Source organism: Heterocephalus glaber, unplaced genomic scaffold (assembly GCF_053883595.1).
Source record: "Heterocephalus glaber isolate CG9 unplaced genomic scaffold, H.glaber_assembly_v1.0 deba00001472, whole genome shotgun sequence".
Lineage (NCBI taxonomy): Eukaryota > Metazoa > Chordata > Mammalia > Rodentia > Bathyergidae > Heterocephalus > Heterocephalus glaber.
In genome coordinates, this window is record NW_028258315.1 from 9,896,004 (window position 1) to 9,968,092 (window position 72,089).

Sequence of the window (72,089 nt, forward strand, 5' to 3'; positions counted from 1 at the left end):
ACATGGGTACACTGAGGCTGATATCGCTACATTGTAAAAAGTTCCTACCCACACCTTGGAAGGGGCCCTACCACAATCCAAGTAAAATGAACAGAGGTGAGAATTACAAACTGAGTATGGTGGTGTATGTCTGTAATCACAGCATTGTAGGAGGCTGAGGCAGAAAGACTGAAAATTCCAGCTTAGCCTGGAAATCTTGGCAACTTGGTAAAACCTTGTCTCCAAATGCAAAGTAACAACAACAACAACAAAATTTTAAAGGGCTGGGGTTAGATGTGAAGACAAAACAAAACAAATAGGAGAATTACAGAATAAAGAACTGACTTTTACAATTTTAATCCCTGGTAATGTAAAATTATACAATTTCTAAAAACTGAGATAGGAAGAAAAATAAGAAGCAATATAATTATGCTTACATCTTCTTTTAAAATTTTTTAATAATGGCAGTGACATGAGACAATTTAAACCTGATATATCAATTTTAAAACTATTGCATGTACTTGGAGATATAAATATAATCATTAAAAATTAAATTGGTTGACAGGAGGAAGTATGTAAGAGACAGATGTTAAACTTCAAGTTTATGGTAGAGAGTTGATAAATACACTTGAGGAATAGATAAGTGTATCATATAATGTTATAGTTATCAAAACAATCACTAAATAGAAATTAAAACTTCTAAATTATTGTTAGAAAACAGAAAATAGAAGATTATATTGGTCTGATTTCCACTACCATAACAAAATACTTGAGGTAATTGACTTAAAAAGAGAAAAAGTTTCCTCCAGCTTGTAGTTTGGGAGATTTCAGTCCATGATTGGGCAGGCCCATTGCTTTATGAGCCTATCCTGGGACAACGCATCATGGAAGAAGCACATCTTTGAAGCAAGTTGTTCACCTTATGGTGGCTGGGAAGGGGCCAGGGTCCCAATATCCCCTTCAGGAGCATGAGGCTCCACTAGAACAGGTGCCAGCACCTCCCAACAGATTGATGGGCTGGGGACCCAGCTTCTAACACATGGGCTTTTGTAGAACATTCAAGATGCAGACTATAGAGAGCACAAAAGGAAAGAATTAAAAATAAATATGCATATACAGCATAACATGTGGGAGAATTTAAAAATATAACTCACTAGAAAACAAAAAAAAAGTCAGAAAATGTTAAACTCTCTATAAACAACTTCTGTCAAGAAGGTCAAAACTGTAATTGCAGAATATCTGGAAAATGATGGAAATGAAAATTCTACATATCACCTAAAAGGCATTATGACTGCAATTTGTCCATCCTGCTAAACATGGAAACACTGGAAGCACTCACACTAAAGACAGGCACCGTCCAAGAATGTCTTCATCATCAATACTGTTTAGCATTGTTCTGGATGGAGTGGGCACTACATCTAGTTTTTAAGGATGATATTTACCTAAAAATCATAAAAGAAGTAAAAATCCAAAATTACCAAAAAAATTAAGTGTTTCTAATACACCTTCTTCAATTAGAATTAGATTAACTGAATGGTAAAAAATCATTTAGTATAACATGAAAAGAATAAAACACAAGAATAATAGACTTTTTTCATCTGCGAGGAATAAGAAGGACACTTTTAAACGTTATTGAAAGAAACAAAAGAACACTTATAAACACTTGAACAAACAAAATAGGTTTCTTTTAAAATAGCAATGACCTACAGTTAAAAATATACTGATATTTTGGGGGGGTAATTTTTATGAGGATTGTCTTAAATTTATTGATTATCCTAGGGAAAATCAGTATATTTTTAACTGTAGGTCATTGCTACTTTAAAAGAAATAGAATATTAATTGAAACGTAGAAAAATAAATTTTTTTCCAACCAGAAATAAATGCTATAATAAAATTGAAAGACAAATCATAAAACTAGGGTGGGGAGTGCAAATAAACATGAGTAGTGACCACAACATATAAAAAGTTCTTATATATCAATAAAGGAAAATAGAAAAACTGGGCAAGAAAGAAATATATATGTACATGTGTATACATATAAAAACACATATATACACACAAGATTCACAGAAAAGGAACCAAAATAGTCCCTTAAACTCATGAAAAGATATTAAATATCATGTATAAAAACAGAAATGAAGAGTAACACTTTACTCAAGGGTCCTTCTGACCTATATTAATAAACAGCAATTTGATAACACTGTGTTATTGAGATCTCATACCCACAAGTATTTTCATGTAAGTAAAAAGTAAGAATAAAAATTGCCCAACTACTATGGAGAATATCTATCCAAAAGTGGAAAGCACTTATCACTGATGCTACTGTATTAGTTTTGCTGATTGAAACTGAATCATCCAGTTTGTAGCTTCTTTTACTCAACATTTTAACTATGGCCCTACAATATCATTAAATATAGTGGTTATTTGTTCTGGTCTATATAGTATTTCATGATATGAATACATCATAATCTACCAATTCTACTGTTAACAGACTGCGTGGTTGTTTCCAGCTTGCAGTTACTATGAATAAAGCTACACAGATATTCTTATACAAGTCTTTTAGTGCACTAATTGGTCATTGCTGAGTTGGCAATTGCTGCAGAGGTATGGAAATGCTGGGAAGACTGTAAACATTAAGAAAGGAATAAATAAATAGCCCCAAATTATATCCAAACATTCGTTACTCAAATATAATAACAATAAGTCCAAAAGTTTTAATTAATATAGTACACATTCCTTTCTGCCTTGGCTTTATAAAATAGTACATAGTCTTTTTACAAACATAGGTTGAAAAAGTACCACCTAATCAGTGTCACAAAAGGCCACCATATCGCTGTCCACATATGGTAGGCTGGATCTGACCAACATGCACATAGTTCTGAACTTAGTGGTGCAAATGACAGCACTTGCCCTTGGGCACCATCTTACCCGCAGATGACTGACTGGTGCAAAACAAAATTGGCAACTAAAAGGTTTTCTGCCGAACAAGAGTTAACAGGTTGAAAGGAAGCAGAGGGAACTCATCTTACAACTTTGTTTAAAATATTTTCATAAAATGCTACTTTACGCTGTTTGTCATTTTAAGAATGCAAGTTTCAAACTAAGACCTATCTATGGAGGTCTTAGTAAAGGTGTTATGCTTCCAAAGAAGAAAAGTTTGCTCCTGAAAAAAAAAAGTTATCATTGCATAACATCCCAAAGAGAACAAAATCTGGTGGTAGAAACTTAGAAAAATGAAGTATTATCACAGTCTGATTTGAGAAAATTAGTTGCAAAAACAATAGTGGTGCTTCACATGACTGTAATGTTTTATTTGTTGATTCTGCCATATGAATGTATTTAGTAGGTAAAGAGGACACCAGAAAGAAAAGATGTGTTATTCTGCGGTAAAGAAGGAGCACTGAGAAGATGAACAATCAAAGAGCCTAGAAACTGCTACTGGAAATTCAAAAAAAAATGTCACCACAGAGCTAAGAGATAATCAGGAGCCTGTAGAAGGACAAAGCCCCAGTGTGATGTATCTCCTGAGATAGGAGATTAGGGCATGGTAAAGCTGGCTGGGATAGTAGGCCTGACCTATTCATTACAAGACCCCAGACACATTCACAGAACAGTTCCCAAAGCCCTGTAGGTGGACTTCTCCGGAGAACCGAAGCGGGTTTTCAGTAGGATAGCCAGGACCTGAAGTAAACTTGAGGCGTGGGATCCAAGCACCACCTCTTGGGACCTGTATGTAGAAGTTCTCGGGTTTCCTTAAGATTTGGGCAGCATAAAAGAAGGGGCAAGCCATGAAGAGCTTGCTCTGATAACTTTCCATGATAGCCCATGGTGAGTTTCTCAGATGTAGTATGTACTTTTATTTTGCTTTTACCCTTTTTTTCTCTTTACTTGGCCCAAGCTCACTCTGCTGAGCCAGTTTCTCCCCTACTCTTCACTTTTACTTTCTTGAATAAACTTTGCCACTGCTTTTTTTGCTTGTTTTGTCCAATTCTTTTTTTCAAGATGAGAAGAACCTGGAATCTAATTCCAGAGGGAGAAGCGAGCAAATCAGAACCTGGTAACATTTAGTTGGGGAACCATGTTTAGAAGCAGGCTACCTGATAACACTACAGTGCCACATGAGACATCACCATCTTCTGCTTTGTACCATCCACAATACTTGCATATCTGCTTTTACTATCTATTTCAGGTCTTTTTCCTCCTCTATTTCCTTTTGCCATCTCCAAATTACAATCCATAAAGCATAATAGTGAATAAATCACTCCCTGCATGTCACTGAAAACAATTTAACAATAGTACTTTGACTCCTAAAATTCCTTTATTTCACCTAATAAATACTTAAGGTCTGCAATGAGCCAACTTCTTTCTATATAGCTAGTGTTTTCTCCATACGTTGCCCTTTTCTCACCCCAAAGTTGAGTCCAACTGTTGCTCCACATGGCAAAACTACAATGTTTTCGCTCTTCTGTGTCTTCACTTTTGTTGCTTCTTTCATATGTTCCTCTTTTCTTTTCTACCTCTCTTCATCAGTTAAAATCTTAGTCATAGAGCAAGGACCCGAGATCGATCCCCGGTACCAAAAAAAAAAATCTTAGTCATACTTTAAAACCCAATATAAATACTATGAAGGATTATCTAGTTTCTGGAGTCAAAATTAACTTTGCCTTTCTCTGAGCTTCCATATCCAACTGAATTTCTCTTTCCAGATTCAGCTGTTCATTGGTTATTTATACAGGTGTCTGTGTTTTCCTATTAGACGTGGGTGTGCTTTTTAGAGTCAAGCTATGCCCATCAGGAGATGATTCTCCATGAGACTTATGCAGAAGCATATCTACTAAATAAAGGCTATTTGTTTCACACTATCTTTACAAGGATATTTTTAGAACAAACAGTCTTGAGAGACAGGCCCAGTGCCTTACTTCACAGCAAGGGCAGGTTTGCTTATGGCCAGGAACAATAAAGACAATATCTCCCTTCAGGGCACAGGTTAAGCATGGTTGCTGCTTTTAAAAAGAAAAGAAGGAGCCTGCAGGGTGTGGTGGAACACACCTATAATCCCAGCACTCTGGAACGCTGACCCAGCCTGGGTAACTTGGCAACATAGCAAGACCTTGTCTCAAAATTTAAAAAGGGACAAGGAAACTAGGGATGTAGTTCACTGCAGAGGCCCTGGGTTCAATCTCCAGTACCACCAAAAATTAAAATAAAATAATTCAAGCTTCCTAAGCTCCGAGTTACTGCACTGTAACATACCTCTCCACTGCATGTGCAGGTACTACCTGGCCCTTTCTACATCATGTTTTGAAAACTGGTGTCCATTGAGTTCATGATTAATTGTACAAAATAATATGACATAATGGATTGGTTGGTGCCTAACATATAGAAATGCAATATATTTTCCAGTAACAGCACAAAGGAGGTAGATAGGAATTAAGCTGTACGAAGTTAAGAAATGACTCCAGTAGGTAACTCATACCCAAAATAATAAACAAAGAGGTCCAGAAATGATACATACAGAGATTAATATAATGAAAGTCATAAATATATACTTATCCTTCTTTTTCTTATCTTGCTTTGAAAGGCAAAATTAAAGTAATAACTACAATAATTATTTGAATTTGCAATATTAATATATTTAATATGTATAACAATAATACTACAAAAAGGAGAAAAAATAACATTTCTGTATTTCACTGAATTTAGTATAAATTTAACACTGATTCTGATATGTTAAATGTATATGGTAAACAAGAGCAACCACTAAGGAAATAATTTAAAAATATATGGTGAGCCGGGGATTTAGCTCAGTGGTTTCGCCACCTACCTTGCAAGCATAAGGACCCGAGTTCGATCCCTGGTACCAAAAAAAAAAAAAAAGTAAAAATATATGGTAAAAAAATCATTAAAGAAGTTAAGATGCTATACTAGAAAACATTCACTTAATACAAAAGAGAATAGTAATAAGTAGAGGAATAAAACAAATAGAAAATAAAAGAGCAGATGTAAATCCAACTGTAATTAAAAATAATATTAAATGTGAATGGATAGAACAATCGAGCCAAAAAGAGAGATTATCAGGCTGGATTTTTTAAAAAAATTGATCCAACTATACGCTGTCTACAAGAGACATACATTAAATTGTTCAGACAAGGAATTGAAAGTATATGAATTGGAGAAAAACCATGCAAACAGCAGCTACAAGAAACTGAAGTGACCATACTAATATCAGAAAAGTGTACTTTAAAACACAAAAATATTCCTAGTGATAATGAGGGACACTTTATAAAGATACAAGGGTCATCCATCAGGAAGATATAATAATTATAATCATATATACAGTATATGATATAACAGAGCACTATGGTATATAACAGAAACTGAAAGGATGGGAGGAATAAACAATTCAACAGTAATAGTCAGAGACATTAATATCTCACACTCAATAATGGTTAGAAAAACTAAGCAGAAGACCAACAAAGAAATAGACTTGAAAAATACTATAAACCTAGTGACCAAAAGATACTATAAAATAGACCTAGACGACATCTGTAGAACATTTGTGTTAGTCATCTTTCCATTGCTGTGAAAAAATACTTAGAAAGTCAATTTAACAGAAGGAAATTCATTTTAGCCCATGGTTTTACAGATTGCAGTCCGTCGTTACTTAGCCCATTGCTTTGGGCCTCTGGCAAGGCAGAACATCACAGTGGGGAGTGCATGGTGGAGCCTCACTTCTCAGCTGACAGCAGCTGGAAAGCAGAGAGAAAGGAAGCAGCAGGGGCCCATATCCCCTCCAAGGGCATGCCCTCAATGATCCACTTCCTTCCTGTAGGCCAAGGCTGCACCACTTCCCAGTGGCATCACAGGCTGGCAAGTAACCTTTTGAGCACATGGCCTCTGCCAGACATTTAAGATCTAAACCATAACAGTATTTTATCCAACAACAGCAGATTATGCATTTTCTCAAGTACATAAGCAATAGTCTCAAAAAAAAAAATCTGCTAGACCACAAACCAAGTCTCAATAAATTTAAAAGAACAGAAATAATACAAAGTATGTTCTCTGATCACAAGGTAATTAAATTGAAAATTAATAACATGAAATTTAGGGAACTCACAAATATGGACATTAAACAATACACAATACATAACAATAGTAATCCATAATTAATGGGACAAAGAAGAAATTAAAAGAGAATCAGAAAATATTTCAAGATGAATAAAAATGAAGACACAACATGCCAAAAATATGGGATGCAGCAAAAACATACTAAGAAAGAAGATTTCAAATCAATATTCTAACCTCAATACCTTAAAACACCTGAAAAACAAAATCTAAAGAACAGAAGCAGAGAAATAATAAAGATTAGAGCAGATATTAATAAAATAGGAGATAGAAAAATCATAGGGAAAAAAACAATGAAACCAAACAAAAGAGCAACAAAATTAACAAATCTTCAGTAAAACTGATGAGTAAACCAGGAAAGCTCATTTTACTAGAATTAGAAAAGAAAAGGTCATCACTGATGATCTTATAGAAATAAAGACTATAAGAGAATGAGGACTGTAAAGAATAATGAAATAAAGACTTTGAGAATATTATAAATGATAGTATATTAAATTATATAACTTAGATAAAAATGGAAAGTTTTTAGAAAGACACAAACTACCAAAAATGATTCAAGAGGAAATAGAAAATCTGAGACCTACAATAAACAGATAAACAAGTAATCAAAAACTACCCACAGTAAAAAGCTTAACTCCATATATATATTTACCCCTAAATTCTATCAAATATTTAAAGAACAATGAATATCAACTCTTTCCAAATTCTTCCAAAACATAAACGACAAGTTCATTTTATGAGACCAGTATTACTCTGGTCCTAAATCCAAGACAGTGTAAGACAAGAATATTGCACACTAATATTTCATATGAATACAGACACAAAATCCGCCACAAAATACTGGCAGCCCAAACCCAGCAACACATAAAAAGAATTATACATCATAATCAAATACAATTTGTCCCATGAACTCAAGGTTGTTTATGAAAATTTTGCAAAAAAAGGACACCAAAAACATCCATATTGGAAAAGAAGTAAAATTATTTCTATTCACAGATGAGATCAACTTATATGTTGAAAAGCCCACTGAATCAGTTTTTAAACCTATTAGAACTAATAAACAAGTTCAGCAAGGTTGCAGGATATAATAATAATAAAATTAATTTTATTTCTACATACTTGCAAGAACAACGCAAGATGAAATGAATAAAACAATTCATTCAAAAGCATCAAAAATTTTGAAATAAATTTGACAAAAGAAGTCTAAAACTTATACTCTGAAATGAGCAAAGCATTACTGAAAGAAATTGAGATGTATAAATAAATAGAAAGCATTCTAAGATCATAAAGTGAGGAAAGTTAGTATCATAAGGTGGCAATATTCCCCAAATGGATTTATAAAATCAACACAATCCCTAGCAGCCAATTTCTGTATAGAAAATGACAAGCTGATTCTAAAATCTATGTAAAACTACAAGGACACAGTATAGTCAAAACAACCTTGATAAAGAGGAACAAAATAGGAGGATTCATACTACAAAGAAAGAGCAATCAAGACAATGTGGTAAAAGCATAAAAACAGTCATATACATAAGTAGAATAAAATTAAGAGTGCAGGAATAAACCTTTGCATATTTGGGCAACTGATTTTCAGCATGGATATCAAGATCATCAATGGAGAAAAAAATCTAATCTGTTCAACAAAAGGTACTGGGACAACTGAACAGTCACATGTAAAAGAATAAAGTTGGACCTTTGCCTCACCCCACATACATAAATTAACTAAAAATGAATCAAAGGTTTATAAACAAATGCTAAAACTCTTAGAACAAAACATAGAGATAAATATTCATAACTGTGAGTCTGGCATTGACTTCTTAAGTATTGGCAACAAAATAAAAAATAGATAAATTGGGCTTCAAAAAATAAAACCTTTGATGTTTCAAAGAAACTATAAAGACAGTGAAAAAGACAGGCCACATATCAAGGAGAAAAATTTCATACTGTTATATAGGGAATATATATCTAGAACACATAAAGGATAATTACAACTCAAAAATAAAAGATCCCTCGATTTTTAACATAAGCAAATAATTTCCATAGATATTTCTCCAATTTCATACAAATGGCCAATAAGCACATAAAAAGATGTTTAACATCATTAATCACTGAAGTAATTCAAGCCAAAACCACAAAGAATATCACTTTTCATCCTCTAAGTTGACATGAATCAAAAGATGAAATAATAACAAGTGTTAGTTCGGATGGGGGAAATTGTAACCCTAATACACTGCTAACAAGAATGTAAAATGGGTATCTGCTTTGAAAAAGTCTGACAGTTCATCAAAAAATTAAAAACAGTTACCATATGACAATTCCACTCCTAACGTATACACCAAAAGAAAATGAAAACACATCCACTCAAAAACCTGTAGATGAATGTGGATAGCAGCATTAGTTGTAGTAACCAAAGGTAGAAACTGCCCAAATGTCCCTCAATGGATGAAGAGATAAGCCAAATGTAGGGCGCCTATATAGTAGCATATTATTTGGCCATAAGAAGGAAGAAGAATTGATCTATGCTAACTATAGATAACATCTGCAAACCTTATGTTAACTGAAAGAAGCAAGTCACAAAAGACAAAAGGTGATATAATTTAAATGATATAAACCAGTAAAATTATAGAGGCAGAAAGTAAACTAGTGCTTGCTATGAGCTGGAAGTGGGGGGCAATGGGCAGATAGAGGGGTTTGAAGAAAGAATTAAAAGATACAATGTCTTTTGGAGATGATGAAATATTATAAAATTGTGGTGTTGGTTGCATATATTTGTGAATATACTAAAAACCATTTAATTGTCCTCTTAAATAGAAGTATATGATCTATGAATTACATCTTAATAAAAAGCCGTATGAATTTATGAGTAAATAAATATATCTGACTGTACTTTTGCACACTATGGAACATGGCTGGTCCCAGCAAAGCCTCACATCATTTCAGATGCTTCCTGAGTAATGGTCAGGATGAAAACTGTAAAGACTATGTAGACTATAGGCCTGTAGACCTACTTCCACCCTAACAATTCCTGAGAATGATGCTTCTTTTTCTTTCCCTTAATGGCAACCCCAAGCCAGGTGGCTTAGTTCACCCTCTAGGTGGCAGCTCAGCCAATATGGAAGGTAAGGGTTTAAACCTAATTCTGATCCAGTCATCTGGACTCTCGTGCTGGATTTTCAGTCTTAGACTAAAAGGATAATGATCACTTGGTTGAGCATACTGGTTGCTAAGTTCCTTAACACTAGCCCCTATGTGCCAAAATGGGAACTAATGGGTCACTATAAGGTTTGTTAAAATCCCCTTGTCTGTTTTGGACATGAACTTTCCATACAAATGTGTAGATTCATCAGGGGATTACTGGAATAATGAAAAAGTTGTATCTCCTAGAATGGGCCACACCAATTTGGTGGAGGTGTATACTAACCAAAATCTCCAAAAGCTGAGGGGGGGAGACAACTTAGAATTTGGTAGGTAGAGGCAAAGGAGGAATATGGATCATCTTTGTCCTTCAGGACTGCCCCTGAGAAATCTTATCCACTAAGAAATACTACCCTGGAGTAGCTTTCCCAAACTGTTGTAATCACCCCAAATTTTACTGACTGCTAGATCTGGTATTTTCCCCCTGCTCAAGTCAGTCACCATTCCCCCTTGACTTTACTGAGAATTTTATCAGACAACAGGGATGGCTGTAGCTCCTGCGTCTCCCACACAAAACACCCACACCACTGCCAGATGTCTACCGCACATTCCCATAGTCGATGAGGAGTCCTTCTTTGTGGCAGACAAATGACACCCACTCAGTGCCACGGACAAATAAGAAAGGTTGGATTCATGGGCCTCAGACAGTGCCTCAAAAGAAGACTGAAATTGATTATTTGAACCAACTCAGAACTTCCTGAGACTGAAAAACTGCATTAAAGGCATCTTCCTCCTGTGATCCCAAACTGATAAGAATTCCAAGGTAAGGGCCCCTAAAATTGTAAACAATGCATTCTTTCCAGGGATACTGTATATAGAAGCGAGAATGAACTTGCCTCCCTTCTGAAAACATGGTGACTCATATCATAACAGGGACATGGGGAGGAAGGAGGTTATAAGAATTGCTCAGGTGTTTAAGGAAATGAAATAGTCGACCATGTAGCACTCAGATGACAGTGAAGACTTCTAATGAGCTTATCCTTGATCACTGAGGGCAGCCTTGTAGAGTTTCTAATCTATTAATTACTTATGCTTCCCTAACAGTCAGTTACTCCTATGATAGAAATCAACCAATTAGAAAAGGGAGTACAAAACCTGACCTGACTTAAGCTGAACTGTTCGACACCTTGGCTCTGGAAGCCTTTCAGGGCAGCAACTCACTGGCAAGGGCTGTCGTAGATGGAAGAACTGCCTAGGTGTCCTCTGCAGGCCCCAGCAAAGTGCAGGCAAACACTAATACATCCTGCTGCACCTGGTTAAATGCCTTGGGCCAAGGAGACAGCTGAATGTGGAAAGGACAGTACTACCTGGCTTCCTGTGGCAGATCACGGTGATTCATGGGATAAGTTCTGCTTCTTAAGTCTGAGACCCTTGAAATCTTGCTGGGGTCGACACTGCAGCTTTTCTTATCCTGCTGCTTAGAGTCCTACTGATAATACATTAAGTATTGAATGAGATAAATTGAGCAGATTTGGACCCGATCTGTTTTGGTCAGATTAATAGGGGCAGATGCAATGGTATTGATGGCTAAATTTGCCAGAAGCCAGGGTGGTTTAAAAACAAGGAGTGAGTATTTTTAGAAAACAATGTTCTATGGGTCTCTTCTGTTTCTGCACTTGAGTTTCTTTGTTCCATGGCGTTTGTTTAGCACAACTTTGGAAAATAAAGATAGTGTCTCCTTTTGGTATACAAGGTTTATGGTCCAGTGTAATAAGGATAATGTCTCCCTCAAGGACAAAATGCAGGCATGTTTACTGCATATTATAAAAGATTCAGGTTCCCTAAACTCAAGCTTCTTCTACAGTGCAACCTACTGCATGTGTAGGTGTCACCTGGCCCTCTTCATGCTGCCCTGGGGACATTAGGGATCAGGGAACCAGTGCAAATTCTGGGTATTGCTATTGCTATTCCTAATAAAATCTTTTGTTTCTGACCCAAAAGTCTCATTCCTTCCACCAAAGTTTATGAAACTATGGTAGGTTAACTTATTTACAGTTAACAGTTTGTTTACAGCCCTTTATAGTTCTTGACTATGTCCGCAATCTACTTGTCTTTATCTACTTCATTCCACCTATGTGGAGTAAATGAATGATTTTACTCATATATTTCAAACATGAAAAACACCCCAAAATATACATGTCCACATGTCACCTCCATGCTTCTTGTGAGATATATAGTTCCAATAAAGGTTATTAAATATATGATGAAATACAGTCCACTGGATCATCTACAACTATATTTACCCAAATAAATCCGTGACATAACAGATCTATTCATTTCAGCTATCATGAAACCTTCCTTAATACTCACAGCTAAATGAACTGTGGCTTGATCTTTATTAACCTCTAAAACTGCCAAAAAATAATTCATTAATGGTGAGCATAGTTCACCTTCTGCAAATCAAAAATTCTCATTTTTTCTGTTCTCATCTTTTTCTCTCCCCCTTCTATGCACACACACATACACACACACACTTTAGCAGTGAAAAAATTTTCTTACATTCTTAAGATTCTCTGATTATTTAAAAAATCAAAACTGGTGTTTGGATCGTGAGTTAAAAGTTTATTAGAATAGCTGCAACAATAACTTAAGAGAATATATATTTATCTCTACAAAACAAATCACCTGGAAAGTAAAAACAGATTTCTTTATTCTATATGCTGTACATAATCTCCTCCTAAGATAAAAATATTGACTTCTACACTTTACAGAAAAATTAGAAAAGCAACGTTTTCCATTATAAGTACTTCTTTAACCTTTATTTTAAAAAGCAATTATCATTGGATCCAGTGGATGTAGAAAGATAATTCCCCTCCAGTTAGCATCGTTCAGCTCACATCCAGTACAAAATGGGCTGAGACAGAAAAGGCTGGGCTGGGGCCAGCCTGAAGACACCTGAAGGAAAATGGAGTGGGAAGGGCAGGTAACTCTGAGATGAGTTCCTTCCCTCCATAGTGAACCTCTGCATCACTCTGGGGACCATAAGAACTGCTGTTAGGCTGAATTCCATCTGTTCAGAATAGAATCAACTAGGATTCTCCTTGCTCACTGTCAACCTTTCAGGGCCTCAAGGTGAGAGGTGGAATATCACTACTGCCAAGTCACATTGCTCCCAAAAGCAGCCCACATGCCTTTGGACATTCACGAGTCTGGCCTCTGCTCCCCTTCCTATCCCTTTTGTCCCCTACTTTCTGAGTTAAGAACCTGTGAGCTGTTCAGAAGAGGCAAACAAACAAGGACACTCTCTTGCCCTCCATCCCAGAAGAGCTGAAATCACCCCCATAAGTGTCCCAAGGGGGCTCTGTGTCCTCTCTAATTAACATTTACCAGACTGTTTGAAACTTTCAACTGAAGGGTGCTAGGTGGTGATTTCATAGCTTATCGCACCCTCCTTAGCTTATAAATCATCTTAGAATTCTCACAAGATCAAAGTTTCTCACAAAATCTAGGGTACCAGGCAACTGACCTTAAAAATAACTAGTTCTCTTTTCAAATATCTCTAATTCTAGGATCTGCTGGGAAGATACACAATGAAAATTCTAAGGCAAAGTTGTACTCGTGATTCAGAATTTGTTAAGAGTGGTATCATTCACATGTGGCAAATCAGTTTCCCAATTTAGGCCCTACAAATCCTTGTCATCTTTCTCTCTGTTCCCTTATTTCTATTTGGACCATTCTCATTTCCATCAGCTATACTGGCTCAGAAATAAAACATATACTGTGATTTGGCTTTTCAGTTCCACCTTTAGGACAACTGTTCTTATGGTGACACTTAGCAGTGAAGGTAGTTTTCTTGAACTTGCTAATTTTACTCATGTCCATAAGGGTACCTGTGATCTCATCATTTCTACACCAGTAGTTTAGCTGCGAGAAAACTAGTCCCCACTTCAGCAAGTGAATCACGAGCCCCAGGACCTGCCTCATTCTATTGCAGTAACATCACACCTCACCCCTCCTGGAACTTGATTACAAATAAGGATTCAGGGCTGGGGATTTAGCTCAGTGGTTCTGGCACCTGCCTGCAAGCATAAGGCCCCGAGTTCGATCCCTGGTACCAAAACAAAACAAAACTAATGAATAAGGACTCAAAGAGGACTGAGGCTTTAGATAGGTGTTAAGTTGAAGAATGGGAAAAAAGGTGAAAGTCTGAAGCTCCCCAAACTTGTAGGAATCCAAGAAAACCAAGCTAAAGAGCAAAGAAAAGAAAAAGTTATTTTAGGTCTCTGACCTCTGGTTGGAAGTCCTCAGCTGCTGTCATTGACCAAAGAAAAAATCTTGGGACAATCTAACACGGATCAAATTCATTTTACATCCAGTGACTACTCAAGTTCTAGGTTAGCCATGGCCTGAATGACAAAGTACCTTCAATAAATGCAGTACACTAGCCCACAAGAACATTTTTAAAGTTTCCATAAGAATGACTTATTTCCTTCCTACCTTACCCAGCTTTCTTGCATTTGAAACTGTAACCTCATGAATGAACAACCATGAATACTTATTTTTTTAACACATTCATATTATGGAAGTGGCCACATTTGTTGATTTCTTAAATAAAGCTGATATTCCCTCTCCATTACTGCATGGTAAGCCCTTGGGCTTGATTCAGACAAGAATGCTGTGTTGCACTGCCCCCAAAAACATCCGTTGATTTTTTGTTTCCTACAGTCACCATAAACCCCCATTCTAGAAAAACCTGCTTTGTGGTCCTGAAGGAGCTGTTATTGTTCAGAATATTTTACAGGTAAGTGAAACCTGCAAATTCTTCTTCCTTGATTTTATAATTTGTCATTGGGAGCTTCCATTTATATTTATTCTTCCACTTTGAGCACCTGAGTACTTACAGGATCTGCAAAAGTACATGTTGAAATATGCAAATAGTGTATGGTGTGGAAGTGTCAGATGCATGGAAATTAAATCAAATACAGAGGGAAGAAAAGAAACAGAGTGCATTAAAGCTAACTTTATGGCCCCAAGCTGTAGATAAATTGTGGTCTGTGGTAGTTAAACAACAGCTGTTCGAATTTAAAATAAAATTAGGATAAGGATCCCCAGAAGATAACACTTCTTGAAGTAACAACATTTACCTAAACGCATCTGTTAGCAAACTGCACTGACAAGAGCATAGATGCAAAGTTTATTCTCATTTTTCCACTATTTCCATTTCCATGGGGTAGCAATTCTTACTGAGTGCAAGGTGTGTTTCCTTTCCTTCCATGGCCAGGCAGGTGACTTCCTGTTCCTGCTGCGTGGGGCCCACTGAGGCCACGGGATGTGAACAGGAAAACCACAGGTGACTCCGGTGACATGTGCAGCAGGGCCACCACTCCTCACTGGGGTCCATTCATCCTAGCTCAGTCATCCCCACACTCTGAGTGAACAGCAGTTCTTTAAGAGCTTTACACCCAATAAAACTTAAACTTTTATATATTTTTCTTCATTTATTGCCCAAGAATTTCATTGCAGACATATAGGAAACCTCCCAGCTGGGATTCCTGAGTGGCAACTGCTGTTCCCCTAAACACTTCAAACCTGTCTGTGCTCAAATTCAGGCTGATCTCTCTCTCTCTCTTCCTCCCTCCCTCCCTCCCGGTTTGCTCCATCTTCCTTTTCTTGTGCTTTTGGTCTCTGTCCCTGTAGCATCTTCACCATCACACTCACCGGGTGCACGCTGTGGATATGTGATGGTTTATATGCCTAAAAATGAATCTCTCCTCCTACATAGTCTTTAGGAAATAAAATTTGCCCAGGCTGAGATGCATAACTTTTTAAACAATTTATACTCTGAAATATATTAATTTATATACTTTAAGAATATTTTAAAAATCAACTTTAAACAGAAAAATTTCTCACAAACCTGTATGTACAGAGACATAAAATCTGCATGTAGAAGCAGCCTTCTAGTATGCCCTAGTGCCCCAAAAAATCTTAATGGAGGGTTTTCAAATGCAAATTGAATTTTGCATTTTTAATAAACCAAAAAATGAATTAATACAAAGATTTTTGTTATTAAATAAAAGTCAACTTTAAAATAACTGTAGATATCTGTCAGTGAATTGAAATATTATAATTTGGATTTTGTTAGTGTTTTACTTTCAATAAAAAAATTTTCAGTTAATAATTGTATTTCTTGCTCTTTAAAATATAAATTAACTTTCTTTTGAACAAGAGCAAGGTTGATCTGACAATAGCAGATTAGGCAACTTAATTGAAAATGTAATCTGCAAGGAAGCTTAAATAATAAGATAAACATCTCTCTGTTTAGTTAAATGACTAAAGAAACAATCTGTAAAACGTACATCCTCACAAAAATCAGCACTCTAAAACATAGCAGCCTATTCAAAATTTTGCCAAAAATGTGAAAGCAAACAAGATGTCCTTCAGCAGGTGAATGGATAAACTGCACATTCAGACAATGGAATATTGTGTGGTGTTAAAAAGGAATGAGCTATCAAGCCGGGAACACCTACAGGAAACTTGAATACATGTTATTAAGTGGATGAAGACAATACAAAAATTGTATGTACTGTGTGTTTCCCACTACATGACATTCTGGAAAAGGCAAAACTATAGAGACAGGGAAGAGATCAGTGTTGCAGGGGTTGGCAGGGAAGAAGGCACACAGAAGAGTGGAGGGCAGCGAAACCACCCTCTGTGACACAATAAGAGGGTGGAAATGATCAGCATGTATTATGTGCATTGAAACCCAATTATTTTGCAAAATTAATAGGCTCTAATAATAAACAAGAACAGAAAAAGCCTGTTGAGAATAAAAAGTTATGTGATACAATAATGAAGGAAACACATCATTACACATTTGTCCAGGCTTACGGGATGTAAAATACCACAAGTGAACCCTAATGTGAAATATGGACCTGGGGTGATGATGATATCTAAACGTAGGGTCATCGAGTGTAACAACTACATCACTTGGAGGGAGAAGTCAGTTGTGGATAAGGCTGTGCATGTGTGGAAGCTGAGGTTCATGGGAAACCTCTCTCCCTTCCACTCAATACTTTTATATATATATATATATTTTTTTTTTAAAGAAACAACATGTAGTAAACACACAACTGGATCTAATGTAAATAAGAAATGTTACTGATTTTTATATATTCAGTAATTATGAACCTATCTAAAATTCCATTGTGACTGTAATGTAGTTTAGATTTAAATGCATCCTCCACATAAGTAGTAGCTAAACAAATGAATAAATAAAAATTGGCATTATGTAGAAAATCAAGTGAACTTGGTCACTACTAAAAAATATAGTGTTTAATTCACTAAAGGAATGTAATTGTCCTTTACAGTGATAAGAAGATTAATAAAAATCAGTACAGTTTATGTTAAAAATATAAATGTACTTAATTAATCACAGCAGAAAGAGGGGGGACCTGTCTCTTGCTGGGAGAAAAATGCTGCTACTTTGTAAATCAGTCAGGCATCATAGGCAACAAGGTTAGAGAACTGAGGGAGCACAGAGAAAAACATAGAGGAGACCTAGACTGACTACAGTCTCTGCCAGGATACTTTGACCAGTGGCTTCCATAGCTTCTTCCTTTCTTGAGACCCCCCTCACCAACTTCTGCATAATTTTGCTTTTCAGTCTCTGTCTGTTTCATTGTTTTCAAATTTTCTTGCAGGAACACATGCGGGCCTTTACCAACCAGACAGTCAGCAAAATGGTCATGGCCAGCTACCAACCCCTCGCTACTGATGCTGGCTCCACCTAACAAGACCACACCCCGGCAGTCTAAAACCCCCACCTAACAACACCCCTTTGCCAGCAGGAAGCAGCTACAGAAAAAGAGACCTTTGCCCCTATTCCATAATAACAAGAGTCTGGAATGATAGAGTTCTCTGCCAGACAAAATGGCCCCAACAGTCCTACATTCTAAAATGGCTCCCATTCCTAAAATGGTTCCCACTTACAGAAATGAGCCATTTCAGAAAAGTGAAACCTACCCCCTCTAGAGAAGCAAAACCTAACTTGTTGCTCCACCCTGCTACCCATGTGATCTTCCCCTTCCAATCACCTGGCTTTCCCTTCCTCAACTCTCATGATACTCTCCCCACTGCACTGCCCTATGTAACCCCAGTTAGTCTCTCTCGTCTCTCTCCTCTCTCCTCTCCCCCCCCCTTCTCTCTCCTCTCTCTCTCGCCATTATTAGAGGCAGCCTGGCATCTCCTTCCCCAGTAAACCAGTAAAGACCTGCCTTGGGTGAAGAAAGAAGGAAAGAAAGAAAGAAAGAAAGAAAGAAGGAAAGAAAGAAAGAAAGAAGGAAGGAAGGAAGGAAGGAAGGAATAAATATAATGTTTAGAAATAATTTTCTTATGGATAAATTATACTTACGAGAGATAAGACAAAAATGTCTTAAATCTAAAATTTTAAGACAAAAATGTCTGTTTTAAAGGTATCTGTAATTTGTATATTAGAAAATATAAGCTTTATTCAAAATTTTAAACACTCTCCAGGAATGCCTGTTTAAATAGCATTAGAAAAAACAAAAATTTGTGCATCAAAACATAAATTTAAAAAAGAAACCATAAATCAGGAAGAGATGCATGTAACCTAAAGGCTTCCTACCTGAAATACTGAAAGAACCTGTACATATCAATTTTTTAAAAAGCAGCCACCCCAAAATCAAAGTATGTGAACAGAAAATTCACCAAAGAAATTCAAGTGACTAAAAACATTTTGTAAATTTAACTTCAAGAATAATTACAGAGATGCAAATGAAAACCATTAGATCCCATGCCCATCAGATTGATTACAGTTTCTAGTTCTGGTGACATATTGTTTTGGCAAGTATGTGAAGGGATAAGTGATCTCATTCATACCCAGCTGATCAGAGTATAAAGAGGCATATTCGACTTGGAGAAAATTTCCGGATATGAGCAGCAAAATTGAAACTACTTATAAGCTATGCCTCAGCAACTCCAAACCTAGAGAAATTCTTGTCCATGTGCACAAGGATACACATTCAAGGCTGTGCACAAAGTACTGCTAAGTGACAGAAAACTGAATGCATGCCAGAAGCTCCTTCCAGAATACAATATATAAAGAAACTGTGCTGTACTCCTAAAAAATGTAAAATATCAGTTAAAGCACACAAACTAATACCTTCAGGTTCTGTGTGCATGCATTCAACCAACTGAAGACTAAAATTGCTCAAAAAAATTTGCATCTGTACTGAACATGTATCATCTTGTCATCATTCCCTGAATAATATAGTTGAACGGCTTATTTACACTGTATTTGCACTGCATTGGGTATCATGTTAGTTTTCAATTGCTATAACAAATACTTTAGCTGAATCAAATTAAAAGAGTAAAGGTTTGTTTTGGCTTATAGTTTCAGAGCTTCCTTGAACCCGTACAGAAACAGCACATTGCGGTGGGAACACATGGCAGAGGAAGATGTTGACCTCCTGGCAGCCAGGAAGCAATGACAGAGAGAGGAAAGAAGAAGCTGGTTTCCATCTCCCCTTTGAGGGAGTTCCCTCAATGCCCTGACTTCCTTCTACTGGAGGAAGCTCTTAAAAGTCCCATTGTCTTACAATAACATCACAAGCAATAGCCAAGCCTTTAACACATGGGCCTCTGAGGGAACACTCAAGATCCAAATTATGACAGATATTGTGCTCTAGAGATGATTTAAAGTATAAGAATGATGTGCAAAGTTTTGTGTAAATACGATGGTACTTTATATAAGGAACTTGAGCATCCATAGATTGATTGACTGATTGATTGATGATACTGGGGATTGAACCCAGGGGCTTCACACTGAGCTACATCCCCAGACCTTTTAAAATTTATTTTGAGAAAAGATCCACTGATTTGCCCAGGGTGGGCTCAACTTGTGACTTGGAATTCTGCTACCTCAGCTTCCGAGAGTGGGATTAGAGGCATGCTCCACCACACCCTGCTGCATCCACAGCAGGAGTATCCATGGGGGTCCTAGAGTCATTTCCCTTCTACTGGCAAGGTACAACTGCACACACCCCCAAACAGATAAATACATGAATAAACCTCCAGAACATAGTACTGGAGAAAAAGCAAGTTGGAAAGACAAGTGAAGTCTGACAATATTTATGGAGAGTTTAAAATACATGTAAAAGAGCACTATGAGTTATTTATTAGTATTAATGTTGCTTATGTTGTTTTATAGATGTAGTTATGTTCTTATACTGCTTATAACAATATGTTTTAGCAAGATATATGGGGATGGTGGACAGCAAATTCAGGAGACTACTGATCTCAGCCAGAGAGGGAGGAGAGCAGACCAAGGGTTTAGGAGCTTTAATAGAACCTAAAATGATTTTTTAAGCTATATGGTGAGTACCTGAGGGCTCTATTTTTTTTTTTTTTTTTTTTTTTTTTTTTGGTACCAGGGATTGAACTCGGGTCCTTGAGCTTGCACAGCAGGTGGCAAAACCACTGAGCTAAATGCCCGGGCCACCTTAGGGCTCTATTATTATTTTAAAATTTTGTTTTAAAAATCTCAGGATTAAAAATAAAAATTCCATCTGCCCAACAGCTACTAACAGCCCTTCCAGTTTTCCACTAACATATAGAAATGAAGACAAATAAAAAGCCAATATTCAAAACAATGTCTGTGGAGTTAGTTGCTGGGGCTGTCATAACAAAACTCCGCAGACCACCTAGCTTAAACTACAGAACTTTACTCCCCTACAGCTCTGGGGGCTAAAGGTCTGAGATCAAGGTGCTGGTAAGGTGGTTCCTTTTGAGGTCTCTCACTTTGCCTTGCAGACGGCTGCTTCCTCCCTGGGCTGGCTCCTCACTTTCCCTTGGTACATACTGGTGTATCTGGGTGGGTCCACATTTCCTCTTACAAAGGCCCCAGTCATCTCAGATTAGGGTCCACCCATATGGCCTAATTTAGCCTTAATGACCTCTTAATGACTCTTATGTCCAAATACAGTAACAGTCTAAGGTATTGGGTATTCGGACCTCAATATACGAGTTTTTTGAAAGGTGGGGACAAAATTCAGTCCATAACAATGGTGAGATCTAAAATCAGTAGACAAAAATGAAACAAGGACAACAGGGACAATATGCAAATAATCAATCAATAGTTCACCTATTTTTCATCTCACAAAAGAAGTAGCTCTCCTCTTCCCCCACCCCCAAATGGAGTGGGAAAATAATGCCCCTCCCACTACCAACTTACCTGAGAACTAACATCCAGCCATACTACCTCATATCAAAGGCGAATACCAAGCCATTTTAGAAAATTGTCTTGTGTTACCTGAAATAGATAACTTTTTGTATTCTTCTGAGACTTCAAGGTAATGATCTTGCTTACCTAATTGTGTAATATTTTTCTCTAAGCTTCTTGATGGAAGTAGGATTTTATTCCACCCTCCAAGTATAATCCATTCTCACCTCATGAAGCACAGGAAAAATTCCACTTCCCAGAATGCACTGTATCTTATAAAGACTACACCTCTCATTGAAGATGATATCAGAAAATGGAAAGACATCCCTTGCTCCTGGGTAGGAAGAATCAACATAGTGAAAATGGCCATACTTCCAAAAATGCTATATAGATTCAGTGCAATCCCAATTGAAATTCCAACAGCATACTTCATGGACCTTGAGAAAACAATCCAAAAATTCATTTGGAACAAGAAGAGACCCAGAAGAGCAAAAGCAATTCTAGGCAACAGAGACATGACAGGGGGTATCACAATCCCCAACTTGAAACTATACTACACAGCTACTGTGGTAAAAGCAGCATGGTACTGGCAAAGAAACAGACCTGAGGATCAGTGGAACAGATTAGAAGATGCAGAAACAACTCCAGACACACTCAGCCACCTCATCTTTGATAAAGGAGCCAAACAACCCTCACTGGAGGAAAGATAGCCTCTTTAATAAATGGTGTTGGAAAAATTGGGTTTCAACTTGCGAAAGATTTAAACCAGACCTATATCTCTCACCATGCACTAAACTAAAATCAAAATGGATTAAAGTTCTAAATATTAAAACAGAAACCCTGAACCGGCTGGAACAGAGGAGAGGTAGAACTCTTGAAGACATTGGTATAAGAAAAGATTTTATGAACAAATCCTCAGTTGCCCATGAACTAGCACAAACAATCAACAAGTGGGATCTCTTCTTATTAAAAAGCTTCTGGGCCGGGGATATAGCTCAGTGGTTTCGCCGCTTGCTCCGCAAGTGCAGGGACCCAAGTTCGATCTCCGGTACCAAAAAAAAAAAAAGCTTCTGCACAGCAAGAGAAACCAACAACAGTATGAAGAGACAACCCACAATGTGGGAAAAAATTTTCACCTGCTATTCCTCAGACAAAGATCTACTATCTAGAATCTATAAAGAACTTAAAAAAATAGATCCCCCGAATTTAAAGACTCGTTCCAAAAATGGGCTTCTGAAATGAACAGGCATTTCTCAGACAAAGAAGTAGAAATAGCAAATACACATATGAAAGAATGTTCAACATCACTGGTCATTGGAGAGATGCAAATGAAAACAACGCTGAGATTCCACCTCACTCCAGAAAGAATGGCTGCTATCATGAAATCAACCAATAACAAAGGGAAAGAGGAACACTGCTCCAGTGCTGGTGGGAGTGCAGACTGGTGCAACCACTGTAGACATCAGTATGGAGATACCTCAAAGAACTAGGACTGGAAGTCCCATTTGACCCAGCTATTCCCCTGCTGGGTATCTTCCCCAAAGAAATAAAAGAATCATACCACAGTGATATATGTGCGCCCATGTTCACAGCAGCAGAGTTTATAATAGCTAAAACTTGGAAGCAGCCCAAATGCCCATCAACTGGAGACTGGATAAAGAAAATGTGGGGTTTTTTTTACAAAATGGACTACTTGGCCATAAAAAATGAGAAATTAGAGACATTTATAGCTAAATGGATGCACATTGAGGCAATACTCTTAAGTGAAATAAATAGGACACACATGTATAAATACCGAATAGTTTCTCTGGTGTGAGAAACTGAAAGTGTAAATAAGGACTAAAATGTATAATAGATAATGTGAAATAGGAAGAAAAGGGGCAAAGGGGAAGGAAGTGGGAGGGGTAGGGGAAAGGAAAGAAGGGAATGGAATTAATATGAGAAAATGAAAAAATGGAAACAAAGTCTTTGTAAATAGGGAGGGATGGAGGGGTTGAAGGGAGGGGAGGGGAATGGGGAAAAAATAAGAACCAAGAGAAATTATGTAAAGGTGCAAATTTCCAACGATGAATATCATTATATTGCATACCTAAAATGTACCAATAAAATTAATAAACTCAAGAAAAAAAAACTACACCTCTCAGTATCCAATGTACCTCTCAACTGCCTGTGCCATTTTTATTTTGGTTTTTCAGTTATGTTCCCTAAATGGATGTATAAAGTACAAAGGCAATGGAGTAAAAATCCAACTATCTTCAAATTTCTTGCCTTTAAACCCTAAATGCCACAATATTGTAGAACACTGTTTACATAAGATTAAGATGGGGAACAGGGGGATAACCTTGAATTTATACCAAACCAATGGGTATAAATTTTCTATTGCTATAAATAAAAAGCAATAGAATCTTTTGTCATAAGACAACTTATTGGTCTTTACAAATTAAACAAAATCATAACTTAGCTTTTTCAATACACATTTCAAACTTCCAGGAAAAAAATTGCTACCCAAGAAAAGTTTTTTCAAATTAATCTGGCAGCCAGTGAACAGAGCTTTGCCCTAAAGCACTTTACCCAGCAACTTCTGTTTTTCTTCTGATGCTTTTAATTTCCCAGCATCACAAATGCTTCCTAAACCTCATTCTTTCACTATTCTAAATTCTTGACTTCTTTGATGAGCACTTAAAACAATAAATAACACTGTTCTGTGCTCACATTTGCTAACAATGACCAAACTTTTCAGAGGGCTCAGACAAAAAGCTTTTTTTTTTGCCCTCTACAAAAGCTGACCTACTGAGCCCAACATACAGGCTATTTTCACTGCCAGATTTCTTGGTTATTGATTACTTTTCTTTATCTTTTAAAACTTATATTGAGAAATCTAAGTGTTGTTTTATGTAATTAGTAAAAACTAATAAACTCCTCTGGGATATATTTTATCTGACACAAATTTCTATTATCATCTATCTAAGACTTGAGACTATTTCTACTTAGTTATGATTTTAAAACAATACATGCAATGGTACTTGTCAGATTTAAATTCCAAAGGAATAAAATCCACTCTGCCTGGTTTAGCAGAAGCAGCTTAATGCAAGTTTTAAATGGGTTACTGGATGGCTGGGAAGGCTGAGAAAATGTCTTCTAGAACAGACTTCAGAAATGACACTCAAAATCACAAAATCTAGACACCAAAGAAGCCTCTTCTGAATTTGGAAACCTCCTGCCAAGCAAGGTACCTACTGTCTCCTGAACCTCACTATCATAACCCATCAGGAAGATGCTAGGATCTCTCCCAACAGAATGGGCCCTATCTACCCTCCAACTCTGCAGCTCAATGCCTGTCAAGACTTCTACTGATACCGCAGAAGAATGAAGTTCCTACCCACCCCTGCTTGCTCAAAAAAAAACAAGCAGCAGACAGCCTGTGCCTCATATCCGCCTTCCAAATCTTATAGGAAATATGAGATGCATCTAATTTTTCTACTTTTTTAGAACTTAAATTATACTTAGAACCTCAGATAATAGTAATTCTGAAAATGTATAAGGCTGCACACTTGAAAAAGGTCGGAAATTATACAGAACATCAGTCTGTCATATTCACAATAATACAATCTGATCATATTCTTCAATGCACAGAGAAAAAACTAGGGGCATTACCATAACTCTAATGGTCCACTGAAACATCTGGGGAGCTTTCTGCAACTGCAGATAAATTATAAAAATATTAACCATTAATATTTGATTTCATACTATGTGCCTACCAATATTCTGTGTGCCTTATCGGCATCTTAACAACCCTGAAGTGTGTACTACTTTTATCCTTAATTTACAAATAAAAGAACTGTAGCATAAGGAGGTAAAATAATTTCCTCAGGGCTACTTACTACTACATGATGAAACCAAGATTCTAACTTGGCGAATCCTACCCGGAGAACGCTTCTTTTCTGAACATTTCATTCAGTAGATCTAAGCAAAAACTATGCTTTTCTTAACCTCTGCAGGGTAATTCTCTTGAACACCAGAATTCATACCCAGAATTTTCTAATTTTTTTTTTTTTGTACCGGGGATCAAACTCAGGTCCTTGTGCTTGCAAGGCAGGTGCCGGAACCACCGAGCTAAATCCCCGGCCCCAGAATCTTCTAATTTTAAGCAATTACTATGCATCAGTTTTATACTCAGAAAAGTGATCTAAAAGTTATAGTATATATAATTCTGTATATGCAATCACTGCCTTGCAGGTAGTAGACATATTACAGAAGAGCCAAAGGAAATTACGATACAACAAAGTGGTACAAGAGACTGTCTCTGTAAGGTGGGAATGGGAATGTTTCACTGTCTTCTACTTTTTGTGTTTTCCTCATGTTCTTTGATGCGCATGACTTACTTCATGTCCACGTGTGGTCAAGTTCCATCTATCGCTTACAGATGGTTCATGTTAGTATGCGAGCCTTAAAGATGCTATCTCTTTTACTGCTTCTGTCATGCTTCTTTCCCTTCCCAAAGTACCTTTATAATGTAAAATTTTAAAGCCAGAAAGGTATCTCAAAATGTCCTAATCTGTTAGTGAGGTTATGAAAAGAAAAACAAAATATTTACCTTGTAATTGTTTTGTTTTTATTTTATACATTAAAGACTTTAAAACAGTAATCTGAGATGTCCTCTCTGAACATATACAAAGTATAATTGAAACATTGGATGAATGTTTAAATTTTTAAAAATTTATTACAGTAAAAGATACGTCCCATTAACCTCCTTCAAAATATTCCCCATCATTTCAAACACACTATCCCATCGTTCTTGCCACTTTATGAAGCAGTTCTGGAAATGCTTTTGTGTCATTATTTGTGCTGTTCTGACTGTCTCAATGTCCTGAATCAATTCAAAATGTTTACCTTTCATGACCATTTTGACTTTAGAGAAGAGCCAGAAGTCACATGGTGCCAGATCTAGTAAATAAGGTGGATGAGAACACACCGTAATGTTTTTACATGCCTACTTTTCTCCTGGATGACACTTGGCCCAGCATTCACTGTATTTGTGATCACACTTCCTAAAGATCCTTGGCATGGTTTATATTTAGATTCCCCCCGGCCAAAGCCTCATGCACTCATAGTTGGGGGTTTTGGGAGATGACTGGATCGTGGTGTGTGATACTGGATTAATTTACTGATGAGTTTACACCTGGCTGTGATGTTGGGAGGTGAAGCCTGGTGGAAGAAGTGGGTCACAGTGGGCGTGGCCTGGAAAGGTACATTTCTGTCCTCCTCCCTTGATCCCTCTCTGCTTACTGCCTGCCAGGCCATGAATTTTTTCTCCTCTGCTATGCCACAGTCCCTTGGAGCCAACCGGCGATGTAGTGAAACCTCTACAAACTGTGAGCCACAATAAACCTCTCCTGCTTTAACTTGGGGCTGTTGCATAGTTTATCCAAGCAATGAGAAAGGTAATAAGATAGGAAAGGTGACTTCCAGAACTGCTTCAGAAAGTGGCAAGAAGGATGAGATAAGTGTGCTCAAAGTTGGGGAGAGTATTATGAGGTGAATGAATAGCAATGTGTCTTTTACTATAATAAACATTTTAAATTTAAACACTCACCATATATTTGATCACCCTTTGTACATCCATACCTGTCGATCACACTTTACCCTTCTAAATTCCTTCCCTTCCCATCTGCCTCCTTTCCCTCCTGTCTTCAGGCTATAGGAGAGGCAGCCAGGCTGTAAGCATAGTAGTCTTCCCAGGACCACAGCTCCCCAAGCTGGCATCTCACACTGTCCCTGGGGCGGTCCAGACCCTCCACCTGCAACCTGACCACACACTTGGCTTCTGTCACTTCCCTAAGCCTCGCTGAGCAACCCTAATCCATCATCCAAACAAACATTAATATTTTACCTCAGTTATCAAGTGTGCCCGTTCAAACTTTTATCTAAAACATTCTTTATCATCTTTTCATTAAGTTCTCAAGAGCTAATGGTTTCTGAGTTCCCCGGGTAAGGATGATGTTCTGAATAATGAAAGCTCATTATTTCTCCACAGAATGCTTGTTAATTCAAATGATGATATTAAAACTATAGTAGCCTTTAGCGCTGGGGTGATTTCTAGCATACTTTATCATGTATCAATATATACTCTGTTTGTCAAAACTGCCCAGGGCTGGGGCTGACATTCTCTCTGGAGGAGTATAGTGCTTCAAAAGGCACTGAATACACCAAGGTGACAAGTTGCAGAGTTTGCGCCTCTAGGAAATGGAAAGATGAAACTCGAAGTGCCAGTGTCTCCCTTGATTTACTTATTAGTATTCATAAAGAGATAGTGCCTCCTCTTTCTATTCCTCACAGGTCTCCCTTTCCAGTGGAATAAAAGGAAATCAATATTTTGAGAAGGAAACTCACATGGGGAACTTCTACATACATGAACATTAGTTATTTCCACTTAACTGATCTCAAAATAATCTGCACAAGCAGAGATGGATTTTGTTACTGCTTAGACACACACATGCGGACATTCAGACTGCACACAATCAGTGCTTAAGTGTTTATGATATTCTCGCCCCAAAAAGTTTACTCTCAGCTTATTTTTAACAGAAGATTATTGGGTTCATTGAGTTTTGGATCTCTTTAAATACTTTTCACTGTATCTCATCCTACTTTTTATGACCAAGCAAATTTCCACAGTTGCTACCCTGTAGTAAGCCTCTGAAAGTGCCCTCTTCTCTACTTTCAATAGCAGGATGCTTCAAATATTGTGAAATCCACATTCTTCCTCTTCTTTACCTTTTGATTAAAAGGTTATAGGTGACTGAGAACCCACAAGAAGGCTACGCCGCCACAGCCAGCTCAGCCTATCACCTATCTGACCTGCAGTGCCCCGGTCAGGGGACCAACTGCCCGTTTCCTTCCTCTCATATTCACTCTCTGCCTTCCTGATATTGCGATGCTTTGCACAGAAATATAAACTGCTTCCCTCTGGCAGCTTTTCAGATGTTTCTGTGTGCCCTGCATTTTTGATGCACATGAAATTCCAATATCCCAGCAGGTCTCCAAGGAAAGGGCAGCATTTCCCAAACTAGGTATTTTATCTCACTGAAGTAGTCTCAAATCTGAAGAATCTTCTCTGTGCCTGCCTCCAGAACCTGGGAGGAATTGTAATTTTGAAAACCAAGCCATTCTCTAAGTTGCTTGAAGCTGCAAGGTCAATACACGGGAGCACTGGCGTGTGCTACAACATGCATTTCTGTACCATTGTCTCTTAATTGTCTCTCTTGTGGAAGACTAGCTTGCCTCCTGCCCACAGGCTCTCACAAACCAGGATGGTGAACTTTTTGCATCACAGTTGTACTTTCAGCACAGTAACTCTGTAAAAAAAAAAGACTCTACAAGCATTACTATAATTAAATTAATTATACCATTCAATAGTTTCTGCATTTTCCATTAATCAGAGTAGGCAACAGAATGATGCTTATTTAAAAGAAATAAAAGTCACTGTTAATCCAATAAATGAATGATAAGGAGAATCTAAGCTAATTTATTATAAAAGAATAAATGCATCCCTAGAATATTTCAGTCATTGGGTCAATGTAAGAAAAATGTGGTTTAAGAAAAATATGTAGGTCATTTCCCATTGCATCTGGGTTTTAAATATTCTGACCTAATATCAAACTACCACCCAAAACATCTTCAGGGCATACATGCATCCCAATTTTCAGTTCAGAAAATATGGTCATCAAATATGCATGGAACTACCTGAAACTCCTCCCGAAATCTCAAAGGGGCTGCAGTCCTAATAGGGGCTGGTTAAAGCAGACTTGGAAGAAACTGCTTAGTTGATCATTTCATTTGGTCTAGAAGCCTAATAAGCATCCTTGTCATGCTTTAGATCTGAGATGTCCCCCAAAGCCTCACGTGTTTGGAAGGCAATTAGATCAGGGAGGTGGCATACTCATCAATGGGTTAGCCCACTCATGCACTCATAGCTGACTTGCTCTTAGGAGGTGGGGTCTGGTTAGAGGAAGGTCACTCGGGATGTCTCCTGGCAGAGTACATCTCCCTTCCCATCTCCTCTTTTCTCTCTCTGCTTCCTGGATATCATAATGTGAGCAGGTTCACTTCTCAGGAGACCCTTCCACCAGGCTTGCCTTGGAGACAGCTGATTACAGACTGAAACATCTGAAAAACCATGAGCCAAAATAAACCTCTTCTCCATTAGGTTACGGGTGTCAGGTGTTTTTTCCCAGCAATGAAGAAAATGACTAAGATGATCCTCTTCCATACAAGATCCAAGAAGCAGAAGCTATATTAATTTTGTTCACTATTTCAGAACACATATTTACCAATCCAATCTTTTAAAAGCTTAGGTTTTCTCAGAAGAAGGTAACTTTGGAAGAAATTAAAACATAAAATATTTGGAAATTAACTTCCTGGCATCAAAGTATTGAGTGAGTTTTCATGAGCCAATGATTCATACTGTAATTAAGAAAAAGGGAAGATAAGTAACCAAAGTAAGGAACTATCCTAGATACATTCCATTTTTATGCAATAAAAAATCAATTTGATCAGTCCCCTGAAAAAAGTATATATAACTGAATGCTGTACATTCAGCTACTCAGAATATGTTGTGTTAACTATTACAGATAAATCTATTTGAATGTAGGATGGCCAGTTGAAGTTATAGGCTTTCCTGATAAGGTGAAAGAAAGTCTTTGCCGATCCCTATCTAATAAAAGTATTTTTCATGACCCATAGATTATCATTAAAGAAGGAAAATATTTACTCTTCTTTTCACAATTTGTAGCTGTTTAGGCTGCTATCTATAGCACAGAGAGGAGACCAACAAAGTTTTTAAAGAATAAAAGAATACATTTTGGGGGATTTATGTGCCACACAGTCACTGTTGCACACCTACTCAATTCTGCTGTTATAGTACAAAAGTAGTCAATATTATAGACAATAAGTAAATGAATGAGCTAGTTTGTGTTCCAATAAAACTTTATTTATACAAATAAATTAAAAAACTGGGATGCAGCCCAGTGCAGAACCCTAGCCTAGCATGCATGAAGTCTTGGGTTTGACCCTCAGCTCTGGGGGAAAAAAAGCAAAAACAAAATAAAAACAAGCTACAAGGCCAGATTTTATCCACAAGTCATAGTTTACAAAAGAAAACTTTTTACAATTAGCTTTACAAATAATATGATTATAATTATTTTAAACTACTCACTAAATTGCTATTGTTCTCAGTAAGAACAGAATTTTATTGCTTAAACATTTGTGACAAAGTCACTTATAGTGTGATTCACATCAAGTCTTTCTCCAACCCTTAAATGACTCACTGGACAAATGATTTTATTTGTAAATAGCCACATACATCAACCTAATATCTGATAATCAGTAGGATTCCAGGCCTTATTAAAAACCAATCTTCATATTTAAAAAAGAGCATATGAAGAAGGAAAAATCTGATATAAAAACAATTTTTAAAAATCAATAATTAATGATAGTTACTGCAATAATATAAAGAAGGCTTCTTAGGTCACAACTGGACCACTATGTAATAAAAATGATGCCTTGGATGATCTGCCTGTGAATTCTAAATACTGTCATATGTTACTTAACAGTGGGAGCACATCCTGCAAAACGTGTTGTTAGGAAATTTCACTGTTGCATGCACACTGTAGAGTTTAATTTCATAAACTAAGATGATTATGATATCACTAGGAAATTATCTTATAGAACCACCATTATACTGTATATGTGTCCTATCACTGATCAAAATGTCATTATGCAGCACATGAGTGGGTATCAGAGTAACTTAAAGAGGTCTGAGATTTTATTCTTCGACATCATGTGCTCCAGGGAGGTCTGTCTAGTCTTACACATGGAGTAGGTTAGGCTCCGTAGAAAACTGTAAAAGAAACTAAGAAACAAAGGGTGTGGTTTATCTAAAACTGAATTTACATAAGGAATATCGACTCACTTGGAATTTTCCTGTTGGAAGGGGCCTGACAGTTTATTTTTCGACCACAGTACACTTCAGTTGGTTTCCAAAAATTGTCTAAAAATTATAGGTAAAATTTGAGTGCTTACTATTTTAGTACTAAAATGTTTACTTTTTTCATGGTTCTGCCACCTGCCTTGCAAGCACAAGGTCCTGAGTTCAATTCCTGGTACCCAAAAAAATTTTTTTTAAATGTTTACTTTTTTCTTTTGTGAAAATCTACTATTCACTAATTGTCAAAGAAGCCATTACCCTTTATAGCTGTTGAATAGTCTAGCAAATTAGTGTCTATAAATACTTATTGTGGGATTTAAGAGATAAACAAATTGCAAAAAGTTTGAAATTGTAAAATCAAAGTTTCAGAAGAGTTCTAAAAAGTTTTCTGGCCCAGTCTCCACATTGTGCTTGAATTATTCCTATACACACCCCCAAACAGTAATATAGCTTTGCTTAAATATTTCTGTAGACAGGGATTTCGCCACCTTATTAAAAAAACAAACTATTCTACTTGTTGATAACTGATTATGGAAAATTCTTCTTTATACTGAACTGAAACTAACCTGCTTATATTCTTTACCCTTTTGTTATTTCATTTGCCCATTAGTCTACCTATTAGTTCTAGTTCAATTCTTGGAGTATACAAAACAGCTCTATTTCTTCCTTTGCCTATTGTGAGTGTTCGCAAACTTTTTCTGTAGAATTATAGAGTGTAAATATTTTGTGGGTTTTAGGCTTTAAGGTCATTATTGCAACCACTCTGCTGCTGCAATCAAAAGTAGCGATAGAAAGTACATAAAGAAATGTGGTGACTATGCTCAAATAAAACTGTATTATGGATGCAGAAATTCAAATTTCATATAATCTTCTTCTGATATCTTCAACCATTTAAAAATTAGAAGACCAGTCTTATCTTGAACAAAAAACATGTAGTGGATCAGAGTTAGGTCTAGGGCTACTGTTTGGCTGCCCCTAAACTATTTGATAACAGATTGAGTTCTATCCTCCTGATTGACTGGAATAATGAAAAGATAATAGCATGCCTTACAAGAAGTGACCAGAGGTACTAGGAATGTTTAGATTGGAGAAGGGGAAAAACTCGAGTGAGAAGAAGCCCTGGTCCAGGCTGCTTTTAACTGTACTGAGTCACCTGTCTCTCAAGGTCACTCAACCATGTAGAAAGGGGAACAAAGTTGTTCTGACCTGACTCAAGCTTAGTGAACCCACGAGGCTTCTAAAGACCATCATTTCCTTTCCAGGGACATCAGGTGGCCATCATTTTAATGAAAAAAGGAAATTTATCAGTTCAGTCAACAGTTAATCCTGTTCTCTCATCTCAAATCCAGACATAAACAAGAATTTTTTTTACACCTGTTTTTCTAAAATAAGACAAATAATATAAACTGGTAGTGACAGGAGTGGAAAAGCACCAACCTTTAGTAATTATGAAGACAGTGGAGTTACTGGCATCATCTTGGTATAATAAGATATAACTCTCATCTTTAGAAAGAGGACCAGTGTTGTTACATGACTGAGGAGCTGTCCTGGAAGTAGATGTTCCAAAAGTGTTCTGCATGGCTACACCTTTGAAGGGATGAGGGGATGTCTTCCTCTAAACCAAGTGACTACAGTCATGGACCACGTAGCAATGATTCAGTCAACAATGGAGCACATAGTGTACATGACAGTGGTCCTACAAGATTACAATAGAGTTGGAAAATTCCTATCATCAGTAACATCATGACTGTCACGAGGTCATAGCGCAATGAATTACATTTGTTTGATGCTGGTATCAATAGACCTACTGATCTGCTGGTCATATAAAAGTACAGCACATACAATTATGTCCAGTATATAAGATTTGATAGTGATAAATAACTATGCTACTGGTTTACAGATTTACTATACCTTTATCAGTATTATTTATTTATTTATTTTTGGTACCAGGGATCAACCTTGAGACCTTGCACTTGCGAAGCAGGCGGCGGAAACACTGAGCTAAATCCCGAGCCCCTCTTTATCATTATTTTAGAGTGTATTCTTTCTACTTGGTGAAAAAAAGTGGTCACCAAAAAAAAAATCTGCCTTGTGATGCTGGCCCACGCTCATCCATTGCATGCTCACTTATCTCTTAACTATATCAAGAGGCCACTTTGAGCAACTGACTTGGGCTATCTAGGTTGGTGTAAGGGCTCTCTGTGATGTTCGAACAACAAAACTTTCTAACAGCACATTTCTTGGCAGGTGGTCCCTTCATTTAGCAATGCAAGACAGCACTGTGTAGGAAACTGCATCATCTGTACCCTTGTCTGCATTCCGACAAGACACTGGCCCGGGGCTAGAGTGTGGCTCAGTGGTAGACCACTTGTCTAGCATATACCCACAGAGCCCTGGTTTTGATCCCCAGTACTATAAGAGAAAGAGTAGAGGGAAGGGGAAGATGGGGAAAAAAGTTTGTCTGAGGGGAACAGCTCAAAACCCACTAGTGGATTTCCACTGGCATGGTTTGTATAAACTCCAGTTGGACTGGTTCTGCCTCCTCAACACTGAATCTGACCACTCAAGCTTTTTCATGGAAAGAATTAATATACTCTGTTCAAAAGGTTCTATCACAGTGTGAAATGTTATGATTTTGAAATGGTACAATAAGGATCTGAACAATTTGAATCTCTTACGTTAATCGGAAGACTTAAATTTTGGGAAAGGAGTTTGTGCCCTTTCTGTTATAGTACATGTTACGTTGGATCCCAATCAACATTTTATTTTTTCTTGTCTCCTTCAGCTAAGATTAAAGCAGTAGAAAGTCTAGAGATGTAGCTCAGTGGTAGATGCTTCCCTAGCATGCGTGAGGCCCTGAGTCCCTTCCCCCGTACTAAGGGAAAGAAAAGAGCTCCAAGAGGGCAGGGATTTTTGTCTCTTTGCTCCCTGAACCATCCCTAGCACCTGGGACAGTGCCTGGCACATACTAAAAACTCAGTGTGTGTTTATTTAATGAATAGATGGAAGAAACTATATCCCTACTACACGGTAAACATTCCAAATGGAAATAATAAAAAGTAATACCTGCACATGGTTAAACAAAATTGAGCAGTGGATATTTGGAGATATTAGTAAAATATGGTTTGTTTAGGTGTGGAAAGTACTGTGGCTATGGTTTAATACTGACATACTGAAAAATGCAATGATGGCCAGAATCTTCTGCAAAATAACCTTGGAGCAGAAACAAGATCAAGATCAGCAATGAGTCAATCATTGTTTTGGCGTGAGGAAGTTGATTACATTGTTGCCTCTGCTTTTGCATATATTTATATTTTTTTCATTGTAAAAATTCAAATATTCAAGGATGGCAAAGTTAAGAGTAAGACTTCAAGGGCCAGGGATTTAGCTCAGTGGTTCCACCACTTGCCTTGCAAGCTCAAGGACCCGAGTTCGATCCCCAGTACCAAAAAAAAAAAAAAAAAAGACTTCATCCCCTCCTCACCTTTCACTCCATCTGTCCACTGAACGAAGAAAATTTTGAAAAAACTATAATCACCTAAAATACAGTCACTGGTTGCTTCACGGCAGGGAGACACACTGAAAATGTGCAGTTGGGCAATCCATGTTGTGTAAATCTCACACAGTGCATGTCCTTCAAACTAGATGGGCTAAGTCAGTCATGCCACGAGCCTTCTCCATGTAATCAAGATACACAGTGAACACAGCTCAATGAGGCTGCTGCAGCCGCAGCACTTACTCATCGTCGTCCTCCTCCTCCCATTAAGCTCTGAGTTCCCTGGGGACAGAGATCAGGTTTTGCAGTCAACTTGAATTTTTAATAAGTAAAATGAGTACACCCTAAAATAATGATTAAGAGTATAGCACATACATAAGTCAGTTACATAGTCATTTATCATTACTATCAAGGACTCTGTACTGTACATAATCGTATGTGCAGTATTCCAAAATGACTGACAATGCAGTGGGTCTGTTTGTACCAGCATCTCCACATACACATGAGCAAAGTGTTGCCTACGATATTAGGATAGGTATGACATCACTAGACAACAGGAGTTTTTCCGCTCCTGTACACAGTCCACCATTGGCTAAAACACTGTACAGCACAGGGCTATATACTGAGAACTATTGTAAGTACTGGAGCTACAGCTGTGTGCAAACACGTGTGTGTCAGACAGAGAAACAGACAATAAGTTCATTAATAAATACATAGGACAATTACAAAGAGTGTAAGTTCTTTAAAAAACAAACCAAAACTAGCTCTTCTTCCTCAAAGTAACCAGAGTCATCAGATAGTCTAGGTGTTTACCAGCAGCTGTGTGTATGGATATGTGTGTGCACATGTGTGTATGTGCGTGCATGTGTGCTTGCTCCCATGTGTATCATGTACCCTTTTATTATACAAATAGAAGCATCCGTGCTGTTCTGAACTTTGTTTCTTTCCCTGAATAAAACATCCAAAAGCCAATCTGTGCACAGAATGCAATATCTCGAGAACAAGGACCACATGGAACTCACTTTGCTCCCAGGTAACTGTCAGACAGTGAATGTCTGATGAACTGAATACCTGGTTGAAAGTCTATCTACTCAAAATGTGGTCAAACACAAGACACCTGCCCTCTGCAGACCTCCCACTCTTACTCCAAAGTGGGGGTCAAGGGCAGTTTGCAGAGCTGTCTGGTGCCTAGCACACAGAGGGTCTTTGATCCATGTCTGCCAGAGGAATGTGAAATGGGATGGGACGTGTGACGAGGCAAAGCCATCACACACGTTCTCTTAGGCACCAGATGAGACTTCCCAGCAATCAGTGCTTGTTGAGTACCCCGTATGGACAGGCGTCTCAGGCATCAGGAAGCAATGCAGAAGCTAAGTTTATTGTACATGCTGCATGACCTGGATGGGTTTTTGTGTTTTTGCTTTTGACTGTGTTTGGTTTTATTTCTTTAACTTGCTCAAGCTGCTAAAGCTGCTATGTTTGCCTCAAGATCACCTTTAATTTTCAGTAGACTTCATAGAGGTTATCACAGAATCACTGAGAGACCATTTACATCCTGGTTTGGTTCCCAAACATTTGGATCCTAGAGGAACAAATATGTCCTGTTAATGTTTAAACATGTATTATTACTGGTTTTGTTAGTCCACTTTCCATCTCTGTGACAAAATACCTGAGGTAAACAAATTTAAAGAAAGATTTCTTTTGGCTCAGTTTCAGAGGTTTTGAGCATAGTTAGCTGGCTCCACTGTCTTAGGCTTGTGGCAAGGCTGAACACGGTGGCAGCAGGAGCATCTGGCAGGGGAGGCTGCTCACCTCATGGCAAACAGGAAGCAAAGAAGGAGAGAGGAAGAGGCTGGAGATAAGATATGCCCTTCAGTGATCTATTTCCTCCAACCAGGCCCCACGTCCCACAGTTTCCATCATCTCCCAATAGTCCACTTAATTAGGCACCTACAAATGGATTAATCTATTCACAAGATCAGAGCCTCATGATCCGACCACACCCCCAATACCCACCTCTGAACACTGCTGCACTGGGGACCAAGCCTCCAACATAATGAGCCATTGGGCAGCAGATCCAAACCATAAGTGCAGTCATTTTGATGCTACTGTAGGTTCCTGGACATCAATCACAGGAGAAAGGCAATATAAGAGGAATGGCCACCAGATCATTTGGACCCCTGATCTTGCTTAATCTTAAATGTCTCGAGAGAGACATTTAAATATGTCCTTATGAAATACAACCACGTTACTGAATACAAAAGATCGGCAGTGAAAGGGAAGCCTAAGGATTGCCAAATGGAGCTTATTTATGTATCGCCCAGCACATTTAAGGTAAAACTTATTTGTTTAAACAGAACTGAGGAACAAGAGGATCTTCTTACTGCTAATGCATCAAGGTCAATACTCTGTGTTCCCTTTTCAGATTACATGTACTGGAAAGATGGAAAAATCATTGCAACTAGTCTTCACAGTCTAGAATACTTTTTAGACATTCTCTTTAAAGTATCACTAACTGGCCTCATTGAAGTACTATTAGGGGTTAGATTGGGTGAAGCTCAGGTCCTTCTTTGAAGGTAGCATGGCTGTGTGTTGTGTGTGTTTGTGTGAAGGCAGGGCATGAAGGACTATAAATATACCTGAACATAAGCCAAAGATGCTGGAGAATACATGTAAGCTTGAAACAGGAAGAGAAGAGCAGAAAAATGATGTTAAGTTAGCTACCAAAGTTGCCACAGAAAGAAGGACTGGCCCAAATGCTGGAAGTCAGCCCGGGCCATACACCTGTCTTAGTCATCTTGGGTTGCTAAAGCAAAATAACACAGGTCAGAGAGCTTAAACAACAGACACTGATTTTCCAACATCAGGGAGTCAGGCTGGTCAGGATTTGGTGACAAATCTTTGTTCCTGGTTTTCAGGTGACCATATTCTCACCATGTCCTCAAAAGCCTTTCTTTAGTGTGTGTTCATGTACAGAATGAGAGCTCCTTCTCGCTTCCTCTTCCTGTAAGGGCACTAATCCAATCATGGCTGTCCCCAACCCCACAACCTCATCTACACTTAATATCCTTTCAAAAATGTGATCTCCTATTATTATCACACTAGGGAATGGGGTTTCAACCTATGAATTTTGAAGAGACACCAACATTTAGTCCAAAAGAATATTAATTTTACAACTCTGCACCTGTAATTCATTTGATGGTCATGAGAATCTATTAATAAGGAAGACTTTTACAAGTTTGCTTTGAGTTAATCATTCATCTGATGTTCAAGAAATATTTTACTCTGAACTAGGTAGAGTTATAGGCCCTGGAAAACAGAGGAAGAAAAAAAGGGGCATAGTTTCTGTCCCCAAGGAGTTCAGAGCATAATGGGAGAAAAAGAAAGACAATGAACAAGTGAAAGGAAAGGGAGAGAGAGAATAAAAGAGAAATTGCCACTTATGATTCTGGTTTGAAGGACAAAAACAGGACACAGTCCTAGAGAGAAAGGTAGGGGATGCAGAAGGGTGCATGATTAAGAAAGTTCTCTATGAGGTGCAGATGAAAACAACACTGAGATTCCACCTCACCCCACAAAGAATGGCTGCTATCAAGAAATCAACCAATAGCAAATGCTGGCGGGGGTGTGGAGAGAAAGGAACCCTTCTCCATTGTTGGTGGGAGTACAGACTGGTGCAACCACTGTGGAAGTCAGTATGGAGATACCTCAAAGAACTAGGACCACAAGTCCCATTTGACCCAGCTATTCCCCTAGTGGGAATCTTCCCCAAAGAATTAAAAGAATCATGCCACAGCAATATATGTTCACCTATGTTTATAACAGCACAGTTTGTGATAGCTAAAGCTTGGAAACAGCCCAACTGCCCATCAACTGGAAACTGGATAAAGAAGATGTGCTTTTTTTATAAAATGGAGTACTACTCAGCCATAAAGAATAAGAAACTAGAGACATTTATAGCCAAATGGATGCATATTAAGGCCATACTGTTAAGTGAAATAAATAGGACACACATGTGTAAATACCAAATAGTTTCTCTAGTGTGAGAAACTAAAAGTGTAAATAAGGGTTAAAATGATTAAAATGAATAATTGATAATTTGAAATAGGAAAAGGTAAAAGGGTGTGGGGTGGCGGGAGGGAAAGGGGAAAGGGAAGAAGGGAAAGGAAAAATTATGAGAAAGAAAAAAAAGGAATCAAAGTCTGTGTAAATAGGGAAGGGTGGAGGGGGTGAAGGGCACACAGGTAATGGGAGAAAAAATAAGAACCAAGATACATCATGTTCAGGTACAAACACCTAATGATAAATGTAAATGTATTGTATACCTAAAATGTACCAATAAATATATAAATTTAAAAAAAGAAAGAAAGTTCTCTGTGAGAAAGTGGCATTTAGGCTTACACCTAAAATATATGCAGCCTGCCACAGGGAAAACAGAAGGAAGAGTGTTCCTGCAGACAAAAGGCAGGTATGAAGCCCTCCAGGTGGAAGGGATCCTGGCATGTTCTAGGAACTAAGAGGGAGAGAACAACATAACATGTGGTCAGGGAGTTGGCAGGACAAGATTACACCCAGCCTTGCAGACCACGGCAAGTGGTACATATTATTCTAAGGACAATGAAAGCTGTCATAAGGCACTGAGCTGGGGAAAAGGATGGTTTGCTGGATGTGACTTGTGGTCCCTTAGATCATGAGAAGCTGTCAGGAGATGAAGGTAACAAGGCAAAAAGAGATATAGATGAACAGTCTTGAATGATGGAGACAGAACCATTTTAAATATTTACATATTTACAAAGATTCTTCCAGCCTTAAAGCTATGATTTGAATATGGGTACTGTCCCCTAAAGGCCCATGTGTAAAAGACTTGGTTCCCAGGTTGACACTACCGGAGGCAGCAGAATCTTTAGGAGGTGGAGCCTAGAAGGAGAAAGTTAAGTCACTGGAGTGTCTGCCTTCAGAATAGACAGTGAGACCTTGATCTCTTCCTGGCTCATGACAGAAGCAGTATGCTCCACCACACACTCCTGCCACATCGTGCTGCCCTTGCCAGGCCCCAAAACATTGAATAACCTGATCTTGGACTGGAACATCACAAACTATGAGCCAAAATAAACATTTTCTCTTTATGTGTTAATTATGTCATGTATTTCATTATGGTACTGTGAAATTAATACACTTAATGATCTTAGAAAACTATTTGCAGACCCAGTGGTGTTTCAAAGGCATTTTCAGGCGATGAAGAGACTATGCATTCAGCAAAGTCTGTTGGATGTCTATCCAGGCATGCTGTGCAGTGGTGGTAAAAAGATGAATAGGACGAAAACCCTGCCTTTTCTAGAGCTCTCTGTCTAGTCAAGGATACTGGCAAGCACATAAAAAAATGCTCAGAAAACACATGAAGAGTTCTAGAAGGAGGAGGAAGAGGACAAGGAGGACACAGAAGATTGAATGCTGATGGGGAGAAGAGCTTGGGGAAAGGTCTTACTCACAAAGCAGATGTCCACACACAGACTCCTGAAGGAGTAGGAGGACTCTTCCTGGGGGACAGAGCTAGCTGGGAAAGGCCAGCAGGCAGAGGGAGCCACCCACTCAAATGTTCAGAAATGTGTGAGCAGGTCATGTAGACCCACCCCGATAGTTCCTGTCACCAGAGCTCCAGTCCAAAAGGGGAGTGACATTGAGGTTCTTGTGTGCCAAAAAGAGAAGAGAAGAAGGAAGAAGGCTAAGGCAGACTTCTTTAGAAAGAAGATGTGTGAAGAACAGTTTGGAAAGAAGTAGAACTCAGACCACAGCCCAAGCCACAATAGATAAACCACATCTAAGGCAAGATTATAAAAGCCTCTTAGAGGAAACTCCACATGACAGTCTTTTTTTTTTTTTATTAAATTCTTTTATTGGTACATTGTAGGTATACAACACAATTACATTTCTCATTGGGAACTTGTACCTTTATATGATGCATCTTGGTTCTTATTTTTTCCCCATTCCTAGCCCTCCCTTCACGCCCTCCACCCTTCCCTACTTACAAAGACTTTATTTCCATTTTTTCCATTTCTAAGCATTTTTCCTTTCCCTTCTTTCCTTTCCCCTGCCCCTCCCACTACCCCTACCCCTTTGGACCTTTTCTTCCTATTTTGCATTATCGATTATTCATTCTAATCATTGGTACATTTTAGGTATACAATATAATGACATTCATCATTGGAAATTTGCACCTTTACATAGTCTCTCTTGGTTCTTATTTTTCACCCTTGCTTAGCCCTCCCTTCAACCCCTCCATTCCTCCCTATTTACAAAGATTTTGTTCCTATTTTTCCATTTTCTCATATTAATCCCATTCCCTTCTATCCTTTCCCCTAGCCCTCCCACTTCCTTCCCCTTTGCCCCTTTTCTTCCTATTTCACATTACCTATTATACATTTAGTCCTTATTTACACTTTCAGTTTCTCACACATTACAGTCTTATACTGTATTCCCCAGAGCACCAGGTTTAACACTGAACATATGATATTAAAAATATATATTATTAAATTGGATTGAGCAAATATAACTGTATACTCTAATATACAAAATGTCTGGTTCTAGATTCAATATATTAACCCATCATGGAGAGGCGAAGAGCTAGGTGCTATTTTTTTCATATTTATAAAGCCCAAGCAGGTTAATACATATTCTTGACATCACAGATTTATTTCTATGTTAATTTACTTTCAGAAAGCATGTATAACCATAATATACATGGTGAGAAAGTAATTTTATTCATATGTTTGGACATAAAAAATACCATTATGCAGTCTAATAATCCCAGGTGACAGTCAGAATCATTTTTTTAAAAAAAACAAAACAGATATATTAAGAAAGAATTCAAAGAAAGCAATGACCACGCTCTGGTCTGGCTCCTGTTTTGCCAAGTGGCACTGATTTATTCCAACAAGCATAGTCGTTTGCAAGTCCATTTTGTGATCAATGCCTAGCCCAGTTTGCCTTTATACAGCATTATGAAAAGCTGTCTCAACATTTGCATTTGTGCAAGCAGGCCCACTAAAGAACTCTGACTGCCTGTATTTTGAGGCCACTTTGAAAGCAGCTCTTAGTTTTTTCCCGTTACATATGTATATGGGACGTGTATGTGTGTGTGTGTGTATGTGTGTGTGTGTGTGTGTGTGTGTCTATTTCTGAGACTGTCACACTGGGTTTCACTAAGTCCCTAAACTGCCTGGGCTGGGCTTAAACTTGGGACCCTCCTGCCTCAACCTCCCTGAGTGCTGGGATTACAAAGGTGTGACATCATCCCTGCCTCAAATGAGGTTATCTTAGATGCTAATTCAGATCTTTTCCAGAATAAAAAAGGGCTTTTTTTTTCAATTTCCTTTGCATAACTTTAAGAATTTCCTAAGGAAATTAAATCTATATGGATTAAAGAATCATTTAAAGAATCATCTCTGCCAATGACTTGGTCCATCTACAGAGCCATGAGTAAATCTTGCTTCCTTTCAGTGTAACTAAATCCCCACCTTTTCCTCCACCTCTACTGAATAGTAAGAAACTGGTTTAGCCATTTGCAACAGAGACAATGGAGAGAACACCGTAAAATAGTTTTTCTTGTTTTTTCCACACTTACCTTCTCTTCAACCTAAAGTTGAAACAAGTCATACGTGTAGCTTTCCCTGTAGACCCCTCAGCAGGCCCTCCTTTTGGATAACCATGAGATTCATGGCCTGGCATGCCAGAAAATCTGGTTTGACACACCCTGGGGAAACATGACAGCTTTTCACAGCAAGCTGCTCAGCTCATAAATAGCGAGGAGAAGCGTTCACACACACGTCCAGACCTGCCTCTTTCGAAATGCCTGAGCAGCTAGCTCAGGGAACATTTGCAACTCTTTACATACCTTTCTGTAAAGTAACTTAGTAATGTTCACAGCCTCAGCAGCTCACAGGTGGCAGCACTGGCTGCTAATGTGAGTGACCAGCTCATCTAAGCAAGCCCTAACTTCTTCCTGAGTGCCCCTAGGAGGCAGGGAGGAGGGAAGTTGGCAACAGTAAAGAAGTGTCCAGAGACCTGGCACAAGGCCCATAATATCATACCTGGAGGTAAGAAAGCAAAATGCTTTTCCTGGAACTTGCTCTAAACCTCATGCCTCTTTCTGCAAGTATCTGCTGTCTGGTGCGTTGTATGAGTTCCCAGTCAAGAATGACAAAGTTCCCAGTTGATACAAATTATGTATAAATGCATGAATGCTTAAAGAAGTTGAATTCCTGCAGGGTTTACTTAGCTGTTGTCGTATTCATGGAAAGTGGCGTACCAGCAATACTCTCCAGGTGCACATCTAAGTTCTGTAAAAGGGTATGTCAGAACCAGGGCAATATGAGTGAGTTCTAACAGCCATGCCATAGCTCGAACTCTTGTGCTATTACTTCTACATATGCCTATGTGAGAAATGGAGAATAGTAAATGAATGTATGATGCTGTCCTTTTCTATTGAAAACTACCAGAAAAGGAGGGAGGAGCATTTCTGGTGATGTTTAGAGAAGGAGAGGAAAAGAGGGAAAATAGATTTTCATTTTCAGATTACAATTGTACTTCATTTGAATAAGATGGTTTAGGTTGATTTGTATTGCAAGCCCAGTAATACAGCAAGGGAACTAAAGATCTTTGAGTCTGCAGTCACATGTGAGGAGTTATTACAGGCTGCTTTATGCATTATTATGTTTTATGTACTATTTTTAATATGCATTTCATAGCATTTACTGCTGAAGTCTCAATGGGAAAATTAGCACCAGAACAATTTCTATATTTAAGACCAGCAAGCTTGCATGTATGTTGAATTAACCTATTGTATAACCATAATGCTAGGTCCAAGAAAAGAAAATTTCATTAAAACCATGATTATGCCTTTTTATTTTTCTCTTTGGTATTCAGTAGGGTCATGGAAAATACTATCATTGCCTTAACTTTATTTTCAAGACATAAAATGATTACATGGTTTTGATATAGCAATGTTTTGTTCTTGTCAAGAAATGGTTTTTCTTATTTTTTTAAATTTTTATTTTATTGGTACATTTTAGGTATACAATATAATGACATTCATCTTTGGAAATTTGCACCTTTACATAATCTCTCTTGGTTCTTCTTTTTTCTCCCTTCCCCTGCCCTTCCTTCAACCCCTCCATCCCTCCCTATTTACAAAGACTTTGTTTCCATTTTTTAATTTTCTCATGTTAATTCCATTCCCTTCTTTCCTTTCCCCTACCCCTGCCACTTCCCCTTCCTCTCTGCCCATTTTCTTCCTATTTTGCATTATCTATTATACCTTTTAGTCCTTATTTACACTTTCAGTTTCTCACACTAGAGAAACTATTTGGTATTTACACATGTGTGCCCTATTTATTTCACTTAAGACTATCACCTCAATGTGCATCCATTTAGCAATAAATGTCTCTAATTTCTCATTTTTTATGGCTGAGAAGTACTCCATTTTATTAAAAAAACACATTTTCTTTATCCAGTCTCCAGTTCATGGGCACTTGGGCTGTTTCCAAGTTTCAGCTATTACAAACTGTGCTGCTGTGAACATGGGTGCACATATATCACTGTGGTGTGATTATTTTAATTCTTTAAGGAAGATACCAAGCAGGGGAATAGCTGGGTCAAAGGGAACTTCCAGTCCCAGTTCTTTGAGGTATCTCCATACTGATTTCCACAGTGGTTGCACCAGTCTACACTCCCACCATCAGTGGAGCAGGGTTCCTCTTTCCCCACAGCCCTGCCAGCATTTTTTATTGGTTGATTTCATGATAGCAGCCATTCTTTCTGGAGTGAGGTGGAATCTCAGTGTTGTTTTCATTTGCATTTCTCGAATGGCCAGTGATGTTGAACATTTTTTCATGTGTTTATTGTGAAAGAAATGGCTTTTCTATAAGAAACAAACTAGATCATCAGAAGCTTGACAACTATAAACAAATATTTGCTATTTTTATACAAAAATACAAAATTGAATATGAAGATTCTTAAAAACACAGAAATAGTAAGTTATATCTTCCATTAACTGATATAGAGAAGCATGGTTAGAAGGAGAAATTTCTCAAAATCAAGAAAGAGTCCCTTGTCTATTGGGTGTAAGTCCTAAATTCTTAGTAAATGCGTAATTTCAGATTTTGGAAAAGATTAATATTTTGTTTTCACACAAAATATGTAAGAAAGTACTCATACTATTGTGTTGATTTGTGTGCAGTGGAAGTCAAGCAAGAAAGAAAGCACCATTGTTATTTGTAAAGCAATGGAAAAAATATAGAATAAATCTAGAATTAAAGCTAGACTTTAAAACAAGTTAAATATAAACTTAAAGCATTTCTTCATCTACTGTATGTAATTCATAAGCTGTATAACTTTTGCAAAAATTAAGCTTTTTGTACAAAGCAATGCTAAAAAGCTTCTTTCCAGGCACTTCGTTACCCAAACATTGACTATAAATTAATTCTTCCATGCCCTCATAAGTATTTCTGAAATCTAAAGAACTTCCTGCCTTCTCCAGAAGGCAAATAAAGCTGAAATAAGAAATATATGACAGCCAGAAATAAAAAAAGAAATATATGACAACTCAACAGAAAAAGCAGAGAAACCATCATAGTCAAATGCTTTGACTTCACATGAAAAGATGAGCAAATTAAAGGTAGAAAAATCCATGCCACTTCTTACACCAGACCCACACCATTACTTGAACTTTGAGTTAGTTCAGTAGACATTCTGCCAGACATAATGTATTTGATAAAGCTTCTGGCTTTTTATCTTCAGACTTGGTTTGCTATATTAATTCAAGAGTCTCAGGAATATGAGAAACAATGGCAATAATTCAAAATTTTTCATTATCTGTTCTTGCATGTGTCTTCATTTGTCAAAACTGTTGGGCTGTAATAAGGGAGCTGCTTCTGTCTTCTCATACAAATTTGGGGAGATTCTTTCTCAAAATTAGTCTCAGTCCTAGACTCCCCTGACCCAGGGGAAGAGTTTAAACTCCTTCTGCCACACACAGCTTCTGGTATATTTGGTACTCTCTCCACTGAGATTGTGCTCATCTCTGAGCTTTCCATTTGGTCTCCACTTAACACTGGTCTCTGATCTTTCTTTGGGAACCTCTTTTTGTCTCAACTAGAATCACTCCATTAGTAGAAGGATGAGAGCGCCAGACTTTTCCAAATTGACACTGACCATAAGTTCCTAAAACTCCAAAGGCTGGGGTCTTTTAAAAGCACGGTTCAAAAAAAAAAAAGCATGGTTCATAATGGAACAAAAACCCTGTAGTAAATGAACAAGAAGATTTACTATAAACATTTATTCCACAATTCCTTCCTTCATCATCTTTTCTGAATGCTTAACCAACTTCTTCCTAAAGTGGGGACACACTAAGGAGGATAAAAAAAGATCACAACCCTATCAGTCTTTGCTAAGGCTCTGTTAGCATGATAATGTGCCAAAGTTATAATATAAGAGCTGGCCAATATCAGCAAGAGAAAGGACTGTTTGTTTTGTAGATATTTCACTCAAAGGAATGTAAATGATCATGGCTCCAACTCCCATTATCCATCAAGGGAAAACTTTATTGATGGTGAGCTTGGGCACCAGTATAAAGGTTGAAAAGACCAAAAGGGCTGAGGGGAGGAGGAAACAGAGATTAAGAAGAGGGAGGTAACACTGAGTGGACAGATAACTAGGTGTCCAAGTGATCTCTGTGACCCCCCTGATCTTTTGCATTGGCTGACTTCTCTTCCTAGAGCTTTCTTTTCCCTAAAACTCTTGCCTCTTGCAAGAATTCCTAAAATGTCAGCATACCAATAAAGCCTATCTGGATTAGATTTAAAATTCCAAACCCCACTCCATTTATACACCCCAGATTCCTTATTTCTTTCTTCTTACCCCCTTCTTACCTGCTACCTATGTACTGTGTACCCTAGATCATTTACTTTTGTTTTATCATTTAATATCTGCTTCTCCCAACTCACAAGAACATAGTTTGGGTCTCTTTAGTTCACTCAAGTTCCTTAGTTCCCCAAGGATGCAAAAGAAAGGCTGTAGATACAAAGAATTTCTTTCTGCTCATGGATTCAAAAAAGCTATTCAGCTATTACCAACATATTAGCTTTCTGTTGCTATAACAAATATCTAGGATAAATCAACCTCAGAAAAGGAAAGGCTTATTTCAGCTCACAGTTTTGGAGATGTCAGTCTACGACTTATTAGCCCTGTCACTTTTGGTCTTGTGGTAAGAAGTACATGAAGAAACAAAGCTGCTCATCTCATGGCAGCCAGGAAGCAAAGAGAGGGAGGTCAGGGTCCCAACACCCCTTTCCAGGGCATGCCCCCAATGACCTAACTTGCTCCCGCAAGTCCCCACTTTCCAAATGTTCTACCACCACCCACTAATGCCCAGGTTGGCAACCAAATCTTTAATACATGGGCTTTTGGGAGACATTTATCCAAACCACATCAACCAGTATAACCAAGGAGTTACTTCAAGGTTACTGTCACCTCAAAAAAAGCCACCACTACATAACATGGACAGTTCAATGCACTATCTTTGAGTCCCTTAACTCAAAAGTTTTAGTGCCTATCAGAATTTGCCACGAATTTCTACATTTCCACCAATAAATGAAGTTTCTTTTCTTTCAACTTGGAATAGTCATTGTCAATAAGTAATCATGGATAAACTATGCTCAGTCCAAGAAGCAAACTTTATTGAAAGTGGATATAGTGAATAATGGGTTCCTGGGAGATAGATTCCAGATTCTTGTGTACAAAGAATCCCAAGTATACACCTGATGGTAAAAGAAAAAGCAGCTAAATTTACTAAAGCTAATAGGGAAGTTATGCTCTCAGGTGTGTGCTCAGTGAGAGCGGGTTCATGCCAGCAGAAACAAAAAGGTATCCTGAATGGGGAAAGAAGTGGTGCCTCAGAGGTGGAAAGAATAGGAATGAAGATAAGTCAGGATTTTGGATTTAAAAGATGTCATGTCCCACCAAGGGTATCTCTCTTTGCATTTCTCTGGATGTGACTAATAAAAATGACTGACAGGGTGTTGAGTCATCTCACAGGTATCTAGTGTGCATGACTTTCCCATAATTCACTCTGTTAAAATTACATACATGGCATGTGGTCCCTATGTAATGATTTTCAAATGGGAAAAAGGTTACTACTGTAGGTCAGGATATTGTATCTAACAGGCATGTGTTCTGATCTAGAGCTTTAGAAATTTCCTGGGTCTTTGTTATTTTTATTTCTGCTTCATGTAGAACAATAGAAGGAGGACTGGCCTGGGAAGTTGCCCAAGTTCAGGCGGATGGGGCAAGTGTGGTCCCACAGCCCCAATTGGGCTATCTACAATAAAAGGAGAGAACTTTAGAAAAATAAAGTTATTTCTAACTATAAGTTTCTCCCACCATACCACCAAAATAATAATAAAGTAGTGGGAAGAGAAGGGAAAGGTGAGAAAGCAAGGATAGAGAGACAAGGAACAAAGATGTTAATGCATCAAACATTTACACTGGAAAAGATCTCCCTAAGTGTTATTAACAATTTATATACCAGAACCGTAAACTATCAAAACTCAATTTTCTTAATGCCAAAGGAAAAAAAAAAGAGATCATTTACTTTTTATTATCATTTATGGTCTACCTTTCCTCATTCACAAGAGAATAGAGAGTTTTGTTCTATTTTGTTCACTTATGCTCTCTAATACCCCAAAGCACCCAGAACAGAACCTATAGATAGTAAGAATTATTGTGAAAACACAATGTGAGATAGACTAGAAATTAAAGCCCCAAATCAGCAGAATGATCATTTTAAATCTTTACAATTTTATTAACTTTTTCATTTTTCATGGAGACCAGGGAGGGGTTATTTTAATTATGCCTCTAAAAATTAGAAGTCCTTACTACAGGGATTTCTCTATCATTAATTCTGAACTCTAATCATTCAGTTCTTGTGTTCTCTATATTCATATTCAATGTGACTTCTACTATTTGGCATGGCATAGCTATATTTTGTTAAGATTTATCATCAGATAGTCAAAAATTTCAGACTGATTTTGACAACCTGAGTTCTCAAGTAAGACTCTGAAATGCATAAAGAAAAAACATTTCCAATTTTCTGTTGTACTTCACATAAAATTAAAGAGTGGAGTGCTAAAATCTTATGCTCATGAACTGGGCCCCTGAGCCAACATCAACCATTCAAACTGTGGTGTGTCCCATAATTGTGTGTCTCTTTATAAATGTGACTGAAGGGCTATTAATTTCTTCACCATGAAGGCATGGGTAAAGGAGAGGGATGAGGTTGCTTCTTCCTCAGGAAACCAACACAGAATGATGAGATAAAGTCAGAATAAACCAAGGTACAAGAACTGATGCCCTGTGCTCTTCAGCGTCTGTTTAATTATTACTGGCCATTACATGTATAAATACAAAACTGTAGGCACTGGGCTAGAGGAGGTATCCACATCCACTCTGCTAGTTAAGGCTCAGCAGAGGCCTTCAGCAATATTCAAATAATGAATGGATGAATGGATCCGTGCATGCTAGAAATGATATGCAAATATAGAAAATCATACAATAAAACAAAGAACCCTGAGTCAGTGTTAAATATTCAGTCCCTTAAAGTTCAGATATATAAAGTTTTCTCTGATAACTAAGGGACAAGAAAGTGACAAAGGAAACAGGATTTATACAGATATTTAAGAGTGTTAGATGTTGTGACAATGTTTATAACAACTAAAAATAATGGGACTCACCAAAGAAGATTAGCCAACCAAATTATAGTACTTCATACAACAGAATACTACACATCTCTAAAAATATGCTAAAGGATTTTTATAGTATATTTTCAATATGTATTAAATGGAAAAATAAGAAAAATAAGTTTATAGTTGAATATACATACACTGTCCCTAATTTATGATGAAATTAAAGATATTTCAACTTTATCATGGTGAGAAAGCAATGCATATTGAACAAAATAAAAGACAGACAATAGAAAACAAGTATATAGATCTTTTGCAAGTGGGAAGAGGACCAACAGATGGAAGGAGAAAAAAGAGGAGGAGAAGGGGAAGTAAAAAGAATTAAGATGTGTTAAGTACGTGTACTAATTCCCTACAATGAATGTAATCATTACATACTGCAAACAGGTGGCAATAAAAGCTTTAAAAATTGTTTTAAAATAAAATAAAAACTGTACTTTGAATTTTTATTTTGATCATTTCCAGTTCCATTCTCTCTTATGATGCTGAACGGCAGCAAGAGGCTGCAGCTCCTACTCAACCCTGCAAGCACAAGAAGAAACCCCCACACTCCCTAGGTTAAGTATGTTGCATGTATTTTCTACTTGAGAATATGTTCAATTTAAGGTAGATTTACTGAAATACAACCTCATCATAAGTCCAAGACCACACATATATACACATGTCCATATATACATTAAAATTACCTAAATGCATGAAAGTACGCACAGCCATCAGCCACCATGTCTCTCTTAATTATATTTTGCATCTGTGTAATTGTTTTAATAAGAAAATGTATACGTGTAAATATATGTTGGTGTGGTGATGGGAAGAATAATGGTTCCCCAAAGATGTTCATGTCAGAATCCCCAGAATTTGTGAAAATGTTGGGTTAGATGGCAAAGAGGAATCAGGGTTGTGGATAGGACTCGGGTCACTAATTAGCTGACTTTGAAACAGAAAAAAAACAAGATCATCTGGGTGAGTTCTTAAAAGTGAGAGAGGAGGGTGAGGGTGATGTAAGAGGAGAAGAACTGGCACCACTGCTGGTACTGAAGACAGAGGAGGAGACCCAGAGCCAAGGGATGCAGCAGCCTCTAAGAGCTAGGAGCATCCCTTGCACAGCCTGCAAGAAACAGAGACGTCAGTCCTGTGACCACAAGGATCTGAACTCTGCCAAAAACCCAAAGAAGCAGGAAAATGAATTCTCCCTTACAGCCTTCAGAAAGGAGCTCAGTCTGCCCACACCTTCATTTTAGTTCAGCAAGACCCCGACTTCTGCCCTAAATAATTGGGAGATGTCACATTTGTGAGGAAGATTTTTTGAAAGATTTGAAACCACCTCTCGAAAAGACTGATAGTGTTGGAGCCCAAGGAGAGGTGAATGCAAAGACCCCAGTCATCAGCAAAGCCTTTGCTGGAGTAGGCTGTGCTGGGCTGAGCCAACAGCACAAACTGGTCCAGAAGCCAGTGGATGGGAGGAGCATCAGCCCTAAGGGGAACAGGTTAAAAGCCATGGTGAAAACTACACTGAACCATAATCTCAGGGGGAAAATGATAAGTTGTCCTACAGCTCATTCATCCTCAGTTGCATTGTTCCAGTTTGTGATTAAGCAACAAAGGGTGGCTGAAGTGGTCTAAATATTCCTTCTGAATGAATGCCTGTGCCCTCCCAATGTGACCAGCCACACACAGGCTGTGTGTGTATACAGCAGCCCCTGGGTCCTGCATGTAACCAAATCTAAAGGGGGTGAATGACTGCATTGAATTTTTTCCCTTGTTTGTCGCTTCATCACATGCAGTTTGAATCAAAGCTTACATTTAACATTAATAAAAGTTGATCTGCGGAAATATTATGAAAAAGATCATTAAATCCCAGAAAAGCAGCCATTCCTACAAGCTAAAATTTTCTGCTTTTTTGGTAGACTGCCAATAATACTTTATTTGGATTAGAATTAAGCATCTGCCAAATTGGAAATGGTAAAACTCAATCTCAAAAGATTTTTTTAAATAAATTTAAAGTAAGATTTTAAGCAGCTCTGCTCAAATACTCACTGTAGCCAAAATGAGTATTTTCTACATAAAAATACTGTGAATTTATGAGTTGGTTACTTCTTGCAAATTTAGGAGGAAAGAGGAAAAGCAGACAGGCCCGAAATAACCTTATTTTCTGAATGCAATTCCAGAGACTACAGAGCTCTGAAATGGGGTGCCTTGTGGGGGACAGAAACAGAGGTGACAGCATTGTTAACAGGTTCAAGTCTGGAGTCTAATCCTCAGCCCAGAATATGTAGTGCACCTCACATCAGAGCATGACCAGCCACCGACGCCCCCAGATGTGTCCAGGAAGACTGGAGCCAAGAGATCACCAGGCTCCTGCCCTTCTGTTATTGAAACCAGCTCCTGGTCAGGCCTCTGCTAAGCACTCTCCCCGATAATAAGTGATTCTCAAGAGTCAGAGGAGGTCAGAGCCGGTCATGGCATCTCCTTCCTGTAGATAAGGAAGCCTCGGTACTTCAGAAGAGATCACATCCCTCCCCAGCCACCCACTGCAAAGTAAACCTCCAGTCTTTCTCGACTCCACTGCCCAAGTGAATGTCTTCATTCACAGCCAACCCTAGCTGGAATTATTTAGTGTATTAGTTTGCTTCTAGGTTCCTGGACAAAGCCTGATATAAATACATGTAAAGAAAATGAACCAATTGGCCCAAAGCCCTATAGATATTGGTACTGGGATTAGAATTTGAACTCAACTCTATCTGATTGCAGAGATAACTACAATTTAAACACAATTTATTTTTTTAAAAAATACTTAAATTGAGCATGGTGGTGCATACCTGTAATTTCAGCACTCAAGAGGCTAATACAGCAGGATTACCAAAAGTTTGAGCACAGGCTGACTACACAGTGAATTCAAGGTCAGCCTGGAGTACATAGCAAGAACCTGTCTCAAAAAATAAATAAATAAATAAACTTAGATGCTTAGAAGTGAATGATCTGATGTTTGGGATGTGCGTGAAAGTGCCATGCAGATTAAATAAAATTGATCAGGTTGTTGAAACTGAACGATGGGTATGCCCAGGTTTACTGCAATACCCTCTCTATTTTTGTATGTGCTTGAAATTTTCCATAATAAAGCTTTTTAAAAATGACAGAACTTCAACATTTTTTATTTCTTCTTTCCCCATAATAATTGTGGCTATTTCCATTTTAAATTTCATTCTCCTCCTCATCCTATGCTAGCTGAACAATTTCTATTTCCATCACTGCCTTTTTTCCCCACTTCTGTTACTTAGATATAGTAAACAAAAACATTTATTTTCCCCTAAGCACTCTGACATGTAAAATATTGTGTTGTTCTCAATTCTGTCCATTAACTAAAGCAGCCAGAATTTTATTCCAAAACTGTACAAGCACAAAGCAGTAAGTTTATGTACAATCTTAATACATTTAATGGTTTTAAATGGAATTTAGAATCCATATGTGGAAAATATTCCAACATAGGACACATCTGACTCATTGTTATTTAAATTATTAAACATAATTTATATCATTATTCACTAAATGTTCTCCTGAGGTAAGCAAGCAAGTTCATGGTAACACCTACTCCAAGCAATTACAGGAAATAAGACTATATTTAAACACCAAATAAGAGGGGAATGTATTGCTTTCTTCTCACTCTTCTGATTCCCACTATCTTTCTAACAATGTCACTAGGTCAACTGTTACTGGTTTCTCAACCTATTTCCAATTTCTGGTTCTTCCTGCTCATCCGAACCCAAATGTTGTTGGAACTGAAATGTGCCCAGTCCCAGTGAGCCCATATTCACTCCTCCACCCTCTTATAGCTCAGGACAGCTCTGTAAAACCATCTGGCCAATCGGACAGACAAAAAAGGCTACTTGTACTCTGGGACAATTTTAGTATTTGCTTTTGAAAGGGGACAGTAGTAGTTTGAATGTCCTTCCACCTACACACACACACGAACATGCAGTAATTAGCATGTCATTCTATCTAAACATACAAACACACACATCCATTTTTTACTCACCTTGAATACAGATGTGATGACTGGGGCTACAGGAACCATCTTGCATCTATGAGAATGGAATTCAACAAACACAGGACCACAGAGTGGAAGGAGGTGAGAAAGGCTTCTAATGGCATCACAGAGCACTTGAGTCAATGCCAGCAACCATTCCCCTCTCGATATCTGTATTTTTTTAAGTAGCAGACTTTCACTAACTGGAGACAATCAAAATCCTAACTGATATAGAGTCATTTTTGATGAACATCTTTAATTGTAATTACTATTGATAAATTTCAGAGAAAATGAGATTTGAAGATTTAGCAAGTAGGTGGGCCTTGCAGACCTACAAGATCATAGTTGTATTTGACTTGTGAATTTACTCAATGATTTCAGATAACCTTCTTTGGGATCTCCAAATGTTTAAAATCACACCAACTTCAATTGCCTGAAAGGACCCTTGCATTCAGTAAAGTGGGCACTAATAAAAACAGCAAGAGATGTGAGGCTTTCTATACCTCACCATAAGTGAAATTATGTACTGTGAAATGAAATGTATTTAAAATCTTGCATTATGTGATCCTCATTTCATCATATGCCTTATCAGTTTGTGACCAAAAACATAATCCCAGGTTAGTGATCATCTCCCCTCCCCAGCCATCATTCCTTTTTTGAGCTTGTGTTCTATCTTCAAATTCTGATTCCCACCCTCTAAAACTTTTTTTTGTTGTTGTTAAATTCTATTATTGGTACATTGTAGGTATACAGCACAATTACATTTCTCATTGGGAATTGTACCTTTACATAATGCATCTTGGTTCTTATTTTTTCCCCATTCTTAGCCCTCCCTTCACCCCCTCCACCCTTCCCTATTTACAACGACTTTCTTTCCATTTTTTTCATTTCTCATCATTTTTCCTTTCCTTTCTTACCTTTCCCCTGCCCATCCCACTACCCCTACCCCTTTGGACCTTTTCTTCCTATTTTGCATTATCGATTATTCATTCTAATCACTGGTACATTTTAGGTATACAATATAATGACATTCATCATTGGAAATTGGCACCTTTACATAGTCTCTCTTGGTTCTTATTTTTTACCCTTGCCCAGCCCTCCCTTCAACCCCTCCAGTCCTCCCTGTTTACAAAGATTTTGTTCCTATTTTTCCATTTTCTCATATTAATCCCATTCCCTTCTATCCTTTCCCCTAGCCCTCCCACTTCCTTCCCCTTTGCCCCTTTTCTTCCTATTTCACATTACCTATTACACATTTTAGTCCTTATTTACACTTTCAGTTTCTCACACTAGAGAAACTATTCAGAATTTATGCATGTGTGTCCTATTTATTTCACTTAAGAGTATCACCTCAACGTGCATCCATTTAGCTATAAATGTCTCTAATTTCTCATTTTTTATGGCTGAGTAGTACTCCGTTTTATTTTAAAAAACCCACATTTTCTTTATCCAGTCTCCAGTTGATGGGCATTTGGGCTGTTTCCAAGTTTAGCTATCACAAACTGTGCTGCTATGAACATGAGTGCACATATATCACTGTGGTATGATTCTTTTAATTCTTTGAGGAAGATCCCCAGCAGTGGAATAGCAGGGTCAAATGGGACTTCCAGTCCTAGTTCTTTGAGGTATCTCCATACTGAGTTCCACAGTGGTTACACCAGTCTACACTCCCACCAGCAGTGGAGCAGGGTTCCTCTTTCCCCACAGCCCTGCCAGCATTTGTTATTGGTTGACTTCATGATAGCAGCCATTCTTTCTGGAGTGAGGTGGAATCTCAGCGTTGTTTTCATTTGCATCTCTCGAATGACCAGTGATGTTGAATATTTTTTCATGTATTTATTTGCTATTTCTACTTCTTTGTCTGAGAAATGTCTGTTTGTTCCAGATGCCCATTTTCAGATTGGGTCTTTAAATTTGGGAGATCTGATCTTTTTAAGTTCTTTATAGATTCGAGATAGTAGACCTTTGTCTGAGGAAAAGCAGGTGAAGATTTTTTCCCACATTGTGGGTTGTCTCTTCACTCTGTTAATGCTTTCTCTTGCTGTGCAGAAGCCTTTTAATAAGAAGAGATTCCACTTGTTGATTGTTTGTGCTAGTTCATGGGCAACTGAGGTTTTGTTCATAAAATCTTTTCCTACACCGATGTCTTCAAGGGTTCTACCTAACCTCTGTTCCAACTGGTTCAGAGTTTCTATTTTAATATTTAGATCTTTCATCCATTTTGATTTTAGTTTAGTGCATGGTGAGAGATACAGGTCTAGTTTTAATCTTTGGCAAGTTGAAGCCCAATTTTTCCAGCACCATTTATTAAAGAGGCTATCTTTCCTCTAGTGAGGGTGTTTGGCTCCTTTAACAAAGATGAGATGGCTGAGTGTGTCTGGCATTGTTTCTGCATCTTCTAATCTGTTCCACCGATCCTCAGGTGTGCTTCTTTGCCAGTACCATGCTGTTTTTATCACAGTAGCTTTGTAGTAGAGTTGCAGATTGGGGATTGTGATACCCCCTGCCATGTCTCTGTTACCTAGAATTGCTTTTGCTATTCTGGGTCTCTTCTTGTTCCAAATGAATTTTTGGATTGTTTTCTCAAGGTCCATGAAGTATGCTCCTGGGATCTCAATTGGAATTGCATTAAATCTATATACCAGTTTTGGAAGTATGGGCATTTTCACTATATTAATCCTTCCTACCCAGGAGCAGGGGATGTCTGTCCATTTTCTGATATCATCTTCAATCTCTCTTTTCAGAGTGCCATAGTTTTCAGAGAAGAGGTCTTTGATTTCTTTCATTAGGTTGATTCCTAGGTATTTCAGTTTTTTGGATGCTATTGTGAAAGGAATTATTTGCCTTATTTCTCTCTCAGTGAGTCTGTCATTCATGTAGAGGAAAGCTATTGATTTTTGTGTGTTGACTTTGTAACCAGCTACTCGACTGAATTTGGTTATTAAGTCTAGAAGACTTTTGGTGGAGTTCTTGGGGTCTTCTATATAGAATATCATGTCATCTGCAAATAATGACAATTTCACTTCTTCATTTCCTATCTTTATTCCTTTTATGTCTTTCTCTTGTCTAATTGCCATGGCTAATGTTTCCAGAACTATATTGAACAAGAGTGGTGATAGTGGACATCCTTGTCTTGTTCCTGATTTTAGTGTGAAGGATTTCAGTTTGTGACCATTTAGTATGATATTGGCTGTTGGTTTTTCATAGATGGCTTCTATCAGTTTGAGGTAGAGACCATCTATTCCAATTTTTTGTAGGGTGTTTTTCATAAATGCATGTTGGATTTTGTCAAATGCTTTTTCTGCATCTATGGAGATAATCAAATGGTTTTTGTCCTTGGCTCTATTGATAGAGTGTATTACATTGATTGATTTGCATATGGTGAACCATCCCTGCATCCCTGGGATGAATCCCACTTGATCAGGGTGTATGATCTTCTTGATATTCTGCATTCTATTTGCCAGTATCTTATTAAGGATTTTTGCATCTATGTTCATTAGTGAGATTGACCTATAGTTCTCCTTTTCAGTTGGGTCTTTCTCTGCTCTGGGGATCAAGGTAATGCTTGCTTCCAGGAATGAATTTGGGAGTATTGCTTCCCTTTCAATTTCATTGAAGAGTTTAAACAGTAGTGCCAGTAGTTCCTCTCTAAATGTCTTGTAGAATTCAGCAGTGAAGCCTTCAGGATCTGAGCTTTTCTTAGTTGAAAAGTTTTTAATTACATTTTCAATTTCATTGATTGATGTTGGGTTGTTTAGAATTTTTAGGTCTTCATTCAACTGTGGTAATTCATATGTATCTAGGAATCTGTCCATTTCTTCTGTGTTTTCCATCTTATTCGTGTATAAATTCTGGAAGTAGGTATTGATGATCTTCTGGATTTCTGCTGGGTCTGTTGTAATTTCACCCTTTTCATTCCTAATTGCATGGATTTGGGCCTTTGCTTTCCTTTTTCTGACAAGGTTGGCTAAGGGCTTGTCAATTTTGTTGATTCTTTCGGAGAACCAACTCTTGGCTTCATTGATTTTTTTGTACCGTTCTCTTATTCTCCATTGCATTGATTTCTCCTCTGATCTTTATAATTTCCTCCCTTGCATGAGCTTTGGGGTTGTCCTGCTCTTCTTTTTCTAGAAACTTGAGGTTCAGCATCAGGTTGTTTAATTGGGCTTGTTCTGTTTTCCTAATATGCGTATTCACTGCTATGAATTTCCCTCATAAGACTGCTTTCATTGTGTCCCATAGATTCCAATATGTTGTATTGTCATTGTCATTTAATTGAAGGAACTGTCTGATTTCTTCCTTAATTTCCTCTGTGACCCATTGGTTATTCAGAAGTGTGTTGTCCAATTTCCATGTGTTTATGAAATTTTTTGAGTTTCTTTTGCTATGGATCTCCAATTTCATCGCTCTATGGTCTGATAATATACAGGGGATAACTTCAATTCCTTTGCACTTGCTTAAACATGTTCTATGTGTGAATATGTGGTCTATTTTGGAGAATGAGCCATGTGCAGCTGAGAAGAATGTGTATTCTGATTTTGTGGGGTGGAAGACTCTGTAAACATCTGTTAAGTTCATTTGTTCAAGAGTTCGATTGAGTTCTAGTACTTCATTACTTATTTTTAGTCTAGTTGATCTATCTCTTTGTGACAGTGGGGTGTTGAGGTTCCCCACTACAATTGTATTAGTGCATATATGACTTTTCATGTCCGTTAGTATTTGTTTTATATAGTTGGGTGCACTAGTGTTTGGTGCATAGATATTTATGATTGTCTTCTCTTCCTCTTGGATTCTTCCCTTTACAAGGATGTAGTGTCCTTCTTCATCTCTCTTAATCAGTGTTGCTTTCAAATCTACTTGATCTGCCAAGAGGATAGCTACTCCTGCTTTTTTTCAGGTTCCTGTCACATGGAGGATTGTTTTCCACCCTTTAACTTTCAGTCTATGAGTTTCCTTTTGAATTGAATGTGTTTCTTGTATGCAGCATATTGTTGGATTTTGCTTCTTGACCCATTCTGCCAGTCTATTTCTTTTGATTGGTGAATTGAGACCATTAACATTGATGGTTGTATCTGAAACATATTGACTTGTCATTGCCATGACTTTTTCTTTTTGTTGGGTGCTGCCCCTTTACATTTCATTTCTTGCCATGCCAGATGGGTTCATTCTGCTTTGCTTCCTGGGGTTGTGATCCTCAATGTCTGTTCCTAGGATATTGTGTAAAATTCTTTGGAGTGCTAGTTTGATATTCACGAAGTTCCTAAGGTGCTCTTTGTCGTGAAAGTATCTTATTTCTCCATCCATTTTGAAAGATAGTTTTGCAGGGTACATCAATCTGGGTTGGAGGCTGTTTTCTTTTAGGGCTTGGAATATGTCACTCCAAGCTCTTCTTGCCTTGGTGGTTTGTGTTGAGAAGTCTGCTGTGAGGCTGATGGGCTTTCCTTTGTGTGTGATTTGTTTCTTTTCTCTGACTGCTTGTAGAACTTTGTTCTTCTGTTGAGTTTCTGGAATCTTATCAATTATATGCCTATGTGTAGATTTTTTTTGATCAAGGCTATTTGGAGTCCTATCTGCCTCACTTATGTGTATGTCAAGCTCTTTTCCCCTGCTTGGGAAGTTTTCTGCCATTACATCTGTGAAGAATTTTTTTATGTCATCTGCACTCTCTCCTGTTTCTTCATTGACTCCAATCAGTCTTATGTTATTCTTCTTTGCATCATCTAGCAGCTGCTGGATTGATTTCTCATGTTCCCTTATAATTTTGAAGCAATTTTTCTTTTCCTGGTCATTAATTGCAATCTTATCTTCTATATCTGAAATTCTGTCCTCACATTGGCTCATTCTGCTATGTATACTTTCAATGGAGTTTTTCATCTCCTGGAAATCTATTTGCATCTGTTTTATGGATTCCATTTGTTTCCTATGTTGGGATTCCATCATGATTCTCAGCTCCTCTCTAGATTTATCATGTCTTGCACTAGAAGCACAATCTCTGTTGCTATCTGAGAAATTATTTCTGATTTCATTTTTTCCACATCCCCTATTGTTGCCAGTTCAGTGGGTCCAGGTGGTTGAGTATCAGAGTGTTCCATCTCATTTCCCTTTGGGGTTGCTGTAGGTGATCTGGAAGTCTGGTTTTGAGACTTATTTATGTGTTTTCTCATTTTGACTGGGGGTGCGGGAGGTGCTGTTGGCACCTGCACTGATCACCTCCTCTGAGCTGGGAGAGATGGGACAGGGGCCGGGAGCAGCGGTAGGGATGGTGGCCCAGAAGCCCCTTCCTCTGGGCTTGGAGCAGTGGGAGGGATGGTGCCCAGGAAGCCCCTTCCTCTGGACCAGGAGCAGTGGGACAGCAGCTCAGAAGCCCCTACCTCTCCTACCCTCTAACACTTAATCTTCAATTCCTAATTCTTTCCCCCTAAAAATGGTTGTTGGACTCTAGGCCTAACCATTACCAATGATTAGGATCTTTCTTTCCTTTGCACACAAACATTTCCTGAGCATCTACTGGATGTTGCCATGTACAGCATGGGGCACCAGCTATGTACAGGGAAGGACACTGACTGGAGAGCCTAATGGTCTTGGACCTCACTGATTCCCTCTTCCTATGGCACCTCAGGGTAACTATTTGTGCACTGCATGTTGTGTTTATGTGCTGGAAACTAATGTACAGGAAGATTTCACACTGTTTAAAATGTTTTGAAACTCAGTATTCCAGACATGCAATTACAAGAGTAATTTGTCACTGACCTCAGGTGCTTCACTGGGGTGACCAGCCCACCTTGATGGTTCTATATGCTTTAACATGGGAGAAATCATAGGTTTGAGCACCTAGGTTTCTTTCAAAAGAATCACCTACTTAGAAAATGCCAAGTGTACACAACACACACACTCACACACTTGTACAGATAAAAGTATGCATTTAAGGTATGCATTTAAAAATTATAGAATCTTAAAGCAACCGTAGAGATTAAAGTTCAATCCTATCCTTTGACATATTAGGAAATAAGATCCCAAAAAGGTTCAGTGATTTGGTTAAGAATATGAAGTTAGCAAATGTGTTAGCCAATTATTTCACACAGAAAGGAGGCTTATCACAGCAAAAGTTGATTCATTCAATTGTACAACAGGCAGCATCAGATCATGGCTGAACACTGCCTCTCCTGTACACTGGGAAAGAGACCACTTCACAAAAAAGAACTAAATCTGTTATTGAAGGTAGAAAGGTTGGTACAAGAGCTAGAGAAGAACAGAGATGAACAGAACTGGTACGAGTTACTGAAGGTATGTTGAAAGCTAAATGCTTTCAAAGAAGTTGTAATACTTTTTCTGACAATGGAACATCCTGCTTTCAAACCCTGCTTAGGATGGGAAAGAGGACTGTACTGCAACTATGGCTAAATAGCCCTTGAATCTAGGAAGCAAATCCAGAGAATTTGTAACTCTCCTGTAAGAAAATATCAGAAGTTTCATGGGGAAAGTGAGTTAGAAAAGTCAAGGCTACAAAGAAATCACCACTGTGTGCCTAGGTGCCATTCTTGGCACCATCCCCCACTCCACCCTGTGCAATGCAGCTGCGCCATCTGTATGGGGCACCCACTGACTGGCCCAAAGTGGCACCTGCTGGTCTTTAAGACACCTGCAATGGACCATACTCCACATGTGTGCCTGGCAAGAGAAAGCCCAGGATTTTCATCAGACTCTCAAAGAAGTCTCAGACCTTAGAAAGTTAGGGATTATACTAATCACCTTCATGACTATATGGCTTCTTCATGGATGAAAACATGGTCAATGCAGAAAGAGGTCAATGCATGACTGGGTTTCTCCAGGTTCTTTCCCAAGGTAAGCAATAATTTATGCCAAGCAAAGAAACATGAATTTCCCTGATTATATTAACTTTTCCTAAGGCTGGGGCAAAAAGGTGAAAAATTAAATTGTCAACAGGTACATACAATTTTGTACTTACTTGTAAAAGAGTAGAAGTATAGACAAAATAGAATGTGGAAGGTGCAGATAAAATCACTATTTTATCCGGTAGCAGCAGCCTCTCTTTGGTGCCATTTCTCGGCCTGCCCAAAATTGCCCAGGGTGATGTGAGAAGATGTGTGGAAACCATGATTAATGGTTTTCACTTATCTCCTATTAAATTGCCCAGCAGCCTCTGAATACAGGTACCTGAATGTTTTAAATTTATTAATTTATTTTTATTAGAATTCAGTGTATCCTGACACTAAATTGCTTCAGCACTTCGCAAAAATTCTATAAAACTAATTTGTGAAGTATTTTCTGGCTATGTGTGGCTTATACATTTCTTTTCAAAGATTCAACTTTTTTATTCAGAGCTTTTATTTTGCTGTGTATATATAGGAATCATTTCCTGAATTGGCCATTTTCTTTTTCCCCCCTCACTCAGACATTGTGCTCTTTAAATGGGCCATGGGATTGCTTAGCATCATGCTGTTCAAAGGAAAGAGAGTATATTGGATATCTGATTTCAAATTGGATGAAAATGGTATCTTTCACACTTCTGTTTATCTTATGAGAAAGCAGATACATAAATACAATAAATGTCCGGTAAAATTAATTCAGCAAACATCTGCATTCACCTACAAGGTACCAAGAACTGTGGATAACAGCAATAATAGAGAGGAGGACGTGATGGGTACTCCACACCAAACTCGGCAGTATGTTCTCAACATCAAGTCTCTCATTTAACCCTCACCACAACCCTACACAGCATACTATTTTTTTGTATTTATTTATTTATTTTGGTGCCAGGGATCGAACTCGGGTCCTTGCAGCATACTATTTTTAAGTCTTATTTTACAGATAGGAAAATGAAAGCAGAAAAGGTTAAATCTAGCTGGTACTTGGGAGGCTGAGGCAGGAAGATCCCAAATCTGAGGCCATCCTGGGCAACTTGGTGAGACCCTATCTCCAAACAAAAAAAAAAAGTGCAGAGGATGAGGCTGTAGCTCAGTGATACAGCTCTTTCTTGTTTTGTTTTGTTTTGGTACCGCGGATCGAACGCGGGTCCTTGAGCTTGCGCAGCAGGCGGCAAAACCACTGAGCTAAATCCCCAGCCCAACTCTTTCTTGCTTAGCATGTGGGAGGCCCTGGACTCCATTCCCAGCAGCCCTCCCAAAGAAAGGAAAAGACGAAATTAAATCTACTGTTCTAAGTGTTACAGGAAAGAAGTAATGGCCCTGAGACTTGAGTCCAAGTGACCTCGCCCAGATCCTGCAGGTTTAAACGTGCTAGCTCTGGGACGAGCACACAGACAACTAGACAAACAGGGCGAACACACACATGCACACGCCCAAATTATATTTTGTTTGAAAAAGTAGCCCTGTAGGGCCAGGGACTTAGCTCAGTGGTACCTCACAAGCACAAGGTCCTGAGTTTGATCCCCGGAACCGCTAGCCCTATATTATGAAGATAATTTTATTGCTACTTCATGTCTCATACTGTAAAAGAATAATATAGCATAGGATCAAGCACATTATGAGATTTAAAGTTTTTCTCCATATAGGATACTTCATACTGCATTAAAATCCATATTTATTAAATATTTCCAAATAATATCTGGAACACTGCTCACTATTCACATCAATTCTGATACACTCTTTCTTAACAGTAAGAAGGGGGAAATCTAGCTAATGCATTTTTTTTTCTTTTTTTTTTTTTTTTTGGTACCAGTGATCGAACTCGGGTCCTTCTGCTTGCGAGGCAGGCAGAGGATCCACTGAGCTAAATCCCGGGCGCTAATGCATTTTCTAATGCAAATTATCACTGAGGACAGAAGAACTGAGAACACGAAGATCCATGGAGGAAACCTTTAAGAAAGAACCAAAGCCATTAGGAAAACCCATGCGTTAACTTTCTGCCCCTCCCGACAGCCTGGGCGTCAACAGTGCAGCAGAGAGCAGGTGCCGAGGCTCCCAAGGTCTGTGCTCAGCTTTTGAGCGCTGGCCTCGCACCACAGGGACGTGGGGTGATGTCACACAGATGCAAGGTGCTTCCCAGTTGCCAGACTGATAAAAGGAGAGTAAACACCATCTATTTCAAAAGGAACCTTGTTGTGACAAGGATCTTGGCTCCTGTTCAGTAAACAATGGTGTCTAGCCAAAAAAAATTTTGCATGAATTTCCATTTTTCTAGAATTTTCCAAATCCATCTCCTGAGGCTGGTCCATCACACGTGGTGACAAGAACCAAAGAGTACCCCAGCAGAAGAAGAGAAAAGAGCACAGAGAAGAGGAGGCCAGGCCATGGTGAGATTCTAGCCTTAGCACCAGAGTTCAAAGACAATTTCCTCACTGCCAGGATCCAGGAATTCACTTTCAAGAGCAGCTTCTCATGCCCTAAAGCTTTGTATCTATGGGGATCTTTGCCTTAAATTCAAGTATCCCTTAAGGTATCATGAACCCTACAATATAGCCCTGAAATATTGTTTGTTCAGGAGTTTTAATACTAGAGGTAACTCCAAAATTGTTTACAAAAGACTTGTTAATGATGACTCAATTTATTCATCATGACATTATCATAACTTTAAAAACATCTGCTATAAATGTGAGACACTGGGTGAAGCTGCCTGCCTCTTGGGCTGCAGATTATGGGTGGTGGAGTTACTCAGACTAATCCAGATCAGGGGAGACACAGCAGCACTGACTGAAGCTAATGTGTTACAATGGGCTCCACTGAGGGTTTCATCTAATAAAAATCTCATGCATTTCAGGAAATTAAGAGGTTTTTTTTCTGAGATTATATTCAAGAAAAGTGGGCTAAACAGATATTAGAAAAGAAAAAGTATAGCAAGCATTAAAAGGTCACAGTGAAAAATTTTAAAAAAATAAAAAAAGGTCACAGTGATGGACATCTTCACAAAAGCTACTGTATCATTTTTACCATTCAGGATTCTTCCAGCACAAACTGTCTTAAGAGAAAAAAAGGTTTTGCCTTACATAACTAAAAAGACCTGGAAAACTTCAGGCATGACTAGATTTAGGTCCATAGATGATATTATCAGGAACCTGACTCCATTACTTAGCTCATCTTTCCTGGCTCTATCCTCTGGGATGCTATCTCAATAAGTGGTGATCAAAATGACTTCCACTTAGACTATCAGCCTATCATCACCAGTAGAAAGAGGATGTCTTTTTCAGGTCCTGCAAGAAAACAGGAAATGAATCTCATTGGCTTATTTGGGTCATGTGATCATCCCAGAGCCAATCACTGTGGCTATTGTGACACCTTGTTTTCATTGGTCAGGTCCAAATCACATGTCTAAACATGGACTTATGTAATAGCATCAGCCTTACTTTAACCTGAGATACTACTTTTCTATGGGCTGCTACAACAAGTACCATAATCTGGGAGATTTGAAAAGTGAAGATTTGTTTTCTTACAATTCTGGAAGCCACATGTCTAAGACTAAGGTGACATTAGGGTAGTTTTTCTGATAGTTTGCTCCTTAGTTTGTGCATGGCTAGGTTTTCTCTGTGCTTTTACATGGTTTTCTCTGTGTGTGTGTCTTGTCCTAGTATCTTATAAGGACACCGGTCATCTTAGGGTTCACTCCAACAGCCTCCTCTAATTTTATCACTACTTTCAAGGCCCTATCTCCAAATACTCCACTTTTAAGTTTAATTTTCTAAAAAATTAGGAGGCTCTTAGTAGTTAGCAGTTACTAATGCCAGGCAGGGAAAAACATAAGACCTGCCATACCTTTTCAGTTTCTTCAGGTCCTAATCCCACAAGTTTTCAGTGCATCTGCTACAGCCTTATTTGAGGCAACACATCTAGTCCCTCAGGAATGCTCACACTTGGAAGGTTAGCACCTCCTGTCAATAGTACTGGAAAGGAATTTTTATGCTTTCAAACCATATTCCTTAAATATACTCCATTAAACATTATTTTCTTTGGGGATTTAAATAGCTCTTACTGCAAAGGATTATGTGGTAAAAGAAATGTTTGTGTTTTGTTGTGTTTGGAAACGCTTAGCTCAAATTAGACAAGTTTCTAGACCACATTTCTTTCCAAACCTTTTAATATGTTAATATCCTTTGTGAAGCCCCAAGAATGAGCGTGTAATCTGAAATATGTTCCATTCCTCCAAACACACAGTAAGGAATGCTTCCTTATAAAATTGACATCCACATAATAAGACATAAAATTAAGTTTTGATTGGGTGGTGGAGGCAGGGCAAAGAAATGATTAGACAGGGCTGCTGAAAAGTGGCTTTTGCCGCTTCTGGAGAGCTCTGGCCAAATCTGGCACTACAGAAATGTTTGTGGCTCTCCCAAACTCATAAGCTAAAATCCGACCCTGATGTGATAGTATTTGAAGGTGGGGCCTTCAGGGGGTGACCAGGTCATTTGGGGACTCTCATAAACGGAATTCATGTCCTCTTTTCATAAAAGAATCTCAGAGAGCTGCCTCTCCTCTTTTTCCACACGAGGACACTGCATGAAAGTGCTATCTACGAACCAGGAAGCAAACCCTTACTAGACACAATATCCTGGCACTTTGATCTTGGACTTCCCAACTTCTAGAACTGTGAGAAATAAAATTCTGTTGTTAAAAGCCACCCAGTCTACAGTGTTCTGTAACAGTGGTCCAGAAGGACTAAGACATCTGATGCACTAAACACCTCAACTTAGCTGCCAGGCAGCAGGAAATTCAGAGCTGAAAGAAAAGGGCCAACCAAGGCCAGCTGCAGAGAAAAGTAGAGGTAATCAGGATAAAAGAGGAAAGACAGGCATGCTGGGGTCCAAGCCACCAAATTCAGAAGTTTTAATGAAATTTAGCATGAATTTAATTGTCTCACTATGAGAGATCTATCGGATGATTTAGGGGCTGGGAGGTCTACGTGAGATTTCCTTCACATCACTTGAGTGTATGGGTCGTGGACCAGGAAGACTCATTTTATCAACTCCTCAGAAAAAAAAAAAAAAATATATATATATATATATATGATAAAATAAAATAATCTGGGACTAGTCCAGAAAGAAGCAACCTACTTGCCTAGGCAAGGGGTACAGAACCAAGATGCAATAATGTCTATTGAACTCAGCTGACCTGCAGCAGCAACATACATACTGAATAAATTGACTACCATATAAAGTTGGAATTAAGCTTAGCATATTACAACATTTACTTTCTACTTGTAGATGTGAAAAGAATATCCTTTCACATACAATTCTCCTGCCATTTGACCTCTGAAATAAAATGGAGCACAAAGTGTCAAGGAGACTAAGGCATCTTTCTGACACATGGTAATTACCCTTAAAACTATACCGCCCAACGAATCCCCTAAAAATCGCCATGGCTCAGATTCTGGCAGTGTTCATAAATCACCAGCTGTGGCCCCTCAGAAGTTTAGGAAGTTGGCAAGGACACTTGACAGAATTACTGCTTTTATTAATGCCATGGGCTTGGATTATTTATTCAAGATTACAAGTATCTGAAAACACATACTCCAATCTAGCCTTCACCTAAATCACAAGGAGGGTGCAAAAGCCCCTTGTGAGAGCAAATTCTTGCTATTTGCTGCTATTGGGAAGAACTTCTTCAAGGGATATAAGGAGCTAGTTAAACTCCAGGACAAATAAAGATGATTAAAAGTATCCTTTCTGTTCCAAACACTATAAATGTTAAACACATGTTTTGCAGTTCAATTGTTTTAAAATATTTTCCAACATGACCTTTGTAAATATTTGTATGTCCCTCCCACTCCAAGCAGTTGTGACCACTGGAGGAAGCCTCCGGGGAGATCTAATGAGGAAGTGCTCCCAGTGCGTGAACTATGCCCTGAGAGTAAGTCAGCCCCTGAGAGGATGTGTATTACCTCTTCCAGGTCACAAGGCTTCCAATTAGACTCTAATTACTAGAACACTAAATTATTCAACATGCCCTGAAAAGAAAATAAAGCTTCCCAAAATAGGAGGAGCAGACAGAACCTTAGCAGGAGGAAAGAAAGGCCTTCAGGAACCATCCATTTCCATCTTCCTCTTGTGGATGAAGGAAGTGAGATGCAGAGAACGACAGAGAAGAATCCACCACATTCATGGAACATGGCTCCACCCCTCACCAGCTGAGTTACCATTGAGGGTAACTTTCAAGGCATCACGTCTACCTGCTTTTCCTTCTTCTTTCCCTCTGTCTCCATCACTCTGAGTCCTTCCTCTTCCAGACACCAAAGTGGGGGTGTTCCACGGTACCCATTTCCCACCTATCTGCCATCCAACCCCATTCCTCAGCAAACCAAACCACCTCCCCTCTCCAAGCCCAGAGCACATCTGTGCCATAGGCTGTTTACCCATCTGCTCTCCCTTCCTGGGAAGGCTGGCAGACTTCTGCTCAGCCTTTAAGGTCCCACTGAAGATGTACCTGACTCTCCCTGGAAGTACTATAGTCATTACCCATGCATGGTACAATGCAGCATTTACAGCAATGGATTCTAATTACTGTTTGCTTGTCTGTCTCCTTGACTAAGCTGTGGCCCCTACACAATGATTGGCACATGATGCATCTTTAGTGAGTTGCAATCTCTTCTACTCCAGGTCCCTCTTCAACTCTATCCCAAATCCGTATTTCCTGGCCTACTCTCCCTACATTTTCAATTCTCTGAGGAATGTTCCACCGACATCTCAAACCCAACATTTTCCAAACAGAAGCCATTGTTTCCTTTCCCCATCCACCCACCACCCTCAAATCTACTCCTGGTTTTCACCTTCCCATGGCTGTAAATGCTATTATGATCCTATCAGTCCTTCAAATTAAAAACTCAAGGTAACTATGGACTCCTCCTTCTCACCGGCCTTTTAACAATCATGAAACCCTAGCTGGGTATGGTGGCAAATGCCTGTAATCCCAGCACTCAGGAGGCTGAGGCAGGAGGATTGCCGTGAGTTTGGGGCCAGCCTGGGCTACACAGTGAGTTCAAATTCAGCTTGAACTGTACAGTGAGACTCTGTCTCAGTAAATAAATAAATTTTTAAAGAAGGGCTGGGGATATAGCTCAGTGTAAAAGCCATGTGTTGGATCCCCAGTATAGCGAAACAAAATTACAAAGCCCTATTCATTGTACTTTTATTGTGACTGAAGCTCGAGTCCAGCCCTCATTACCTCCTATCTGGTCATTTTCAAGACCTCCTGCTCTTTCTTCTCTTGTCTCTGTTCTAGTTCTTCAAGCCACCTAACACACCAGTGCTAGAGTAATTATCCGCAAGGTAAGCTTGGTTATATCATTTTCTTGCTCACAAATTTTCTTTGTCCACAGTTCAAAATCTTCTGTATTTCATTCAAGATCATCTACAATTCAGCCTCCACTGCATTTCCATTCTTACCTCCAACTATTCCAGTTATTCACATTCTAATCACAACCTCACTGCATTTTCCACTATAGTTCCTCTTTCTGTTTCCAGCCTAAAGCTCTTCTCATTAATAATCAGCCAAAATTCAGCTTCATGTATGGCATTTTCATGAAGTCTAAGCAAAAAGTAACTGATCCCAAATCCTACAAAGCACCTTGTTTATAACTTTGTTTTACTATGATCCCGGTTTCTCCTATAAAATGGAAGATGGGAGAGGCGAGAAGATTTAATACTATCAGGGCAGAAATCACAGCACCCAGTATAGTACTTGGTAAATAGTAGGCACTATTTATATTCTATTTTTTAATTGTTAGTTGTACATTTTCACAGTACTGAAGATTAAACCTACTGAACTATATTCCCAACCCTTTTTATTATTTTTCTAAAATTTAAGATGGGGTCTCACTAAGTTGTCTAGGATGGTCTTCAACTTTCAATCCTCGTGCCTCAGCCTCCCAAGTAGCTGAGGTTACAGGTGTGCATCACCAGGCCATGCTCATCTTTATTAACTCATCCTTTATGTAGGTCTATTAAAATAATTAGACAAATAAAGGCCCAAATCACAATAAGAATAAAGCATGAGGCACCAAGCAAAGAAATTTCAAAAATTTTCCAATCCAAATCCTTATCTCTGTCACCCATATCATTACTGTGTTAGATATGGCAGCATAATCTTCATGGCCCTAACACTTTCGGAGCATTTGCTCTAGCCAGACTATGTGTGCTGAGTGAGTACTTCCCTGAAGTATCTAACTCAATATTCACAAAGAAGGTTCTCATAGAGTCTGACTCATTTTTGGATGTCTGATGGCTGCCAGCCTTTAAGACTCACTTCTCCCTCTCCCCATCTACTCCACATTTGGACAGGTTGTGTGGGGGACCGTTCTATTGGTTATGCCCAAAGCAGGCTGTGAGAAGTGCAGGCTGTAAAGAGTTAACCTCACAACTGGTTTGTTTTGAGAAGCGAGTCTGGCTGAAGCCTACATGCCAAGGTCAAAGTGACTCACACCCAAATTCTGTTCCCAGTGTTAAAGGCTTCTTTACTAAAAAGACAAGGCTAATTATTAACCACAACCTATACTTTGTTCTGTTCCTAATTCAGAAATGCTTTGTCTTTTCCTTTACAAGTTTTGCCTGCATTGCAATGTTATCCACAGCAACTCCACGAAGTCCCTTCAAGTACCCCCTTCACCTCAATCTAACTATGATGTCACCAATAAATATCGACAGCTCTGGGTGTGTTCAGGGCCTTTGCTTGTTCAAGCCTTTGACTACTCAAGCACTGGTCATCCTGCCTCCCTGTGTACCTCTCTTTAACTCTGTCTCTATGGCTTCCTTCTTGCCATGCATGGTAGTACCAAGCAGGAGACTGGGATCTGCTGCAGGGGTCTCCCAGCAGAACAAATCTGGTGTGCCTCCTTTGGCTCCATGAGCAATTCAAGCCACAGTATCCCCTGTTGATACACAGGAGCCTTTAACCCAGCCTCACTTTCTAACTACAGCAAAAATCCCAATTCAGTCTCCTGTCTGTATTCATTCAAGCCACTTGGGAAGCCTGCCCAGCTATCTCCAGAAAACCTCACTACATAAATGCCAAACAAATTCATACCCTCTTGCTGTGTGTGTCACATCCAAACTATATATGGGAAAGGGATTCATCCTGACTCTAAAATGTGGTAAAAAGGAAAATAGATACTATTATTACTCCTCCTCCTTTGACCTATGGGGAAACAGGTTCATTGCTTCACCCAAGGTCATGCCACAGCAAGCGGAAGGCTGACTCCAGAGCGCTGCTCTTACAGGCCACAGCTGATTTTTCTCTGCCTGAATTACTACTAAATGCCTTCAACCTGGCCTCTTTGCCTCTATTTCCCCCTCCCTACATTCTCTTTTCCAAATGAAGAACAGCAGCAATGCATGCTTGAGTAGGTAGGGAGTAGGTAGGTTATCCTGTTTTATCCCATGGCTACCTGTGGCTATACAGAAGATTACTCTGACCCAGCCTACATTTGTAAACTGAACTCAAACCACATGCCCTCTTCATATCCCCAGGCAGCCTTCTCTCTGCTCTTTATTTTGCAGGATCTTTTTCATACACTGTATGATAACAATCATGTGCTATAATGCAACATTTGTTCACATATCCACCTCCCCAGCTATACTCTGTACTTCTAGTACAGTATCTGACACAGAGAGGAAAAATAAGGTCTCATAAATAAAAAAGACAGCATAATAGTGTGCAGCAGCCTGATGAGAATAGAGTTTTGTTCAGATCATCTCACTCCCTAACCTAACCTCAACATTCCCCAAAAAACATTATACCACATTTGCCCAATGTACTCCTAAACTAATATATGATACATTTTTCTTGAATTTAAATGATTTTTTTCTTCCCAGAATGTTTGAGTTGTCATTCTGTATACTTGAATTTTGAAATCATGATAACTCCCCACTACTCTCTTTGCCCCTCTTTTCCTCCTCCTTCCAATCCAAGTTAGAAATTTTCACATGAAGGAAATCACTGTCTCTAGACAATTATCTGTTACCTGTCTTGAAACAGAAGAGCATGATTAAATTTATCCTTCTATCCATGCCCTCACTGAAATTAGCAGTTTCAATCTTCCCATTGAATTAGTAAACACAGTAGTATCCCATGTCTGTACCACTACAAGAAATGGTGGCTTCCCCATTTTGAGTTCCATAGGCTAATGGGTTCCTAAAAAAGTGAAAAGATGTCCTTGCCCTAAATATTGTGGACATGATTAACCTGCATACACTTTGAGTTCTGCTACTCTTATGGAACATCAAATAAAGAATTAAGAAGGTAAGTCGAAGTCCTCTTTCTTAGATATGGGACAAGATAATCCAAGAATCTCCAGTCAAGAGATATGAACCGTCTTATTGCCTTTCAAGCTTTGCCTCATTAAACAGAATATCACACACC

At 38.4% G+C, this 72,089-nt stretch overlaps 1 long non-coding RNA gene across 2 annotated transcripts; it reads right to left on the minus strand.

Moving 5' to 3' along the window:
• Positions 1-7,651: 7,651 nt before the first annotated feature.
• Positions 7,652-42,981, minus strand: LOC110349778 (uncharacterized). 2 transcript variants are annotated; one of them, XR_015439303.1, is made up of 3 exons: positions 42,578-42,981; positions 32,898-37,074; positions 7,652-28,830 (listed from the first exon to the last, which is right to left on the minus strand). It is a non-coding gene; the product is annotated as an uncharacterized LOC110349778 (long non-coding RNA). The 2 variants fall into 2 exon arrangements; XR_002396023.2 differs by having other exon boundaries at positions 36,973-37,074; positions 42,578-42,947.
• Between the last annotated feature and the right edge of the window lie 29,108 nt (positions 42,982-72,089).